The sequence below is a fragment of the Cariama cristata genome, unplaced genomic scaffold, assembly GCF_000690535.1.
Source record: "Cariama cristata isolate BGI_N322 unplaced genomic scaffold, ASM69053v1 scaffold19492, whole genome shotgun sequence".
NCBI classification, from domain to species: Eukaryota; Metazoa; Chordata; class Aves; order Cariamiformes; family Cariamidae; genus Cariama; species Cariama cristata.
Genome location: NW_009602404.1, coordinates 2,790 through 60,403, shown reverse-complemented (window position 1 = coordinate 60,403; position 57,614 = coordinate 2,790). Strand labels below are relative to the sequence as shown.

Genomic DNA, 57,614 nt, shown 5'->3' with positions numbered 1-57,614 from the left:
TTTTGAAGTGTGTTTTTTTTTTTTTTTTTTTTTTTTTTCCTGCAGAAATACAGTCAGTGCAGCTGACATCACCAGTTCAGCAATCTACAGTGCTGAATAATCATAAACATGTTTGTCCTACTTATTCCCCTAGAGGATATTTCCGCTTAAAATACTTAAAGGAATATGTACTTGCTGTGACATAGGTCTACTTTAGAAATACTGTCAGATTACACTAATGCTGAAGTTCATAGATTTGGTAATGATTTTCCCACAATTAAAAACCAAAAGATTTTGCCTGTAGATACAGAACTTTTTACCAGCTGAAAATGTTATAACTGTCGAAGCAAAAACATTTGTTTTCTTGATAGAAAAGCATCCTCTGATACTAAGTACATATCTGTGAAGAGACTGTTTTTGTGGTCTTAGAACTGATAAATTATCTCTAGAAACATTTTTTTCTCAGGTGTCTTATCTCTGTGAAGTACAGCTAGGTAAATAAGGAGTTTCATACTGCTTGAGCACTTGCTTTTTCTGTACACTTGTGGTAGTGTTAGATTTTGTAAACTTTTCACTTATAATATTTGTCTGAAGGGATCAGAACAGAAAAACCAGATTTTTTCAAATTATGTCAATGAAAATGAACGTTAACAAAAGAAAACCACTAAGAATTTTGAATAACAATGTAATATAAGGATTGCTTACTCTTATGTAAGCTTAATGTTTATCCTTGAGAATAAAGAAGAAAAGAGAGAGTGATGAGGAAAATGGTGTTTCTAGAGCTGCCAGGAAGCACTGTTAATAGTTTAATGGAATTTATTGTAGTATTTGTTAGAGTTTCAACAAAAATATTAAGACAGAGTTAACTTCCTAGTTTTGTTTTTATTTGGTACCAGTGATGTTTGCAGATTTTCTATCAAATAAAGTGTCATGATTGATGCAGATACTTTACTACAAAGCTAGTTCATTAGGAAGTTTATTAAATATTATCTGAAAAATACTGTTTGTAACAGTTGGATCATATATCCTCCTAGTCCTAAAAAGGGTTTTTTCCATGTATCTAGCACTTCTGTATATATTTTACAACAGAAGAATACATTTCAGTTGGTAGAGATTTCACCTCTATTTAGGTGACCGAGTTTTTAGGTAGTAAAAGTCAAATGGAGAAGAATCTTGCAAGTACTTTTCATAGATGGAGTTAATTATAATCTGTTTTTCAACTCGACAGGTTGCTGTGGTGGCAGGGAACTGACCGGAGAAGATACAGGCTGGCGATCCTGGCAGGTGCTCAGCATCGAGGGGAAGAGGAACCCTCCCAAGGTCTCTACTTCTGACTTGGCAGCAACACCTTGCCCCGACCCGGCCAGCTCTGCCCCTGCAAGAGCTCGAGCAGCCGGGCTGGGCAGAGCCCCGAGGGGCGGCTTGCTTCCCCCCTCCCTTCTGGCCTCTCACCACCTTTCTGCAACTGGGGCCAAGCTCTGCTCTTTCTGAGGAGAACCAAACCAAATAAATCTGTTAATCTGTCTTCATCCTTTCCAGCACTTTCTACAGATTTATGTTTTGCGATTGATTCTGAGCTCCGAGTGAAGCTTTGCCGTGACTAGGATACTCACGTGGTGTCTCGTTAAGTGCCTATTATCTTGAGGGATTGTACTACCACTTTTCCTTGCGCAGAGTGCTTATGAAATCCCCCTTTTCTACCTGAACTCCTGTTCCTCTGAAAATGTGTAGGAACTTTGTAGCTCAACGCAATCTGTACTCCTCTGTCAAATTTGGTTAGAGCTGACCATAAGATTTGGATGATTACTGGGTCATACACATGCAGAGACACATGGTGCCTATGCGTCTTCGTTTCCTTAGGAAACGAAGTTAAAAATGACATCTGTATCTTTTCCTAAGATCAGACGCCAAATTATTACATCTGCGTGCATGGGGAAATCCTTTCTTTATTACTGCTGTGCTTAGTGGCAGAAAGCTTAAATGCAAAACTTGAAAAAAATTATAGCTGTCTTCATGGGAAGCTACAAAACATATGGGCCTGGCCAGTGTCCATAAAAAAACTGGGTTGAAAACCAGTTCCGGAGTCAGACAGGACAATGGCTATCGAGCCCAACGTAGTTCCTTGGCTCACACTTTTACAACTTGTTTTCCAAATTTTTATCACTTTTGTACACCTGTCTGTAAGGAAGATGAGACATTTGTAGAAATGGGCATCAGAACTGCACATAGTAGTAGTCTCAGGAGTGGATTGTACTGCAGCAAAATCAATTCCTTTCACTCAATATTTCCATTTGCACCTTATGCCACAAGCTTATGTTCTGGTGCTTATCTGAATGGACTCTTTGGCTTCCCTCTGAGAAACTGATTTTCAAAGGAGTCTTCTGTCCCTCCAGCATCACCTGCATTTCTGCTTTCCATTTGACTTTTCTGAAATGTCCTGTAGGGCTGTGACCATTTAGCAAAGCTCATAAGAATAACCTGTTCCCTTCATTACTTTCTGCAGCCCTTGCTTTTAATGTCATGCGCAAGCTCCACTGACCAAGATCTTACGACATTGTGTGGACCATCGATGAACAGATTAAAAAGACTGAGAACTTTTCCCAGAAGGTTCACCCAGGAAACAGTCCCTTTCAGATATTTGCTTATTAAACTACATCTTATATTTTGATATTCTTCAGTAAGGTGGTTTTTAATCTCCATATGTCGTATTATCTTCATGTAAACTTCCACATGTTGTGTCGTTCCAAGTCAGATGCCTGGGAGAGATCCAACTGTACTGTACTGGTGGGGCTGTCTTCTGTGTTCTGCTCAGCTGTCTAGTGATGTCAGGCCAAATGGTCCATACCTTCTGAGTCACTTTTCTGTGTTTTAAAATGCAGAGGCACAATTTGGCATTTGCCGGTACTGCCCAGGGAACCAGGGCTGTCCAGGCAGAGTTTAGGGTGGGAAGCTTGAGGTGGGACCAAGGGTTGTGGGTAGACCTGAAGCGCACTGTGGAGGGTGAGGCAGAAAGGGGGCAAGCTCGAGGAAAAAGGCTGGATGTCTGTGTTCATTAAATCTCGCTCCTGCTCAAAGCAGGGATGGGATATGACTTTTGTAAATCTCACCCTTTTCCACATACTAGATAGCTGAGAAGTTTTCTGGTGAGTTGTGCCTTGTGTTCCCTTCCAGTGCCGGTCCAAGCAGATGTAACAATCTACTCCTGCTGCCAGTTCCTTTCTTACCTCAAGTGGCAGATGTGTTTGTGGTGGATCTAAGGATGTCAGCCCTAGTGGTGAGCCCTGTGGTTCAGCATCAGTTGGTGTGATACAATTTCTGGGTTCTTTTGGGTTTGCTTTCAGTAAAATTTCTTCATCTGTCATAGAGGTGACATAACTGTTGTTTAATGATTAAGACAGCTGAATGATGTTCTGGAGGACTGGAGCTTGTCCTTGCTGTTGCTACAAAGCTCTACATTTTCCTGGTCAGATTATTTAAGCCAAATCTTCTACAGGCAATCACTGTTTTCATGTTTGTGAAATAAGACGTGTGGGAATGCTAGACACTGAAAGGTGGAGTTGACATGATGAGTGCTGTGCTTTGAATCTGTAAGTCCTATATAATGTCCAATGCTTTGAAAAAGCAGGCTACTAGCATCTCAAATTACTATTTATTTTTTCCCCTAATCTGTCTCTAGTTCAGTTCATGGCCTGTAAAATGGGAGTAGTAATGGTGTCTCCCATCTAACCTAGGAGGAAAATAATAAAAAATTAGTGAAGCATTTTGATACAGTGATGAATATCCATAAGGAAATGAGTGATTCCTTTTGGATAGTAGAGTTTAAATAGCATGTAAAAATAAAGTGTTGGATTATACCTTGAATAACAGGAGGAAAAGAAAATGCTAGGCTTCTGTTCGTTAAATTAACGCTGTCTTCTCTGCGCTGAATAACATAGAGATCTTGTGGCAGAACAGTGTGTGATCATGTAACAGAGATCATATATTAAAATCTGATAAACAGCTATGCATCTGGAGGCAGATCAAAGTCGCACAGATCTTTAGTTCTATTCCTTTCCCAAATCCAGTGTCAGTAACCCACTAATGTGTTAAATATTTTATTCCAAGAAACTGCCTGAAAGATTATTTATCAGAAAAATGATACAAAGAACATCATGAGCTGTTCTGTATGTCCATCTCCCCGTACTCCCCTCCCTGCCTGTTGCCATACACATGTCGTAAATCCTCTACTTTGTTGCTCTCTAAGGAACTGTGCAACCGGTTCATTGTTCGTATGTCAGTTTGCATATGCAAATGGCACAACGCCATACATTTCAGCAGCAGAAAAAGCTGTTTCTATAATCAGGAAAACTAGCAATTAATGAGGTGGGAGTAGGAGCAGATATTGCTATAGGCAGGAACAGCAGGCTTTTGTGCCATTTCTGCATGACTTTTTGTGTCTCCGTTTGGGTTTTAAAGCTGTTACGTAGCTGAGACGGCCTCTGATTGTTGTCTTTTTGGTTAATTCTGCCTCCTAAGGGCTCAGCACTACGTAAACATGCAATTGAAAACTGATTGACTGAAAATGAATTTAAAGGTGAGGAGACTTGATTTGAAAAAAATGATGTGACTGAATAGCAAGCTTTTAGAAATCTCGTTTCCTCAGCAGATGTGTTGCTCTCCAGGCTGCCTTACAGCTGCAGGTGGGAAAATCGGAAGCAGCAACAACCGAGGCAAACGCTCACCAGAGGTGAGCATGTGTGGGAGCTGGGAGCTGGGAGATGCTGCCTGGAGGGGCCGTGAACGGGAGATGCTGCCTTCTGGACATTTGCTCTGCCGTCCTTTCTGTATATACTTACACATAACCCCTATATTTATCTACTAGCACTCTACCCTGGTATAAATTAACGTGTTTTACAAATACTTTTGGATCATAGTGTGGTATTTAAAAGGAAACACAGATGTTAGAGAGCAATTCAGAGAGGAAATGAAAAGAGGAAGAGCATCTGGAGACTTGAGTCTGGGCTGGAGCTCTGTTGTTGGTTGATATAATACTCCTGGGTCCTTGCAATCAGATCTGGCCCTTCTGCTTTTGAGTAGGTGCCCCGAAGTATTCCCCAGCATACCTGACTTTGCTCTGGGCGTGGGACTACGCACCATGCGAGTTTGAGGCTCTGGAGGAAGGACAGACTGCTGAATTGCTTTGATGCCAAATCCAATTGCAACGTTCACAGCCACGAGTTTTAGACCCCTTTCAGTTCTTATCAACCTTCTGGTAATGCTGGTGTCCAGAAATGGTTGTCTGTGTTAAGAAAAGTTTGGCAAAGGACAATCACCCAAAGAGAAGGGAGTCTGAGGGCTCTTCTCTGCCTAAGGGTTTTGTGTTTCAGTCACTGCTCCGAGTTCAGGTAAAGCTGGTAAACCTGCTCCTTTTATAGATTTAATAGACAGACTTGTGAGCATCTGCAGAACAAACTGTTACACCACCTGTGGCGATGATAAATATTTTATATTCTGCAGAATTTCTGTCTTAACAAAACCCTTGGTTACAGTTACCTGCATGTTTCTGTTGTGCTTATGTCTGTTTGCTGAGTTCGTGCAGCCTGTATCTGTACGTCTGAACAGGCTTGACAGAAAATTCTCGCATTATTCAGCTTCTCTCAGGCTGAGGAATACAGAGTTCGGGAGCAGTTTTATGTTGGAAATGAAGTAACGCGATGTTACTGTAATTCCCTGGTTTTTGTTGGGAGGGGGTGTTTCCTTTAACATCCCCACAGCCCTGTACTTGCTTTCCCTCAACTTCTCTTTGTCCTCAATGAAATGTGAGATTTAATGAACGCTAAGGCTTACACATATAGTCAGTCTCTCTTCTGAGCTACATTTTATTATTTAAATCAACATTTTTACATTTTGCACTCTTTTGTTGCCTTTGTATTTGCCAAATCCAGTGTCAGTAATGCACTATGGGTTAAATATTTTATTTCAAGAAACTGCCTGAAAGATTATTTACTGGAAAATTTCCTCGAAATTCTGAGTTATCTTTTACTATCAGCGATGTCTCCTAATAGGTAATATAGGTGTTATCTGTGTTTAATGTAGAAATTTCTTCCTTTCTTTGAGCTTTGGTGCTGTATATTATACACAGTCTAGATCTAGTCAAAAGTAACATAGAAGGCATTTGATGGAGATCAGCCTTAAGGTCAGTTCTTTGTTGTCGTTGGAGTTTGCCACAAATAGTTTGAAGGAAAGGGTAGAATCAGTGAGATGGGAAGGTGCAGGGATTTTTTTTTCCAGACTTCTTTCCAATTTGTATTTAAAGTGATCAAAAAACCTTATTACTGTAAATTGTAAAGACAGAAATTACTTTTTTTTTTTTTTTTTGGGGGGGGGGGGAGGGCTTTTTTTTTTTTTTTTTTTTTTTTTTTTCTGTTAGAGGGACATTCTATTCTGCTCTGGGGTATTGACCGTTTTAATCCTCCAAACACACTATTCAAACCTCCCGGAGGCTTCTGCCAATACAGCTAATTCAGGCTGCTAGGACTGCAGCGAGAGAAAAGTATGAAAATACATGCAACACTTGTGGAGGCCGAAGGTATTAAAGGGTTCAGGGAGGGGTAGGTCCACTGAGGGCTATTAAACGTAATGGTCCAGATGCAACTGTGGTGTTAGTGGAGATGTGGCCTCTAAATGCAAACTGTTTGGTTAGATTGGAGATTTTGAAGTATTATATATGTGGGTTTGGAGATGTTTTTATTTAGCATGTGGCTGTTTTCTAGATAACAAAATCATGTATGAGTGTTGCAAATGTATCGGGTTTTTTATTTCTCAAAGATAGCAAAGAAAATGTACCTTTTATGAAGCTTCCTTTAGATAATATAACATATAGGAGAGTATAATAGCTTCAGGTTTAGGCAAGCTAGACAATGCTCATTTTTTGGTGACTTGTTCTGTTCTTTTTGGAAATCCAGTAGAGTTTTACCAACATGAATAGGATTGAGCCTTAAATGCTTAAAAAATTAGTGATGCTAAATACAAGCAATTTAGCCACAAATTACATACAGTAACAAAAGTGAACTGGGTATCACCAGCAGAACACATAAAGGAGTGTACATGTGGGTTATGGTGAGCTTCAACATTTAGAGGGAAAATGACGAAAAGAAAGAAGAAATGCAAGCTGCTTATGGAAATAATTTTCCATCTATACTGGGTCATAAATAATTTGTGCCAAAACCTGAAGCATGAAGAATATTTCTTCAATGCAGGTTTCACTGTTCTAGTATTGGACCAAGCAGCTATGTTTGAACAACTGCTGTGTGCATAGGTTGCATAATTTTTAAAAATTGTTATGCCTTCAGGTGTAATGGAATATCTGTCAGCTAGGACACAGAGACAAGTTTGCAGCGTTTAACGTTTTACAGAAGAAAAAAGAAACTGCATGTGTACAGAAAAATAATCTTAATTTCTTTATAAAACCAAATGACACCGTTGTTGAGTCCATGTGAACATGAACATGTGGGTCTTTTTTACCCTGCATTCATTGTCTTTTAAAGATAATGCAAATTTTGATGGTGCCTTTATGTGCCATCGTTCTCTTCGTAATGTGAAAAATGCTTTCATGTTTCTGATAGGGAAATGATAATTTGCAATCTTGAAGAGCTTGCCACATGAAGGAGATTGCATGTACTGAACTGCATATGCTGCACAGATGAGGTAATGTCTGTGGTGCACACTTGAGATTAACCTGGTTAAAGCACTGAATACCACTTAAATGATGAATTAAAAAACAAAAGAGGGTGTGTGTGTGAACATATTACTTTGGGCAAGAAGGTGAAATCCTCCTCTAAGAAGGTTAAACGTGAGAGAAAAACGCTATGCTGCAGGAAAGAGCTGGAGAATTAATGCATTGTCAGAGGGAGCTTGGAGAAAAAGAGTATCTTCCCAAGTTGACGTATGACTTAATGAGGGGCTGAAGAAATGTAGTGGAGATGTAGAGGGGAAATAGATAAAAATAATTCCAGTTTCCTCTTACCACCAGACTTCCAGGTGTTATGTGTTTTCTTTGCCTCTTGAGTCTAATAAAAGACTTGTGGGAGTCAATGAAAATATTTTTGTCTCTGTATTCTATTTTTCCCCAATAATAGAAATTTAGAGAAAAAAAATGAAACACCATGATAGTCCAAAAGGCATTTATTTAGATGATGTAGACTGCAAATTATTTCCTTACAGAACAAGCAGTATAATCCTAGATCATAGTTCAGATTTTAAACCAGTTTTGATCTATTTTCACAACACTAAGGCTTTAAGAAACGTAATTGCGAGATGATTTCAAAGTTAACGTACTATTGCGTGTGATAAGCTATGCTGAAACATACCCTTTCAAAAATAATTTAGATACAATCAGTGCATATACTACCTGAAATAAACTGCTTTTTATGCAAAGTGGAGGATAAGCGTGTTTCATAGATTACTGCACTGAAGCTTTCGAAGTGTGGCACAGTATTGAGCTATATAGTTTTTAGCAATTGCTGAGACTTTGTAGCCTAGTGATTGAGAGTTTTTACATTTTCCAGATGTTAGGAATTCCAATGTCTGTTGTGCAAAGAAACTTTTTGCTTTAATTGTATATATTTCTTTTAAACTGAAATCATAAGCTGCTTCACTAACATGCTCCATTTATCACCACAGTCTTAAGAGTGCACCTTCAGAAACAAATATTGTGTAACTGCAGAAGTGAAAAGGAAAACTGAGAGGTTGTTTTATTACTTGAAGAAGGTTAATCTTGTATGGTGAACTTCTTGTGCGGATAGTCACAAATCTGAGCAAAACCTCAATTGTCTGCTAATGTGCCATTTCCACTAGTTACAATGAAATACATGATATTAACAGGATGAAGGGTTATATTAATATAAAACTCCTTAGATAAATGTTTATAATGATAGAATATAATTCCTGATAAGTAAGTGAAAGAAACAGCTATAATTAAACAACTGTATATAATGTCAATAGTTTTATGCCAACCAGTGAGAATCCTTTCCCCTAGGAAGGCAGCTAGAAATAGCAACAGAAGCATGATTCGGGTCGGTGGACTCTAGCTCAAGGATTGCTGCTTGATGTCGAGCTGCAACTGCCAGTGAAAAGTGATTTCAGTTAGTGCACCTTCCTGCACAACATCTAGAGAAGTAAGCGGAGGGAGGTATAATTCCTGAGTTTGCTTCATATTACATTTCAGAATACAGGTTAGTCTCCTTGTGTTTCCCAGGCCCAACACCATCAGCCATGCAGCTGCCATGACATGTTTAATTTTAGCCGCTGAGTGAAGGGTACCACACCGTTTGTTGTGTGCTGGGGATTTCCCTGACAGAAGTCGTTACGCTTTTACTGTGCATAGCATGTGCAATGAGCCTGAAGCTTCTGGGAAGTGTTGGATTTACTGTAAATATGCAATAAATTTGGCACTTGGGGAGTGTTTGGGGCTTACTGTGAATGTGTGAATCAGCCAGGCAGTCTATTAATGGCAAATTTGAAGCTTCCAGGCAGTGTCTGACTTATGGTGTGTGAATGTACAGTTAGAATCACAGGTTGGTTTGGGTTGGAAGGGACCTTAAAGGTCATCTAGTTCCAACCCCCCTTTCCACCAGACCAGGTTGCTCAAAGCCCCATCCAACCTGGCCTTGAACGCTTCCAGGGATGGGGCATCCACAGCTTCCCTGGGCAACCTGAGCCAGTGCCTCACCACCCATATTGTAAGAAATTTCTTCCTTATATCTCATCTAAATGTTCCCTTTTTTAGTTTAAAGCCATTGCCCCTTGTCCTATCACAGTTGATCTGGACAAGAACTTCAGAAACGCATTGCATTTCCCAATGACAAGTAGCTGGAAAAGGGGACATGTCTGGGGAGACCTGGGATAGGGCAGCTCAGTGCAGACTGCTGTGGAGGAGGTCAGTGCCTTCTGGCAACCGGGGAGACTTCAGGCTTTGTCTTAGGTTTGTTGTTCCTTAAACTGAAAATTGTGGGGTACTAAACTCCTCTAGAGAGATCGGAGCACTGTATAAGGTCAGAAAAAAAAAAGGTGTTTCTTTTTTCACTATGGCTTTGCATTATCTTCCCATAAGCTGTGTATGAGACAGTGATGGAGTGGAGAACGTGGAGCTCCTGGAGAGGCAGTGCTTGGGGGAACAGCTACGGGCGTGAGTCCAGACTGGTTCTCATGAAAGCAAAGTATGCTGCCATCTCGCTGTACATGTGCTTTGCCTGTTTTAATAAATCAGCTGGAGAATGGATTTTTTTTTTCTTTTTTATCTCATTGGGAATCATTTTGCTGCCTAGTCTTGAACCTGGAGTCTATTTTTATTTTTAAGATGATTTCTCTCTTGATGAGGTGATAACCTGAAATGACACAGCAGGATTTGATGCAGCGTGTTTTCTTTCAGGGGCTCTGTTTTACAGTCAAGCCTAGTGATAGAAAAAGGAAGCTTGAAAAGAAATTGTTAACTTTATAGATCTAAAGATGTTCACTTTTGTGCACCTGTGTATTTATGGTTTTGAAAATTACACAACTTATAAGCCAAAAAAATACTTGGATCCCATGCAGCCCTCCAATGGGTTATGCATTTCCAGAATCTTATTTTATATGGAGAAAAAGACATATTGCATGAAGAGCATCTCAGAGAAGAAGCTAGGGAAAGCTGCCCAGCAGAGGACAGGAGGGGATTTGGGGATGGACTCCTAACAAAACACTGAAGAAGGTTGCCACTACTTACGAGGTTAAAGCCCAGACAAAAGCAAGCGGGCAGAAGGAATGTCACCATGTCAGGAAATATGCACTGACAGCTAACACTGCTGCTGCGGATGGATGTTTCGGGCACAATAGTTGGTAGCTGTTCCAGCACCAACACAATTGGTGCTTCTGCCCTGCAAACAGCTGCTTGTGGGTGGTGAAACTGCTGCCTTTTAAAATCAAGCCAGGCTGCTACCATCCTTTTTCTTTTCCCTTATTGTTTCTCTCTAGAATGAATGTGACTTCCAGGGACATCTTTAATGATGTTTCCTTGGCATGTGCACCAAAGGTATCTCTAATTTTTTCACTTTGTTTCCAGAACAGCTGCCTCTTTCTTTCAGTTTGCAGCCCCGACCCTCGCCCCAAGGACATGATAGCAGGCTGTGAGCTTCTGGAGTTAAGAATCAGTCCCTTAACTGCCATAAAAGGTTTAAAAAACCCCACCTATCTCAGTGAACATTGACATATTTTTCTAATTGATGTGAATGAGATGAAAGGGATAGCTGACTTCTATGACCTCTGCAGGATAATTGTGTATCATGTGTTGTGTGAATAAAGGGGTGTGCCATAGCTGCAGAAGTGGGAATTGACACCATTCTGCTCTTTAACAACATCGTCGGTGTGTGTTGTCCAAGTACATTAACAGCTGTCACCCTTCATTTCTCATCTGTTCACCTCCCACAGACTTGGTTCATTTGCGAGATGCAAATCAGTGAGTTAAAAAGTTTGACGCTTAGAATTGTTGAGACTCCTGTTCCAACTTATTTTCATAAATGCAAGTGTAATTATTAGTCTGCTGATACTCTTTCCATCTTTACCAGAGCAAGACAGCAGAACGGAGTCAGCAGAACACCTGGGCAGGTTCTTCCCTGTCTTGCTGTATTGGGACCTGTAGGGGAGCACATTGACGTAGGTCTACATGACAGGTAAGATACTTCTCAAAGGAATAGGTTCTTTAGTGGTGCAAACTGCCGTATACATTGTTAGGACAGAGGTCTGCTCTCCAATGTTTTTTTTAAATAAAATTCTTTTGAGTTGATTTTGTGGTATTTCTTTCTCAATCAAAAATGAGTAGTATTGAAAAGGCTTTGAGCAAAATTGGTTTTACATTATATATTTGTGAAAGAAGTATTATTCCCATGTTTTCATTAAAGGTTTCACGTCTGGCTGTAAACCAAGCTTCTGCCATGGCCTACTCCTCATGGAAGGTTTCGGAGCAATCCAAGCTGAAGTGCATCATCTTATTACATCACTTCAGTCAATTCAAAGTTGAAACGTGCATGCTTGTGTTTTAAATTATGTATTTAAGCCTCTTTCTTCTGGAGTTGAGGAGAAGGTCTAACACAGACAGTATGAGCTTGCTTTCCCTTCCCTTGGTTAGGACAGTTATTCTGTTGCATAGAGAAGCTGTATGGTACTAATTACGCGGTAGGAAAGCTAGCACATACTGTGTGTGTGTGCTGGAGCTTGGTTTGTTCTGCTCTCATCTGGTCTGTGGGAATCTACTTGACAGTTGAAGGGATGTTTGAGCTGGCTGTTAAGTACTACGGCAGCATTAGACAAATGGGACTGAAGATACCGTCCAGGAGAAGGTCTGTCCGAATATCTGTCTTGCTAACTAATTATACTTAATATAGTTATACTCAGTAAACCTTTTGGTGAGAAGTTTGACTCTTAGAGTTGCAGCTATGCTGTAAAGCTTTTAGTACAGGTACAGTGATACTTCTTATGCTGGTACAAAGCAGAATGTACTTCAATAAGGATCCTACATAAATACTAGAATATGGGCTAACAACTAAGTACTTTTGCCATGATATATCCAGATCCATAGTAAGAAAGACAGGAAATATAAGTTTATGCTGGCACTGTTAAAACAGGAACACCTTTTAGTTTCACAGGCACTAATTCGTGTGAGTCACTGATGATGAGAAGGTTATGCTTGAAGAACTTTGTTCAATAACTATTGTATTTAGGAGGAGTCTTTCCTGGGCTTTGGATCAAATTTTAATTTCTAACTTAAGGTATTTGTAAGTTAGAAGATATTTCAAATGCCTCTGGATTTCTTTTGATATGTTGAATGTGTTCCACAGTGAGTAATGGGTCGAAGGAATGGCTTGTGCTTGACAAGCACAAGAGTGGACTTTAGAAATAGTACAATTTACTTCTTACTACTGTAAATCTTTGCTATAAGAAAGTCATAGTTAAAGCTAAATCGGATTGTGACTGTTGGGAGGGCAATGCAAGGGAAGTAGGTGAGACCATTTTCTGCTACAGTGATTGAAAAACAGAGCAGTGCACTCTGGGCTGTAAATTAGTTTGGAAATGTAATGTTTCAAGTTGTGGCATAAGCAAGAAGAGGCTAAAGCACTTACAGTGAGTCCCTTGCTTACAAAAACAGCATTAAGCTACATGGGAGGTCTGTTTAAAATCACTTTGTTTAGCAAAAAAGCAACACTTAGGATTAGAAACAGTTTGCTGTTAAAATCTAAAACTAATTTCCTGGCTGTGACTTCATGGCAATATCTCTATCATATGACAGACCTAAACCCAAACATTGGTCCAAAAATCTCGAAATTATTCAGAAGCATGTTTGTATGTGATCTCTGGCTAGTTTCTTTGAACTATCTGAACTTTTCCAGCTTTCATTTTCAGGATAAGCTGCGAAATATAGCCCTCAAGTTATGCCTAGCTGTGAAATTACATTTTCTAGGAGCTGCCAAGTCCTGTAACTGCACAGACTCTCTTCTTTAGCTCCCCCATGTAATGAGAGAAAGTATGTTTGGAAGCATCATAACAGGTTAAGTACATTGGCTTTCCTTCCGACCACTCCTTCCTCCCAGACGTCCGAGATGCTGCTTGTAGGATTTTGCTCTAGAGCACAGCCCCTGTCTGTGCTTGGGCTGTGGCTGCCTTGCAAGAGCTACGCCTGCCTTGGTGCTCAGGAGGCTCAGCGAGTGCAGTTCTCTCTGAGTGGGGTTTCTGTTGTGCTCACAGCTTGTGCAGAGTGCAGCAACTCACTCCCTGACTTGAGTTACCCTGATCCTGTATGTCCCAGCTGCATTCTTTACATTGGCTGCTTATAAAGCGTGGATTAATTTAAACTGGTAGTTTTTATTTTTAAAGTGCTTAATAGCATGAAGCTTGGCTATGTTTGAAGATCACCTTTGGCCTTCTTCTGGGCATCTGTGGTTGGCCACGGTTCACTGCGTAATGTTTCCCACCCTCTTGCTCTAAATTAGGATGTATACTCATCTTTACCAGGGTGCAACCTGCTTTGTTTCTCACCTTTTTGAAAAAGCTTCTTTTTATTTTTAGTGTGTAATGGAATTTGATTACTAACAACAGCTCTGTACCTTCTTTCCGTCTTTCTTTGAAGCCATGTTTGACAGGAATCCAACAAATGCTGTCTTAGTAATCTTGCTAATAAATGTATAGCTGCTCAGTGGCAATGTAGGGCACTGTGCCTTTGGAGAGGGCCTGGGTAATAAACCCTGCTCACCAGCACAGGAATGTATGGCACAGCAGCTCTTCTCTGGAGGTTCGTAAGTACAGAAACCCATTTTGGGAGAGCATTCTGTGTTTAAAACATTTGTATTCTAATCTCCAGAATAGCCACACATTCAAAGCATGTGCTTGTAATTGCAATATATACATGTCAGACTGGGTGACTTCTAAGACATCAGCTGTGAGTTGCTCTTTCACTGCAGCAGTGGATGCATCTAATGGACCAGTGAGACAGTGGATGCACCTTCCCCACGAAGGCTGGTTAGAGCCTAGTTTAATAACCTAAAGCCTGGACTGAGGGTCCTAACCTAACCCTCAATGCTTGAGAAGGAAGAGGCTGCTTCATAGTGGACCTTAAGAGAATTGACAGGCTTTTCACATCCATCTTCTCATCTGAAAAGCTTGTTTCTTTACATATTAGCCCTCCCTCCCCCTTGCCCAAATGTACCTGTGAAAATAATTATCTGTTTTAGGCCAGACAGCTTAGCATTCTGAATGAAGCCAAAAGGTGTGTTTGTGGGGAGTGTGTCTGATGAAGAGCCTGGGTTAAGAAGGTGGGAGATCAGCAGGGTACGTAATGCATGAGGAAATGTTTCTGGGTCTGTCAGAAGAAACCCCGGTCCCAATAAACAGTGTTTCCACAGACTGGTTTGGGTCACAGAAACAGCTTATTTTGATGATGAAATTGTTCCACATGGCCAGCCTCCTACTCAGAGTCTTTTCTGTATTAACATACTACCATATGACATGAGCCCAGCAGTTTAATTATGTTTTGCATCTCCTTGAAGATTTTATTGCATTTTATTGCTTTTAAAGACATTGGGATTTTTTAATGGGGTGCTGTCATTCTGCTCTTTAGGCTGGTCATTTCTCCTCTCTGCTTTGCTCTATTTCTGATCTTACACCACAGCACCTTTCACATTATTTCAGGTAAGAAGGGGACTATTATAAAATGCTTTATGGTGTTGTCAACATAGTATTTTATGCCTTTCCTTCTGCATCATAATCTTTATGGTCTGAGATCTTTCTCTGCTCCTTAAGAGACATCCGTATGGGACTGTCCTCCCTGACCTTAGAGCAGCTGCAGTTAATGCCAAACCCAGGAACATGCAGCAGCCGCCTCTTGCTCGGGGATCTTGTAGAGTATGTTCTCAGTACCTTCTCCGTATTTTGTTTCTCATTCTCAGCTTTATTCCTCTACTGGCCTCAGTAGTCTCTCTTCCATGCTGCTTCAGAAAAGGTTAAGTTTTTCAGTTTATGCCCTCGCCTTACCCTAAACCCTTGCTACTGCAATATGCGGTGTGACTTTCTTTTTCTCCCTAGAAGTAAATAAATCACTTCTCACATTAGTTCTGCTTGATCAAGTCCACTATCAGAGAAGCTAGGTGTTCAACACTGGTCCTCCCAGGAAGGTAAGAACTTGGAGCACAGTGATGGGACACTGCTCAGTGGCTTATTACGTGCCTGTCAGATGCCATCGTTTGTGGAGGGCTTGCGCAGGCAGGCAGTCGTGTAACAGTGTCGGAGCAGTCTTCTGCCTGCCCCGCATTTGTCCCTACCTGCCAAGTTTTGGGTGGAGCTGGCAGCGTCCGTCTGTCTGTCCCCACTCAGTCTTCCCTTGTGTCTTTTTTCTTGCCTCTCCTCTTTATACATTGAGACACAGGAGGACTAAACTGGGTGGCTTTATCCACTTTGTCCGGCAATTTGGTGGCAAAGACAGTTATACGTCTACCTGTCAACGAAGAGGGCAGGAACAGAGGGATACAAATGCAGACAATAAGCCACATGCACATTTTCCTAAGCATGGTTGTGGGGAGTGTGTCTGATGAGAAGTCTGGTGTGGGAGATCTGCAGGCTACATAATGCATGGGAAAATGTTTAGAAAACATTTAAATAACAAGGGGAGACTACTGATTTTCTTCCACTTGCCAATGCTCTGGGAGCTGTGCTTGCCAGCAGCCCCAGGAGCCTTCTCACCCCTGTAACAACACTTTGGTTGCCCCAGAGCAAAACAATAAGAGGGTAAGCAGGGAGCTGCATCTCAGTTTTGTCAGGCTAGGGGCTGCCAGGCGAAGTGCCATGAGGAGCAATACAGGATTTTTTTAAAGGACGTTACTTAAATCCAGGATGCAATTTCAAACACCACAATTCCTCACGTAACGCTGAGTTGTACAGAAAGCACATTTATCTCCCTCCAGACTGGGGCCTCCAAAAGCACCATTGTACAGCTGGGTCCAGTTTTGAGGCTACAAATGTATACTCAGTTTTTTCTTCCAACACACCCAGTGCCATCCCACTCTCCTCCACTCTGGGGTGAAAGAGCATCCCAACGCTGAGATGCTGCAGCTTGTGGCATGTGAAACACAACTTGGAAACTTCTGCTCTAGAGCACTTTACAATGTCATCAGATCAAACACTGTCATTTTTCCTTCCACACAGAGCTTTGCTACGACGGAAGCAGCAGAGCAGTATTAACTGCTAGCATGCTCATCATCGTGCTTAACTAAAAGCAGATTCTTACCATTGTACCCTATGAAGAGATGATCATAACTGCACAGTACAATTTGATATTTTAACAGACTCCTACCCCAAATACAAAGTCTTTGGTGCAGCTGATGTACAAATAAACTTCTAAGACTGACTACTGAACTAAGTGGAAACTTAGAGAGTAAAGCCCTTCAAGGCAGAAAACATTTTGGTTTTATTACGCAATTACACAGCGTGAAGGAAGATAACACCCTGACCAAGAGTGTAAAGTTCGATTTAGCATTATGTGCCCGGTTAAAGTAGGCACTAATTAATCAGACCTACTTGGGTAGAAAGGATTCGTATGCATCACTTGAATCCAAGCTGCTAGGATAAGCAGGCACATCTTGGGAACATGGGACTTTCTCTTAACCAGAATCAAACATGACCCTGTTATCCACAGGTGGTGGAAGGCAAACTAGAATTGTTGTCAGCCCAGTAACTGCAGCTAGCCCTTGTATCCGCCTTGGTATGCCAAATACACTGTAGACGTTAGAGTGACTGAGATATAACAAAATACTTTTATGCATCCACTTAAAAATCACAAAATGGAAAGGAAAATAGAGTGCTCTGGCCTTGGGCTTCCTACGCAGAGGCAAAGTGAAATAGCAGAAATGGAGAAATGTAATGAGTTAAATCACCTTCCAGGCTTGTACGCAAGTGCCAAACCTCTTCAAAACACAAGGTTCTCACAAACACCATTTATTCCAATAGGATACACATCGCTAAATAAAATGAGTCACTATGAATGAATCAGATTGAGTGGGAACACAGCAAGAGCTCTTTATAAATCCAAAGCATATTGGGCAACAACTAAAATGCCTGCAAATATTCAGAGCACTAGGTAAGAATGAATTTATGCCAGCTTGCAAAGAAGTATTTTTTGTATCTTAATACTTACAACCAAATAATTATTTTATGTCACATCACTGATGGAGATGGGATGAGAAGCTGTGAAAAGGGAATAGCATTAGGAAAGCTAAGATTATGATATTGTCTACTTTGGGAAAAGAGAAAAGCAGTTAGTATTTTACTGCAGCTATAGCAACAACTACAGCTAAGCAGTAGCTGTGTGCTCATTTTGAAACTGCATTCTGTTCAAACAGCAATTACTACATATTTTTTTTTATTAGATGGTAAATGGATGGCTAGGAAATTCTCAAAATAGAAATCTGTAAATCCATTTATAAAATGTGACTGACAATCAAGAAGCACCATTTTAACAGCTGATTTTTTTTTTTTTTTTTTAAATTAGGCATTACAAAAAATGGAATAGGTCATTCTGTCTGGCTTAAACCATTTTGATTATTTTGTTAAATAAGGAAAGGGAATGTTCAATTTAATATGTGCAAAAGCTAATATTTACATTGTTCAGTATATAGAGGCAGGAACATATTAAGAGAAACTGAAAGAGGAAGAGAATAAACTGTTCTCAGGGTCTACTGTAGATAGAACAAATTAATGGGCTTAAATTGTAGTAATGGAGTCAGGTAAGGTATTGGAAAAAATCTTTCTAATGCCATAGCTAGGAAGGCAAGGGAAAGGATAGCACAGGGAAGTCATGGTACTACCCTCCCTGGAAAAGATTAACCCAATTTTTGCCAATGTTCATCTACAGTTGAACTGCTTTGGGACAGACTGTATCTCTTCAAGTCCTTTCCAGCCATGTTTTCTAACAGTTTTAATAAGGCTATTGTTAGTGATTTTAATCTCACACAAATTGCCTTTTCCACTTGACGATGCTGCTCTCAAGCTCTCCCTCAAGCACTTGTTCATGCACATTCCCTTGTTGTAGCATGAAAGCAGATCTCTGGTCAGTCTCGTGCAGGAGTACACCAGCATCATTCTCCAGATTAGATTAAAGACAGCATGCTGCTCTGTCACTGCAGCTTCTGCTCTTTGCTACCACGCTGCATTGTAAAGGATATGCTGATTTCCAGAAATAATACCTGCCACAGAGAAATCATGACAGAAAGGAAGAGATGAAACAGCTTTCTCCTTTAAGTTAACTGCTCTCTATTTTTATTTTTTTCCCCATTAAATACATAAGAGTTTGAAAGAAACCAGGTGGACGGCACATATAGAGCAGACACTGGATAAAGGTGGGATATGAGACTATCAGAATGCAATCATCCCACTCAATGCAGCGACTTGCTAACTAGTATTACATTGGAAAAGAAGAGGTAAGCACAAGGGAGGGAGCTGGAAATTCAGATTACACATTTAGGTTATGTAGTTGACATATAGAAAAATATTGTTTCCGAGAATTTTTGATTTAAACATTTCTTTTGCTGCAGTCCTTGCAGTACTAAGCCAGTTGGATCTCCTACCTTGAATATCATCACTGCCTTCAGGTTTTCTTCAGGTCAGAGGGAGAGAAAACATTTTATCAGAAAAGATATTCTTGTCCTATGCATTGTCACACACTTCTACTGAAGATGAGGTCCTTCAGCTACTTGCTGAAGTCAGCAATGCCTGTCAAACACAGCGTGCCGTGTAGCAAACTCCACAAAGAGAAACGGCAATCACCCTTTTCGATGCAGAAGAGGCAGGAGGGAAACATCACTAGCTAGACGGCTTGGGGATGCTCGCGTTGAGAGATTGGGATGAGCAGGGTGTCCACAGGTAGCAGAAGGGCCTTGTAAATCTTAGTTAGGTAGCTGTATGAACATGACTGAGTGTCAGCTAGAGAATAGTGCTGTAGGGGACTGCAGGAGTAATTCCACTAAACCACTGCTTCGAAAGACAGGGCTGGCTTAAAACTTAAATGTAGTATACTTACTGGAAAGTTAAATATGAGCATGTCCAGAAGTCTTAGGAAAAAAGAGAGGAAAGCCTAAGTAAGTAACACTCCAGCTGTTGAACAGCTTGTCGGAGAAGGAGAACTGGATCAGGTTTTTAGATCTGGCACATTGTCCTGGTTTTGTACATTAGAAGCTTTCATTTTATGTTATGAGGGAGGTGGCACTGAGAAATTACCTACCAACAACCCATGCGCATCCGTGTTATAAAAGCTGTGCCAGTTTGGCAGCCTGTTCAGAGGGCGTGGTAGACGGTTCGAGTGGCAGGTACAGAGAACCAGCCGGGGAGCTTGCTGTCCACCGAGGCTAACATGTCCACATAACTTGGGCAGCATTCCTTGAGCACCATGTTCATACTAAACCCTCAGCAGCTGAAGCAGCTGTGTGAAGTACAGGCTTAGATTAATACTAGAGATATCATTAAGTGAGAAATTAAGACGCTGAATCTCTCCCCTCCCTATCACTTCACCTACTTTTAATAGAATAGCTCCTCAACCACCTTCCCTGGGGGGAACGTCTACTTTATCACTAATTCTGTCATGTGTATTGTACTGGTAAAAATATTGCTGAAAATATTGGCTTGCTACATCTGTGCAATAAACTGAAAGGACTGAAAAGTGACAAATGTATTAAGAGAATTAAGAGTTAGTCAGAATAAAGACAAAAAGACACTTTTCTGCCATTTGCCCACTATGTGCGGCACAGGCTGTATCACGCACTGAAAGCCCTGACAATCAAAGCCTTGAAATTCTAGAACAGAAAGCCCTTCTTCCTCCCCATGAATTATTTGGGCTTATTCCCAAGTACTTTTTAAATAACTAGTTTAGCGTAAGATCTTACACACGTTAGCAAAGTTCTGGCAATCCTTCTATCAAATAACTATTGTGGATGATCTTCCTGTTTTTGTAGTAACATTAGGATTTAGTCCATAGAATCGTCAATTACAAACCTCGGTTATTTACTCACAGAGCACAGCCTAAACCCAAAACCCCAAAATGTTTCAAGCCACTTAAAGTAAGTATGGAAGAAGCAGGGTAAAAACTAATGAAAAAGTTTTAGGTTTCTTTTTTTTTTTCCTTTGCGATATAGGCTACATGTTCATTTTAACATCCAAAATTCATCTGTAAATGATCAAAACCATAGTTGAAACACAAAGCACAAAGGATTTACCTACTGAGTCATCAAAGTGCTTTATTTTATAAAGCCTTGCTCATGTTTGGAGTGTAATCTAAGCACTAACATATACAATAATGAGTCTTCCTTGCCCTGTCCAAATAAACAGTTTATCAACAAGAAGGAGTGACAAAACTGCTACACAGACAAAAAGAATGCTTTGCTGTAAATGTCTAAAATTGTCTAGAAATGTACACTTGTTGGTCGCAATTAAATATGTACTCCAAGTATGTGTACCTCTTTTTTGCTTCAGGGTCTCCCTATGGCCTCATACTTTAAGAAGCCACAGCATACTTCAGAAAATGAAACTTGGGTGAGAATGTAGACAACTGGGGTACACAGGGAGAGGACAAAAAAAATCAAGCCACAGTACCAACTTATTTAAATACATACAATACAAAAGTATACACATACATTACAGTGCTGCGGACATCACTAAGTCAAATGTAACAAAAAATCCTGTAGGAAGGTTGGGGAAAGGAGAAAAAAATTAGTTCACAGCAACAGGGATAGTATTGCCTTCGGCCGCTGAAGAGTGTAATGGGTTGCTATTGTATAGGCTCCTCTGAAGTAAACCACCACATATGTTATGCGCAGTTGCAGGCTTAACAGCACTGACATTAGTTATGGAGAAGGCATGCTGGCACTCCTGATTTATCAACGATGACGGGGAGCGTTTGACTTCTCTTACGTTGCCTACAAAATCTAACAATCTCAATAAAGAAACTTTAAAGGCACAGCTTTAGCACAGTGTATAAGTAGATAAACTTTTAAGCATATGTAAATTTGTCTCTTTCAAGCATGGAGTCTTTCAGGGAAAAATACAAGAAGAGAAGAAATACAATGTTGCTGTTTAAAAATTTTAAACAAGTTAAACATGATCAGCACAGTTTTAGGCAATGTACTATACAATCAAACTTGAGTAAATGGTAGGACAAGTCATTTTGATGCTAAAAGACGACCTTGGGAAAAACCCCTCTGAAATATCCTTTCTCATTTTATTGTAAAAGAGGCTATCACGGAGGTGGGTGAGACATTCACTTTAGTACACTACTGCACATTACACCTCAGAAGGTGACAAACATTACTTCATTTGTACTGCAAAATAACTTTACATGTAAACTCAAAAGTCATATATTGTACACAGCTCTGAAATTCAGAAATATCCCTGCTTTCCTAATAATGTAAACAGTAAAATTCAGGCTTCATTTTTTTGAGGGATAATCTATAATAAAATACCACTGTTGCAACAGTACAACATAAGCATTTAAACTTCAAATTCCCGGTAAATTACAAGGGAATGGAATTTCTATCAGTGTGCACATCTTTCAGGATGGGTGAAAGATGAAGCTACTATTGCCCAAAACTATGCACTTCTTCAGATAAGCTTTTTTCCCACTTGTAACAGTATTAGTTCCTATATTGCAAGAATATAAAACAAATGAAAATTTCAGGTAACAAAGTGAAATAAGCGAAGTTTTCCCTTAACATAAGTTTACTGTAGCAAAAATGTACACATAGCATGAATTATGTTAGCTCTATGTAAGATAAGAGATGCCGGCTCTCAGATGTCTGAGAGGCTGAACTTCCTGATGCAATGTGCTGAAAAGAAGACAAAAATGGGAGAGGGGAAAAAAAAAAAAGGAAAAAAATCCAACTGCTAGGAACCAAATGGGAAATGCCTCTGGCATCAAGGGCTGTTGCAGATGCTTTTTTAAGGAGTGCCAGTGTGCAGGGTGTAAGTGTAACATTCGTAGTAAGGTTTTCATTATTATTATCATCATCATCATGAAGAATACTGCCATGTATCTTTTTAGTTCAAAAAATAAACTGATCCACAGTTTACAATTTGATACCAATATTGTAGATTTAACATGCATTTACTCTTCCCTACCCCCACCCCACACCTCTTTGCTTGTTTATTCCGTTTCAGCTGGTAGCATCAGAGTATTACTGTCACAGTGCACTCTGAGTAAGCTGTTCTATTTATTTAATTTAATTTTTTTTTATTTTTTGCACACACAAAAGAGTCAGAAATAGCTAGAACTATGCTGGGAATATCAGGCAGCTGTTAAAGCGAGTACTCCACCCCACTTCAGTCATCTTTGCCAGCAGATGTAAACAAAGGGGATGCTTTCTGCAAGATGAGTGCTTCTCTGAGTTCTTTTTTGTAGCCACTGCTGCTGTCCCCAGGTCTCGTGTCTGTCCTATGTAACATGATAGGTTACGTCAAGATGTTGGCAATAAAGTCCAAGAAGCGCTTTGAATACTGTTCAGGATTAACAGTTGAAATTTCTGCACCAGCCTATACAGAGAATTGGGAGGGGAGAGGAAAGAAGGAAGAACCAGTGTTTTATTTGATGCTTTGTCACCGAGAGTGTTACTTACTCAATTAATTTCACGTGCAGTCTCAGAACCAGACACTAGAAACACAAACTGTAATGGCCCTCAAGCAGAACCTTACTGATGCCTTTTTAGGCTTCATATGAGTACAGCGATACTCAGTACTCACCACCGTAACTGCAGGACACCCACCTTCCATTTCTGAAATGTATTCTCTTTACCTCCCATACTTCACTTTCATTGTACTTCAGTCTCCTATATAATTTCTACTGCATACTTAACCATGCTACCCACTGATTCATCAACAGATTCTGGTCTGTTGAGCACCAGCGCCTTCATATAGAGAAGACTGAATTACTATACTGAGATCCGCCATGTCAACACTTGTGTAATGTATATTGCTATCTGAATGCTAAATAACCTGGTCTGAAATATAAGGTAACAATTAGTAACATTTTTTCAACATACATGCATTTAAATCTGGACTCTCTGAATAAGCTGTACAATTGCTATTTCAACGAAGTCACAATTTCATTCATATCTTTATTCAAGGTTTTCAGAGCCTTAGCCACATTTTTATGTATATTTTCCCTGTTTTACAAAAGGGGAAAATTGCATGCATGCAATTAGTGAACAAACTTCAGTGTCAGGTGGCTCAGGATGGAGACAACGAAATAAACAAAATGGTTGTACAAAAGTAATGTTCTGTAATAAGTTCCAATCACAGTCAGCTCTAATAATCATAGTTGTTATTCACAACATATTTCTATCCCCTATTTAAGCCAGAAGCGTGAGTTTTTAAAGTCTGCTACATTCAAAGTTCATTAATAATTGCCAGATAATGGCTGCATATGGTCTGCATCAACTTTCAGCTGCTCTGAGAGCAGAGAGTGTAATGAGAATATTGTTTTAGAGAGACAAAAAAATACCTTCTACAGGCCTGTGCAGGGTTTACTGATGAGCATTCCACATCACACTCCACTGTAAACTAAAAAGCCCTGAGCCCTTGGCTTAAAACCCCCCACAATGCTCTGATCCTTCAGATATTTAGACAGAGGAGGGATTTTAGCTTCATGAACAATTATGCTCTTTTTAAAAAGTTTACGAAATTTGAACCTTAAATCACCATAGGAGTGATAATGGTAGATAGAAATTGTAATTCTGGAAGACTGGGCTGCTTCACCATGGTTCTTTGGTGTCTGCTGCTAAGCAGCAATTTCAGTTAAAATAAAGAAATTCATGGCAGTCAAACAGAAGCCTTCACTGAATAGTCTTTGAGTATTTAATATGTACATTTTATGCTTAATTTTAGAAATAATACTTTTTTTTTTTTTAAAGAAGTCTTGTATGCTGAAGCACTAACTTTCGAAAGGTTGTACCAAAAAATGAAACCCTCACTATGGCTCTGCATCTGAAATGAGATCCACAACAGCTTTCACAGTGCTGTATATTAATACAAGTGTCTGGTGAACAGCTTTGTTTGCAAGAGTAAGATGCATCTCACAAATTTAGGACAAAGTCCTAAAAAGGCATCTCTCTAGAGCTCTTCACGGGTGAGAAAGCTATGCGTACAGCTGAAAAGGGAGTTCCACTCTCAGTATGTAACGTGCAGCAGTTACTCTGTACTTTCGTATTACATATTAAACCAAAAAAAAAAACCCAAACAAAAAACCCCGGAAAAAATGCTGATCTATTTCCCCTTTCCCTAGATTTCCTGAACTATGCTATATCAGTGCACTAAATAACAAAAACGCAGAAGTATAAATGGAATCAGAGTAAAAAAACAACCCAGATACTTACCCCATGCTTTACCGTTTTTGCAGCATGGGCAGCTTTCTTTTTTGCATCATAATGAGTAAGAATGTCAATAATGGCCATAAAGTATACTTCCTTCCTAGGTGCATCTGCAAATGGCAAACACATGGCAGTAAGAATGACTTTTGAGACATCTTAATCATGAGTCCTCCTTCTAACAAAGGAGACTTTATAAGGCTCAATCAGCAGCTAAGACAGGTTACTGTCAGTCAGAATCAGAGATCTGTAAGGACCACAGGCTCAAGCTGTCCTTAATTGAGAGTTTAACTGCACTCAAATACAATACAAAACCCCCTAAATGAGTGTAAAATAAAACACCCGCATACAGAAATAGGAATTATTGCTCACTTAAAGTAATGTGGATTTCATCTTCCTTTTTGGAAAAACTACAAAGTTTTATATGAAAGGTAATGCTTCTGTGTCAACAAACAAGATCTTGTTTTCTTTATGAATAAAAACATGTATTTATCCATGTAAATGCTTATGAAAAAAAAAGGTAATTTTCCTGTCCTGAACAGCCACAGGTAACTAGTTATACTTAGTTTTACATACTAACACCAAACCCAGTTTCAGGCTTCTTACACACTCCTTAAAATGACTTTCTTAGCTGGAACACAGAAATTGAGTATAAGTGCACAAACTTTCAAAAAGCAACCAAAAAAGTGAAATATAACTTGGAATGCTGCTAGACTGTTTTTAACAGTGTTATCTGCCAGGAAAAGAACAATTATAGATATTAGATTTCCTGAAAGGGATGAAAAAACCCATGAATTAACTGAGAACTGCTGTATCTGAATAGCTAAGCCAGTATACAATTTGATTGTGTAGGAGGTGAATTATTTGACTGCATCCCCACACATCAAAATATTTAAGAAATATGCTCATAACAATGCTGAGAATCATATATATCTTCTGCTTTCTGCTGCACCAAAGAGCAACTCATTTCCTTGTCTGCAGAATGAATTTATATTTTGCAGCTCAACTTTGCCTTTATGTGGCTGTGAAGACTTTAGGATTCTGGTGTAAGAATCAAAACATCTTAACATAAAAATATTTGTTACTGCTTACTTTCATGGGATTTTATTCCATAAACATCAATAGCTGGATCAAATTCCCCTGGAGCCAAAGGCAGTGAGCTGTTCAGCGTGTTTCCTGGACTGTCCGGAGGGGTTCCAATGGGGTGGGTCCCATCGCTTTCACCTTCCTCTTCTCCATCATTCTCTTCACACTCCACTTCTTCCTGTTCAGCTCTTTCAACATCATGAATTCCAACCAGCAAGCTGTAGTCCATGAGTTTTAACTGAGCAAGGAACTAGAAAGTGATAATAAGCAACTTATCAATATCACTGAAAAATGTAAGCTCCACTTATAAACAGGAAAAGTTACACAAAGATGTCATCAGTTGAGAAAAACAGGCACTTCAAAGAGACAGCAAAAGGGAGGATTAAGTGATAAAGCTCGCAGAGAGATATTTGAATTATTAAGATGTAGTAACAGCACACAGCTCACTTGCAACTTACATTATAAAAAATCATTTTTTCTGTAGTGAAGACTAGTTCCTGTGCGAGCCGATGACCATCACTCCTCGCTTGTGTTTCAATTAGGGCTATCCTGTCACCGCTCAACGTCCAGACCAGCCTTTGTGCTATCAGCCGTGCTACAATCTGGTGCTAAATCGGCCCCCTCACTCCCTTTTAAGCTTTATTAAAGAGTCATGAAAAAGTGTTCAAATATTCTTGCAGTGGAAAGTAGTGAAGTTTTACACCATGAAGACATGAAATGATGCTATATTCTCTTCACAATGACAGGCTCACAATTTAAATCACATAAGCAAAACGTGAATGTGAATGAAAGGGTGGTTTTGAATAAAGACTGAGGATGGGGGTTTTTAGAGAATGAAAAGATAAATACACTTTACGTATAGACAAAGTGTTATTTTAGTTGAGGGGAACAGGATAAGGCAGAAAGCTAAGAGAGAAGGATGGAAGTAAAGGAGGTGTAAAAGCAGAAAAATGGGATAAACAGTTCAAGGGGGTGAGGGGTAGGCAGGGCAGAGCTGTTCTGCAGTTTAAAAGCAATACTGTGATTTTGAACTTGTGGAGCCCCGGCTTACGGTATGCAAAGAAAAAGGCTGAAAATAAAAATTGCTTAAGTTTTCAGAAACTCTAAATGGTTATAAAAAGGAAGTTAGAACAGACCAGAGAAGAAGAGATTTAAGCCAGACTTTGGAACAGTGATAGAGATGAAAGAGATGAGTATAAAATACTAGGAAATGAGAAACTAGCTTGTCAAAATCCTGATTCTGAGAAAAGAGCGGAATCAGAGGTAACAAAGTGACGGTAAATTCAAGTGACAGAAAAAATATTGTGAGATTGAGAAGAGGTTTTAAGAAGAAAGAAGAAATTGGTTTCTGATCATTTCAATATAATAAAGCAAAAGACTCTTCACAAGACTAGAAGAGACCTAAGTTTGAAGAGATGATGTACAACAATATACAAGAAGAGCAGATGAGACTGGCGAAAGGCAATGGAGTGGAAGGACTCCATGCATATCACTACATACTTAACAAATACCGAGACAGACAGGAGAAAAATCTACCATAGTCATACAAAAAAGCACGAAAGAGAAGAGACTCTTGGGAAAAAAGTGAACTGCAAATTAGAAGAGAACAGCTCTTGGGGAAAAAAGAGTGCTGCTGCTGAGATCAAAAAGACTTAGAGAGATCAGCACAAGGAAAAAATCATCTGATTTAAAATGCAAAAAATACCCTTATGTGTTTTTTCTCAGGACATTTTCAATGGAATGAGGAGGCAGGAAAATAGACAAGAGGACATCAAAACAGCAGTAATAGATATTTGTCTGTTTGAACACAGGAAGAGGATGTAAGACGCAATTATGACAGAAATATAGAAACAAAACTTACTTAATGACAAACAAGAATGAATATAAAGTCATAATTTAGACTATTACTCCATAATATGTTTAACTATAAATACTGTGTGATAGATAACCATATGCTAAGTGTTGTGCATTTCTTTTCATTGTAGTAAACTGTAAGTATTTACACACTGGGTACAAAGTGTATACTATCATAACTATCTAACAAGGGCAGAAGAACCAATAAAAGAAAAACAAGGTTAAAGAACAGCTTGCCATTGTTAAAATCAGGTGCCAGATCACTTCACACTAGTGGTTTACATGGATATTTAACAATGCCCTGTATAAATTTCAAAACCATAAAAAATAGCCTCTCAAGACATGATCTGGAATCTGCCATTACATACACAATCCATTAAATGATGTAGAAGATCGCACATAATCCACTTCCTGGGGTAATAAAGTACCTTTCACATTCCTTGCACATAAGATATTGTCTGCAACCTGCTGACTGTAAAAGCACCAGTTAGCAACAGCAGTACATGTTAAAAGAGCACGAAACTTAAACCCAAATAAACCTATCTCTAGAGCTGTGACATCGGTAGAGCACTTTTCCAGCACAATGTTGTAAATATAAACACACATTGATATTTCACAAAATATTTATGTGTTTATAATTATCATCACCACAAATTTCTCATCATTATTATGATGAGAAATTAAATTTCCTCAAAAGCAAATTATTGGGTAAATTGTAAAGTTAGAGTATTTTGTTTTGTGAAACTAATGGGATATAGATCTGAAGAACTAGACAAGTCAATTCACAGAGCCATTTTGATATAAATAGCTGAGAGCCTTATTAAGTCACAGACACATTTTGCTATCGGGTCTCTTCCAACAAGGAAAGCAGATTTTCGGCTGTGAGTGTAAGGACTGCAAAATATTGGGTTTAGTGACATTATTTTCAATTATGGAAACTAAAGTCAAGCTGTGTGAACTAGTTAGCCCAATATTTATTTTCTTTTATTTGCTGAACTAAATCAGTTATAATAAAATATTACATTAAATTCACATATTAACACTTTTCAATTAAGTATTGACTATATTCAGCCAATTACAAATTTACATGAAAGGCTACATTAAGATAATGAGTTCAACTGCTGTATACAAATTACTGAAGCACTCTACTGTTGCGATACTAAGGATGATTTAAAACTGTATTACTAATATGAAAAAATAAAACATGCAGGCCTGTGAGTGGGGATGCTACATCCTCTGTTATGGACTACAGCCTGTGTATGGCCTCAGTTCTGGTCTACCTCCACCTGTAAAATACAACTAACAATACTCACCTCTCTCTCTGGAGCATTTGGAAATACTAGGCTTGTAAAGTGCTTACACACTAAGTAGTACCATCATTTTAACATCACATCATCAAGGCAGGGACAATGTATGGCAACCAGCTATGGCAGCAAGCCATTTATCACATCAGCAAAAGCAGTGATCAACTCCTGAAAGTTTAAATTGTGTTTCATTTAAAACAGTCAGTGCTTACAGTCTTATAAACAAGAGTTTTCATTAGTGAATTACAGGTACGATTTCCTGAGATATCTGTCATTTGCCACACATTTTCATTACATGTAACTGAACAGGCACATTCTTACCTCAACATCCTTTTTGAGTTTCTCAAGGAACATCTTTTTGTTATTCTCATCAATATGAATCTTTTGGCCGTCGTTAATAAAATCATTGTCTTTGAACGTCGGCAGCTCTTTGGCCTAAAATAAACCAAAACTCCTGTAAGAGCAGGATCACAAGGAGGAGTGTGGTGAAGCTGCTGGCCCACTGTGGCCCCCTTGCCGGCAGCGGCACCTCCGGAGCTCCCCTGCGCCCGAGAGGGCATTGCTGAGCCGCCTCTCCAGGGGAAGCAGAGGCACCTCCATCGCACGCAGCTCTCCATAACTGCACCCACGAAGCCATTGCCTTAGTTTAGCCCTCCTGTAAATGGTCTAGAAGGTATATGTTTACTGGGCGTGCAAAAAATGTAGCTAAGACAAAATCTCCGACTCAATGCTTTATTTGCATCAAGCTTCTTCCAAGATGTGGTTTGTCAAAGTGACTGGCAATAAGTGAAGTTGAAACACAATCTATACCTGATAACGAAGCGCTTGCATCAGATCTTATAGACAAAGTCAGACTGGATTGCATTTTACATAACTACTGTCAATGTTTATAAGTGCCTAATACCAAATAATTATTTGAAAGCATCAAGTGAACATGAATTATGAAATGCTGCTTAGAAGTGGCAAATACCAGAGAACACCACTGCCTTTTAAATACTTAATTAAATATCCTTGAAGCATTAGTTGATTATCTTCATCTTTAACTCTCCCATAAAGTGATTTGCAACAGCATTAAGGAAAGCCAGATAGAGTAACCACTGGATTCAGTACTAAGACGCCTCAAATGCGCTCTGTTTTCAAGGTGCAGTGACTGGAAGTTTACTTAAAAAACCCCAGCAAGCCAACAAACAAAACCGCAGATCCTTCAGGGTATTTGGTCAAGCAAACTAGAAGTAATAGTAGCTTCCACAATCAGACCCTTTAAAAAATTGGCCCATCAAGAGCAATGAACAGCCTTTCTCCCTGTCCCCTCCTTTTAATCAACAGTAGGGAAGAACAGGTTTTCTTTACAGAGAAAATGTTGCAGAACAACCAAGTGCTGCAACCCTCAATGACCAGGAACTAATGGGTACTTTGAATAAAATAATTTCCCCTTCATCTGAAAGTCCTTCTGCTAGGAATAAAAGGCAGCTAACATCAGCCTAATGGAATGTCCTCCATAAGTTTAACTAGTCAGACGTTGCTTATAACCTTACCGGAGATGGTATTTTTCATAAAGTTTCTTTTCCTTACTGTGTTGTAAGAAGAAAATAATCTCAGAGGTTCTTATCTCTGCTCCAAAACATACAAATCAGAAAGCACAGCATTAAAATGTTAGCGTCACAGCAGACCCTGAAATGCCTTCATAGGTGTTCACAATGACCAAAAGGTCTTATTGCTGTTGGGCTGTGCACAGAAGTGGCCGAAATACTCAGCTACCCAACTGTCCAAATTTATTGTTTGGACCTGGAATTCATGAATTGCTCAAGATTGCACAATGCTGCTTTTGTTTAGAAAAGTGACCCTTCTCTTCCAATAGCTGCTCAAAACCACTTAAGCGATTAGTAACATTTTAATAGTTATGAATCTATGTTAAATCCATTGCATCCTGACACCTATGAACTCTGGAAAAAAATAAGGTCCTAGTCTGGCTGCTCTGAATTATTACTGTGTTGCATCTAGAATATTCTGATATATTAAAATTCCCTCTAATAGAGACCCTCTATTTTAATTTAAAATAAAAGGAAAAAACCCCAAGTAGCTGAGATGGAGCTGTAACCATTTATCTGTCCCAGACTCCTTCCATGGACGAGTCATTCTGCAGTGCTCTGCTGCTTTACTTAAAGATGACTTTAGATACTTCTTGAAGCTCACAGTGAATTGTTTACTACAATATGACAGCACAGCATGCATCGATTTTCTCTCTGCCCTACTCAGTAAGTGGTTTAGGATGACAATGAGTAGGGGAAATGTCAGATAAGCATTCCAGACTAACAGCTGTAGAGATGATCATACACAATCAAGCAAACTGTCCCATGGACGAAGGCTAATTTTGCAGAGGCGGGACTGCAGAGCAAGAGATGTTGCCAACACCAGAGGATGGAATCCAGTGCGTGGGATGTTTAAGAATGGAAAGGAGGTTTGGATGAATTAATTTAAAATAAAACAATACTGAAAAGAATGGTGGAAACCAATCTCCCTGCATTTCTAGCTCAAAGTCACTAAAAAAAAAATCCTCAGATTATCTTTCCACCATGTATATCCAAGTTATTTATTAAACTAGGCAGAGGTTAAAGTGAAGCAAATCCATTAATACTGAAAAAATCCTCTATTAATGCTGTTTAAAGCTGTAGGGTGAGTGAAGAGGAAAGATGTGCTTGTGGTTGAGAAGCTGAGATGCAGGTTCATCTCCAGGCTTGGCCACAGAGGTCCTACAGAGCACAGCATCAGCTGGTCAGACCTGGTGGGTGGTGGGAGGGGGAAGTGTGCTTCTCCACTGAAGAGTCCTCTCTTCAGTAAAAATAAACTTAAATTACAAGCAATGTCTTTTTTGGAACATGCTAGAGCTGGTAAGCCAGTTGTGCAGGTGCCATACTCCACTTTAACCTTGTCTCTAATCTACTTTTCATAAAAGTGAGCTAGGAAAGCTGACACAACTGCATTTCTTTCCTGCCATCACAAGACCCAAGGGGTACTCCCAAGGACATTCAGGATACTGAATCAGCTCTCCCAAAAAGCCAGACTCTCCTCTGCCTTGTGTGCAGGCTACCCCAGTAATAATCTCTCTTAGTATTTTTATCTGAGGTCATTTCACCCAAACGCTTGTAGTTGTGAAGACTTGGCAAGTGCAGAATTGCTTAAATTAAAAGCCAGTACCGAGGCACATGAAGAAAAAGGAAGAAGTAAAAGCGGTGGCTCCCATATAAGAAGCTGAAGCTAAAAACCTACATGCCAGCAGTTGCCCTCACCATATTATTTGCATGATGCCTCCCACTCTATTCTCTCCTCTCTTTCTAGGTGTTACTAGACAATGCTTTTTCTTTGGTGTGCTAGGCAATAGCATTCTCCCTATTTATTTAAATTGAATAGCCCCCGGATACTGTTGCAGTCCCAAATATTACTAGTGACAGTCAGCACTAGTAGTGATTCTAGTAGTACTTTAACTGAAATTCATGTCTTAAAATTGATTTGTGAATTTAGGAATTAAAACCTGTGAAATATATGACTAGGAGGGGCTTCTGTAGTTATTCAGAATTAAAAATATATGTGTTCATGTTGAAAAATCCTAATATGTACATTTTCTTCTTATGCACTGAAATAAATAAATACAAAGAAAAATGCATTGTGGCAGTTTGAAACGCTATCTGAATGAAAAAATTGAGATTTTGCTTTAATGAAATAATTGATACAGTTAATTTTTAATGAAGTCTCAAATATTTCCAATGAAGAAAAATCCTTGTTGGAAAAAGATTCTGCTAGAATGTAATTCATTATAATGAACATATTACTATCATTAAAGAACTAAATATTTTAAGAGCTGCACAGGAGATGAACATCTAACTACTTCCACTAAATTAATAATAGATTTTCTTTCTGAACCATCTCCATCGTTTTTAATCCCCTACTTAAAGATGCAAGAAAGGCACAATAGATTTTACAAATATGAAGTATTTATTTATTAAACAAACATGTTATTTGCACACTTCAGGTTTGCATTCCAAAGTTTGCCATGGTGACAGAGAATTTTAATGGCAGGAAGATTTCACTGCCTTTGGAAAGGTTGAAAAAGCAAAAAAGATTTGTTTGACAAAGATGACAGAATGTATAAAGCCTGATTAAAAACCTAAAATTATAGTGAAACAGCCCACTGACACCGATTTTGGGGGGAAAAAAAAATCTTGAAAGGTAAGAACTAGGTGCAGTTTTATTTCTATATGAACATGGAAATAGTTTTTGCAGATTTCTTAACACATCTCAATTCAGCATCGTATTCTAATGTGTTGAAATGAGTATTAGTGATCCTATTTTCTAAAGGGATCTTTGTGCATCATGACCAAAAATAATGATCATGGTTAACATTAATGCCGATATTTTGGAAGAAGCTTGCTAAAACAGTTGTAGGAAAGTTAAGTTTCAGAATAAGTCTTGGACTGAAAAAAGAAAAAGACTAGTTGTCTTCAAACCTGGCAGCAATTTCTCACCTAACAAAGACAAAGATTAGGTTGTAGGAGAAATGTTGCATAGCAGTGTTATTGTTTGTTTGGAACTAGCCATTAGTCATGTTATTCACACAGCTAATCATGGCAACATTTGGCTTACAGTTTATAACTTTTGAAAATGGTACAAAACATCTGCCAAGAGTGAAGTTCCACACCCTGGGCTTCTTTTCACAGCAAATGGCTCACACACCCTCTTCTTTTTAAAAATTAAATAAGTTAGATTAACTTTAGACTGACTGGACTCACAGCATATATGGAAGGCAGTATTTAAAAGAGAAAGGATATAATGCTAAATATAGTTGGCAATAATTTGGCACAGGTGGTTTTGAACTGAATCGAAAGTCTGGAGTCACTAGATCTACAAGATGGAAGAATAACCAGAGTTTTCTTTGGAAGGCTGAAGATTGCAGCTTCTTCCCTCCAGTAGTTATGGGAGCTGGGTACAAACTTCTGTTGTACAATTTGCCTTGTGCTAGACAGGGCCTTCTAGCCAAACGAGGGTCTGAAGCTCCACTTGGCATCACAGGACTGTAAATGTCAATGGAAATAGAGCTGTAACCCAAAATGGAGTTTGAGAGAAACACTGGAATGGTTTTAGCAAGTATAACAGGCATCTTTGTATGACAAAAAAAATTGTGCAGGACATCGCAGATGGATTAGGAATTTGAGCATGTACCAAAGTAGTAACTATACACTTTTTCAATGCTCAGGGAAATGCATCCAGAATTATCCCTAGGGTTAACTTGTTCCTGCTGCAAATGAACATGCAACATAAAGCACAAGACAAAGCTCCACTTCTATTTTTTTTTTTTAATCTTTTAACATACAGAAAGCAGACTTTTAAACAAACAAACAAAAAAACTCCCAACCAAAGGCAAACTAGTGATTTGTTTTGAAAACCAGTAATGGGGTTTGTGTCATATGAAGGCTAAATGCTGATATAGGAATGTCTGAGTGAATACCACTCTGAATGTCTATTCCTCTTTCCAAGGCATTGCAGTGTGATGTTTTGAAAGTTATAAACTCTGTATATGCAACCTTGAGATTCATTTCACAAAGAAATCTAAGACATGCTTCACATGTCTGCTGTGTGAGACTGGCATATGAAGCAGATTGAAATCACTAAGAGAATTAAGTAAAAAAAAAATGCTGTTCTGAAATTAGCAACTTTAAAACAGCAGGAAAAAATAGCTCAGATTTTGGGATGCTCTACCTTGAATGAAGTTTTACCTATTGACATCAAGAGAAAAAAACTAATTCAAGACTGAGTAATCTTGTTGCTATGCTCCTATACTAAAATCCTTCTTCCTTTAGTTATAATTGTCCTCTCAGAAATCAGTTAATTACTGTATGTTGTAATATATAATATAAAAAGTAAAGCTACGAAGTGATTTGTTATATCTAATAGCATCTTCCAATCTAATTATCAGAGCTATGTATTTTGCATACAATTTAACTAAGATGTAACATAACTGTCAACTATGGCAATTTTTTTCCATAAAGGAATTTGAATAGAAAATCCTTTGTTTGAATGTATTTACTGTAATTCTTCTGCATTTATGCTTATTTATGAAACAACACATACCACAGAGATGGCAATGCAACCAGTTTTACATTAATTTAAAAACATTAATAATTGCTGAAATTGCTCAAGAAAGATGAAATATGGTGGGTTTCAGTTCAGTTACGTTTTATTTTTCTTCTTCAAATTTCTTTGAGTTCCTCACTCAGAAGTAACATGTTTAAACTCTTTGTAAGTACAGGTAGACTCAGCTGTAACTGCTAATTTGATGTCATACTGCAAGTATAGCATAATTGTGAGCAGGCAGACCACCAGGGGAGTTCTGCATTATCCTGGTTTCACTTAAGAGGGCAAAATCATTCAAGGAATGAATAGAAAATGCCCGCTATTAAAAAAAATAAAAGAGAACTAAAGCCTAAAAAAAAAGGAGTAGCTGTCAGAATTTGACAACTGTTGAAACATACTGTTCTTTTAAAATTCAAGACATCTATAAGTGCATGTTATGATACCTGTTGCCAAGAAAGTGATTCTTTTATTATTAAATATATCACTTATAATGCAAGTGAGAGGAATTGTGTGTAAGGTGAAATCTAAGGGATGGAGCTTGTCTCCACACTGATTACCACAAAATATTGAAATGACAGTTTCAGAGCTTCTCATCAATATGTTAGGATATTAAACAGCTGAAGACAGTCAAACAGGAGATAAACTGAATACAGGACAGAAAAGTAACATTCTCAAAGTCATTCCAGCCAGCTTTTATTCCTAAAAATTGATTTTAAAAAAAAAGTTTTAATACTAATACCTATTTTACACTACAAAACTAAAGCAGAAAAATAGTTTTTTCCTGGTTTCTTATTTTAGAGTCCATTAAATCTGTCTGCATAATTGTTTCTTTTTTATTAACTGAGTAAATAACAAAAGAGTAGTTTGATAGGAAAAAGATTCACGAACATAATTTTAGCCAAGTTTGCCATTTCAAAGTAATTTATCTAAATTTTGCAGTCTGCATTAGAATGTGACTGAAAGACTTGCTCTTCCGTTTTCTGGCTTCTGCAGCTTTAAAAGAAGCTAACATATTATGCTCGATATTCTGAAAGCCATTTGATTACTTGAATATTAGCATTTGAAATTAAATATTAATTACTTAAAAGCCCATTTAAAAACTACAGTATTACCAGACATTTTAGCCATACATTTTAGCACCAAATGCTTCCTGTCTTCTGTTACTTTTCTGTTTTTCAGATGTGAATAGCAGTGGACACCTTTATAATAAGTAATTAAATAATGCTACCATTAACTGAAATTCTACTATTATTAATGTCATTTCAGGGCGATATTAATAAATTGATGATTTAACTTGCCTCTGGCTAAAAACTAGCGAAAAAGTTACTATATCAGCTAAGTACTTGAGATCGTCTGGTTTTGTTTAATCATTCATAGCAATTTCTTCTAACATAAGAGACACCAAAATCTCTTCAGAGCATTTGCTAAAATGCCTTTTTTTTTCATCACCCTTTTCAAACTAAAATTTTCCAGGCATTTTAACATCTTTAAGATTGGCTTGAGATTCCCACAGAAGACAACAAACAAAAAGTTTGAAATACTGACATCTACTTAAGAGAAAATAGAAGTGAAAAAACATGCTACAGGGCTCTCACTTGCCAGTTACGAATAACGGACCATTTACATACTTATGTCAACACAGTCCTCATGGTCCCCAAATCAGTGCCACACGTGCAGAGATACATGTCATGATAGCAGGTCTTTAGCATGGCTCAGTTTCAAAAACAAACTTTCCTTGTCTATTTGTATAAATACATGACCTCCTTTTTATTTAAGCTGTGCATTGGAAACACCTGAGTAGTTTAGATGAGTAAAGCACTGCAGTTCTAATGCCTATTGCAGGGCATTCAGATCACAGTGATAATGAGTGCTCTGAACATCTACAATACAGACACATGGCAGTGTATTCTTCTGACCCTTTCAAATCAAATGGCAGACTCTAAAACTTAAGACAAAAAAAAAGTAATAAGCAAAATACTATTTTTCCCTTGCTTGAATTCCTAAGAATCTTTCTTAGAGTGTTTGTAAAATGCTGTTCCCTCTATGAACTTATAAGTTCAATTAATAATATGATATATAAATAATAATATATAGATATATAATAGTATCTAGATATATAAATAAGAACAATAAGTTCAATAAGCTCTACCCAATTAATTCCCTTTCTTAGCAATGTTTGTCCTGAGTGCTAGCTTGTGGCTTTCCTGCTGCACTGCATTGGCGTTTGAGGGGAACAATGAGTAACAGAAGGCTGTTCTAACAACCTCAGACTGTCTGCTTGCAACATCAATAAGCTTAGTGTAGTTCTGTCTCCAAGAAATCAAATTCATTTGAAAAGAAAATAATATGTGAGATTGAAAATAGTGAAAGAAGAATTTGAGGGCCCAGGTTTTTTATATTTCTTTCATAGAAGTACTGAAAATAAAAGGGGAGATTCTAGATGTGTTGAAGTTGATAGGAATTTTTGTTATTTGCCTTACTGAAGTTATGATTTCACATTAAATTTAGAGATAAATTGTTGTATACAGTTATACAAAACTACACAACTTTTTTAAACCTAGCTATAATCAAGTTCAATAGTAATTTTGCCGTGAACTTACATGGGAACAAAATTAAGGCACTGTTTCTTTGGGGTTGTCACTCCATGTATTAACTACAGTATGTGTGTACTATTATATTATTAATCTATTTATTATTATAAGAAATATTCCTAAAACTGCTCAAACCCACTGTACTTAGTATCTGTATAGTATCAGCTCCTGTATAGCTGAATATATGTAATTAGTTAAATTTTACATTCCTATTCCAAGCATTAATGTTGCAACCTGAAGTAGTCCCATCCAAATAATTTGCCCTCCTCATTTCTATCAGATTATTTTAGTACTACCAGCAGAGGTTTTCAATGACACTAGGTATTGTTTGTAAGACACTGAAGGGTTAAATCCCTCTGCTTTAAAAACACTAGAGTTGTGCTACTAAACAAGAACAAAAATAGACCAAGAAAAGAATGGAGAGCATTCAAGACATGATCTTGAGGGCCTGGTACAGCAAAAGAGAGCTAATGCTGACTACTGTAACTGCAGTTGGCATTTGGGACATGGTAGTTGCCTAATGCTGGAAGAATTGTAAGTGTTCAGTCATACCTTAGGATGAAATGGAAAAACTTTGTGCAAAGTTTTTCATGCAGCGAGAACTGTAGGACTGACAGCTACTGCACGTCCCTTACTCCTTAGTGCAGTTGCGTGATCTGTAGAAAGACTCAGAGGCAGGTATGGTACAACTAATGCTTGGGAGAAAAACACATGATCTGAATGGAATTTGGGGACAATATAAAATGAAGTCTTTTAAGTGAACTGCTGGATGATCTTATGCTAATTCAGAAGGAATGTGCTTGGAAAAATTAAGAAAACAAAGGTTATGGGTTCCCAGAATTCACCCAAATTTGGAAATCTAAGAAGTCTCGGATGATGGAGACTATGTTCCACCTTCAATTATCTGTAGAATCCCTAGACAAGCCTCTCCTAAAGTGCGATCAGGCTATTTCACTGAAACCTCAGAGAAGTATTGATTTTGAGAACATTAAATTTTCCAAATGAACTGAAGTTGGAGATGGAGAAAACCAAAGTGATTAATTTCCTTTTAGAGCAAAGTTTCAGCCCAGAATGTGAGGGAGACTCTGTCTCATTATAGCTATATGTACATCTGTCAGTTGTTTGCTCATCTGTATGAGCTTTACATACCCAAATGTTCTCACAATTCAAGGTTTGCTTTATCTTTGCATTCAGTTTAGAACTGGTGCTGTCATTCATGACAGGTGCCATGCTACATCATTCTATTAACTGACATGGAGTATTCATAAATCTCAATATTAAAGAGCAAGAGAAAGAAGATGAAGAAGCAGAAGGGAAGTGAAGAAAGTCCTGATGTTTTCCTACCACAGGGCAGGCCCTGAAGAAACTAAGAAGAGAAGAGAAAAAAGGAAAAGGAGGAGGTAGAAGATTGTCTCACTTACCTCTGAAATCTCAACACCATTGCAAACCAATATTCAAAGGTCTGCAGAAAATAGAGGAAAGATAAAAGAGGGAATAAGGTAGAACTCAAGAGGGGAGAATATGACAGAAAACAAAGAAAAGGGGCAGAACACCACTGGTTATTTTTGTCCTGAGACTAGCTAGCAGGTTAGATAACTGAAAAAGAAACAGAAATTCACCATACCTTTTCTTTGTCACTGGCTTCTCGAGCCACAGTAGAGCCCTGAAACAGAAAAAATGGATCTAAAAATGTGCATATGTCAGAAACTAATTTGAAAAGGTTACGATAACAGGTCAAAAAGTGGATGAACTGCATCCTTCTGAACTTGAGAGCTGTTTTAAAGAAAGGTGATACAGTAAGCAGGTAGAATGCCCAGGGCTGCTGAACTGCTGCAATCGCTTGAAGATGATGTATCATGAGAGAAGAAAGATAGATTAAATCCTCAAATGCTCTATATCTATTGTCCTCCTGACTGCTGGAGCTTCTTCCTCTTGTCTCATCCTCATTTTCAGACTATCATCCTGGAAGTTCAGCTTTCTTGGCACACTTCCTATCTTTTTGTGCCAATTTAGCTGTATGGTTATGGAATGGCCTATTCTGTATAACTATTTGGACATATAATATTTGAAAGGGATGTCACATAATATAAACACATAAAAATATTTAAAAGATCACAAAGTAAAACAAGAACAAAGCACCCCACAGCAACATGAAGTCAAAAGAAGAGATGAGACCAACTGCAGATTCACAAGATTTACAGGGCTTGCTGAAGACATTTTGGATATTTAATTTTTTTTTTTAAAATTTATTTCTTAGCTTAAAACTAGTAGGCAATATGGTGCTTTTTGAATAAGCTGGAGGTGACAAAAAATGGCTGTATATATTTCCTTGCAAATTTCTTGGAGCAGGACTGCACCTTTAAGTACCCAGCATTTGTTTATCACATAATAGCACTGCAAGAAATAATAACTACAATCATGATAATTGGACATTGAAAGATGGGTAAATTAGCTCTATCATTTGTTGGAAGGTGTGCACTGTGCAAAGAAGTGCTGGAGTAGAGTCATACTAGTTTAAAGAACATGAGGATTCCCAACCACATCTTTTTATACTATGCTTTATTCTGTTTGTAGAGTGAAACTTAGAAAACTTAGAAAGGATAGAGAGAAAAGAGAAATGGGACAGTACATCTTAATTATGTATGGCCCGGTAAGCAGGGATTTCATTGCATTATATCGTTAACTGACAATAAAGCCTGGTAAAAGTCTGACATTTTAGTTTACTGATGACACACCTTTTACATTGTAGTATGTGCTCCAACAGACTGCTCCAAGAGACTACTGAGCCTGAAAAAAATAATCTGAAAACCAAACTGGAGGAAAAAAGTGGATTTACAACAGTAAAAATTACGGAGATTGCCAAATTTGTCACTGAAGTAATTTTAATAAAATGCCTCAGTTACCAGGAAAATGCCTTTGCAATCCTATGCTGATCTGTGGTCTCTTTTTCTTAGTATCTACACAGGTAGAGTGTAAGCTCTAAGCTGATGTCAAAAATATTCACGTACAAAAAAAGACCAAACCTACAACCACAGATGCTGTAGCAATGAAAATCAAGAAAAAGTGATTTTTATACATATATATGCAGTGTCACTATAAATCTACTCAGTGAAGGAGTTTGTTTTGAAGAATAATATGATATTGATGTTAGATTTAAATTGCAAGAGAAGTTTAAAGCAATTCTGTCCAGCTGGACAAACTGAATAGAGTACAAAAGCATTTGCAGAGGTAAATAATAGTTCGGTTGACATCAGTGCTATGAAAGTACTGTATACCATTTAAGTTTCTTTCTGTTGTGTTTTCATCCCTTTTTTCATGCATGCTCTAAAACACATACAGTTCTCTCAAATTAAGAAATTATCTTTCTCGGGTAAGGTCTGCTGCCAATAATACTAAATACCAAAAAGTCTATTGTTGACAATCTGGAAATCAGTTCTTATAAATCACATTCAGTCAACTATCTAACCAACTGCTAGGTAGATACTTGACAGTAGGAAAGGATGGTGCAGTACATAGCATTACAAATCTCTTAATACAGAATGCTAAACATCTCAAAGCAAGTTTGCAGATGCACTTAGTGGTTCAACAAATAGAAATTAAACGTATTAAAAAGAAGTAGGTTTATAAGGGGAGACTTTATGGAGGAAATTAAAATACAATCCTTTAGGTAGAAAGACTAAGACTATATTTTGTGCATTTGTTGTAAGTACTGTATATTAACTATTAGCAAAATTACGATAAGCAGATAAACCTTCTGAAACAAAACTAAAACACACCTTATGATAAAAGCAACAGAATTTTTTTTTTAAGAACATTCTCTTATTTACTTGAATTATTTTTAAAATACAGAATGAAATATGAAGCTTTTGTAGTATTGATGTCCTTTGTTGGTAGCATTTTATTGGTTTAAATGATGATGATACTTAGTTATTTTATAAAAGCCCTCTGCAGAATCAGCTGTGGCTTTCCATAATGTTGATAACCTATAGGAAGCAGAATTACTATTGTACTTGTGTGAAGGGTTTTACCTTTAATCGTTAATTACATTTAACACACATACCTGGTTAAGTTGCTCCACTTAAAAATGCACAATACAAATAAATTTGTACGATTTCTATAAAACCATCCTTCAGTTCTGCTAAACCTAGATGCAGAAGTAACCAGTTAATGCTGGCTCTTCCATAACACAATATTAAATTAATTAAAATTCTGAGCAATATTCAAGCATGAGCATAATCTAACATTTATAGTAAAAATTTTCAGCTACTTTGTCAGTTATTTCATCAGCAGTTATTTCTCACCTTTAAATCATATTTTCTATACACAGATAAACGATGGCTGAACACATTTCTTGTAACAATCATATATACTTCAACTCCATCAACAGTAAGCCGGTACATGCCCAAAAACTGGGGAAGAAGTGTGTTCCCATGACACTCCACAATAAACTGCAGGAGCAAAAGAAAAAACAGAAATGAGGATGGATACATAATATATTTATATATTTTTAAACATAAAACACCCAGAAACAACATATTTATCTGCTGAATATATATTTGTGTGGAGACAAACCTTCAAAAAAATCATGCCAAAACAAACCCCTTCATCAGGAGGTTATCTTGCTTTTAGGTCAGTGTTAAAAAAAATTAAAATATTGAACTGCTTAACTTATAACTCCTGACTTCTATAGACGATCTCATAGAAAGAATAGGCTCCATTTGGTCCAAAAAGCACACCTAATGCAGATAACATATTTGGTACTGATGATAAAAAACAGAAATATTTTTTTGAACATCACAATGTTGTATTTTGTACTCTGTTGTCCCAGATGATATTTAATTTGTATGTTTCTCTGTTCTCAATAACGGTTTATGATTATGAACATTTATGGTGCTGTCTCCGACAATCAGTATTATTTATTAACACCAACTTTCTGCTAGTTCCTACATGATGGTTGCATTTCAGGGTCAATAGCGTTCAGCAGTGAAATGCAACATTCCTGTATTTTTTTTATTTACGAATCATTATATTTCCTTAAGGTTACCATATTCCATTACAAATGGGCTATTAACCTTGAAAAGATTTGCCACCTGCACTTGAATCCTTTTTTTTTTTATTAACTTGCCTTACAACTAATAGTTTGATTTTCTATTGGAAAGACTATTGGAGGAAGCAGAAAAAGTACAGGTTACATTGATGATGAGACTATTGAAGAATGAATATTTCCAGAATAAAAATGCCCATACTGTATTAATCCTAAAACCAGCTCAAACACATCCACTCATATTTTGTGGAACCAAGGAAAAGTTAAGCCACAGTGATGCAAACCAGAAAACGACTCGCCAGTCCTCCTCTTTCTGTTATTACCAAGTCTCAAACAGAGGAACTTGAAGAAAATTTAAAAATTCAAGCCCCAAACAGGAAACATGAAAACTAACCAACAGTCAGCTTTTAAAGCAGATCAGCTTTTAAATATTTGTTGAATACCGAAGCTGCTGTTTCTTTTGTGCTAGACCGACCTCGTTATCAGAAACATACTATTCTAAAATACAGGAGACTTTAGAACAAGTTAATTAAATAAGCTATTTGAATTGTTCAACAAAGGTAATTAGTATTTAGTAACAAATAATCTAACAAAGCTCTTGGAACCCTGGAGATTTTGCAATTTTGGTCTCTTCTGCTAATTTTAAGGAATTTCTCTCACTAACTTTATACTGCAATCTGCGCATACCATATACAGGCTTTTTTAGATAGCAAAATAAAAATACAAAGATTTAAGAGTCCTGAAAACAATCCTGTCCATCAAGAAACAAAGGGAATGAACAACAAAGAAGGAAATTGTTGACTGTCAATTGAACATAATTTTGACTAACAACTCTGACACACAAACTCTGTTGAATCTTGCGGGCACAGGTTGGGCTGTAACACTCCTTTCTGTCCGCCCTGTAGCTGTAGTGGAAGTTACAAGCCCTGAAGCAGAGAACATGTAGTTGTGACACAGTTGTGCCACTTCACAACGAAGCACTTTTAAGTTCAAACTGCCTATGAATGGGCAAAACATCTTAAGCCACTGCAGAGGCTCAGGGAATGCAAATCAGAACCTTTGGAAGGAAACATGATTGTATGCCCGAAAACACAAAGAAGTTTGACCGTAAAAGGTAACAAAAGCAACGTCAGTCCTGAGCAGTGCACAAAGATTGATCAGTTTGCACCTGGGAAGAATTCTGTGTTTAATAGATGCAGAAGTTTTAAGTTGGAGTTCTTGAATTGGACGATTTTCAGTCATAGGGCTGTTACCAACCTCACAAAGCAGTTACAATGTGTTACAAGGATACATAGCTCATTTTGACCATCAGTAGCTTCTCTTACAGATCTGAGCATAAAGTGAAACTAGAACTGTTAATGCTGAGGTTACAGAAAACTTGTTTAAAATACTAATCCTTATTAGTCAACCTATATTGATTACCGTTACAAACATCAAGTACTTGGTCTATATCCTAACGGTAAATACCTTTCTAATGCTTTATAGAAGGTGGAAAGGGTTGTTCTCATAAAAACATTTACCAAGTGATTCCTTCTCTAAGATGATTAGGTTCTGCAAGGATGATAAAAAAAAAGGAATCTAGCTTCCAAGAGTTTAGTGCCACAGAATTTCAGGCCATGCAACTCTTGAATGGATCTAGTCATTCCTAATCTTACAGCTTTTAACTACAGAATTTGAATTAAATACTATGATGCCAATTTTCCATATGGGGATCTGAGACACAGAAACTTTATCTGAAATCATACAGAGAGTTTGGGCCACATGAAGGATCGGCAGCTAGGCATCTTCAGTACCAGACCAATAACCCCCTCCCCTTCTCAGCTGCCAGGGTCACAGTTTTGACACTTAAACCAGCTCTTCTTCAACCCTAGCTATTGCTAACTCTCTGATTTTAACCTTTCTGGTCCTGAGCGTCCCCCATCTGTAAAACACAATGTCATTAACACAGAACATTTGCAACATACCCACTATAATATAAAATAAATCCTTTGGTAATCAGTATACAACCCCTTCCCAAAGTGTTCTGTATTACATAACAAGGAAAAAAAGGCAATTAATGAGAGTTGTTTAAGCCCTATTTGTAAGTTAGAGTTAGTCATTTGCTAACACTGTTGTTTCATTTTAATGTTTTGCAAACAAGCCTTCTGAAAGGACAGTGTTACTAGCATACAATATGGGACACGAAAAGCTCTGCTAGTACTGCCCTTTACTTGAAAAAGGGACTTGGCCGTGTTCTTGCAGACTTGTAAGAGACCTTCTCAAAGCAGACCATGTACTGCAACAGTTGTTTCCTACTTGCTGCTGACTGTGGACACTCATGCCATTGCAATTTAAACAAAAGCCCCTAAAATGATTTTGGTGTTTTCCATGACAGCATTTCTTATCCTGATGGGGAGACAAAGGAAAGAGGGAGGAATGCCACTTGCTTTCAGCATCTACAAGGTTGGTCTAGAACTTCCTACCTTTGAAACTATCAATCCCCCATATCTGCATCACAGAGGAGGCAAAACGTGTCATCTGTTTGGGTGGGAGTCCAGCAGGACTTGCACTGGTGACTGTGGTTGGCAGATTTTCAATTTGTCCATCTTGATATAAATGAAGTAGCAATTTAGTCACCTCAAGGTGCTTTTTAGGAATGATTTCCTGAAGTTTCCCACTCACAGCTGGAATAAAAGTGAGCCTAGAAAATAAGCCAGTACATGCTTAACAGGACTGCTAAATTTCAGTGAAAGAAAAGACCTTCACTCCTTTATGTTAACTCTTTCTAAAAAGAACATTAAACCAATTCTATCAAGCATCCTTGCTAAATAAAACTGTAATACTTAGCTAATACATTTACAATCCTTATATGCAGCAACAAAATCCATCTTTTTTAAAAGTGTTGTAATAAACACCTCATCATTTTTTATTAATTCAGACAATTTTCATTTTTCTGCACAGCACGAGGACAATATTACCATTAACAAAATAAAGTATCATCAGCATGTTGACATATTTTATCAGCTGTGCAGCATAGGTTTCAAATATGTAATTTTCTGAGCTCTCTTGAAGCCCATGCTTAAAGCTGACAATTAGTAAGAAATCCTTTATGACCTTATATTCTCGTTAATTTTTGTATAAATACAGCTTCAAGATTCCTTAATAAACTTTTATTAAGACAGAAGTTTTCCTGTCTCATTTTACATGAAAAATAAGATTCTTAGCTTCTTGCTTCCCCATGGTAATGCTAGTAAGATATCAGGATGACTAAAGGATAATATAATGTATATAATTTATTGGCAAAGAAGTTATGCCATTTTTGGCTCTTTTCGGAAAAACTCAGGGTAAAATTTTCATTTCTGCTATTTTTCCTCCTCCCCTTGGAGATAATCTGTGGAATGATTTGACATCAGTAAAGACTAAATCCTGAATTATATCTCTCGGTTCTATGTGAAAACTTAACATTCCTATTTCTCACAGGTAGTCCTATTTTGCAAACATTAATGCAGAAATACACAACATGCTCATTCTCTGTTACTCTTTTATATATTATTATTTTCTACCTCATGATCAAGGCAGTCATGCTTGAATTATCAAATGCTTAATGTGACAAGTCTATACATTCACTAAAGAAACTGAATGGCAAGCAATATAATAATTTAAAAACATTTTGGACATTGTGAAGGACAAGACCTTGATACTCATTTTTTGGGCTCAAGTTTCTCTTTCAAATCCTCTTGCCTGCAATCAGAAGTATCCCCCACCAACGTGTTGTGTGCATACATGCTGACATGTGGAATCACTCCCCAAAAATGACGTTGAGAAGTTGTCCAGATTTATATCATGTTTCAGAATATTCCAATTAGTGCCATTTTCTTGAACCCTAATAATTTCACAGAAAATTATCCATTGGGTACTTACGTGACACATCAAAAGGATTAATTAGCCGAACTACAGCACACAACAGAGTTACACATTTTTAAGGCATATAAAGCCGTTTTCTTCTCTTAAGTCATGTAAGAAAGTAATTTCATTTAGAGAAGTGCTCAATAAACATACAGGTTTTCACACAGAAGCCCTGTAATTCACAGCCTTACATTTCATGTTGTTTCAGACTTGGGCTAGTGTTAGTTTTACTTCAAGGTGCAACGTAATCTAAATGTTACCACCACGGGTGATTATCTAGGCTGCAGATCTGCTACCAGGAACATTATACTTGGTACTGCTACAATCAAATGAATCACTGGGCATGCTGATTTCTTCTGAAAGTGCCGTGCACAGCATAACTTATATACATAAAAAATACAATATAGAAAATATCTGCTGGTGAAACCCAGGCCTCAACAAAAGCCAGTGCAGCCAAGTCCATTCTGCCATTTGGTGTAGTTAGATATTTACCTATGAAATTTCACATCCTTCAGTGAAGATTTTCGATGTGCTTTTCGGTAACAGCTCAAGTCATGGTTGTATGGCCCTTTTGCATATCGCCCATGCTAACAAGTTTCCCGTTTTCAGGGTCACCTCTCCTATAGGAAACAGTGGGCCCATGGATGCAGATGAAACACAGACTGTTCGGATGAGGACACATGTATTCTCATATCTACTTTTTCTGCTTCTCCTGGTTTTTCATAATCAAAGCTGCTTTATAGGTAAATTATCTTAGCACAGGGCAGAGGGCATGTTCTACGCAGCCTCTTGATTTGCACAAGGAACTAACTGGGTGAAGGGTTTTTCTCAACTGCATTTCTTCACAAACCTTCAATAAATCTTCACCCCTTACTACATTAGGACATACAGAGAGTCAGGGTCACTGTTAGATAGTATATACCCGTCTTCATGCACATTTGTGTTTAAATAATAGTACATTATATTGCCTTGCTTTGCCTTTTTACCTACCCTTTCCCTTCTTTTTGTGATCTATACAGATGCAACTCATGAAAAAAAAGGGGGCAGTTGGGAGGAAGCAAGCCACTGATAACCTGTGCAAGTAATGACATGGAGGAAGGATGACACAAACTTAAATGTAGTTCTGCTTTAGCAACCTACCGGCTTGATGTCAGCCCAACTCAGTGCAAATTCCTAGACACCTAGTCCCCACTTTCTTTTTTGTGGTATTCACCAGCCTAGGTTGTCACCAATTCTGTGACAAAACTGCTTTTAGCCTACAGTAACCTTTTTCTATCTATTTATGATTTTAATGTTTCCTCCTACCTTTCACTCAATAACCTTGTGCTATTCCTCAATTCCTGCGCAGCCCTGAATCCCCCTCTTGGTTCAATTTCCCCTTTTGTCACCTTATTGCCTATGTTTTTTTCCCTTTCATTTGCCTTCCTGTTTCTTTCATTTTTTTCCTCTCCAGAAGCTAAGGTCATAGTTTTTTCTTCTGCTTTTGTTTTCTCCTTTTTGCTGTCATTTCCCCTTTTCAGCTCATTCTATTCTTTCCTTTCTTCCCATTCACTTCCCCATCACTGCACTGTTTGCTGCCTCCAGTAAATGGGCAGTCTCTCTCCTTTACCACTATTCACTATTTCTGCTGGTTGCCAGGGAGACAAACAGGCAGTGCAATAGGTGTCAGTTCTGCATACAATTACCTGTGCAGGGAAGAGAATGTGCAGTCAACAAGGACAGCCACCAATACAAAACCTAAAGGGTACCTGCACTCATGAGCAGTTTTATACTGGAAGGCTTGTATGCTAACAATTCCCTCTTGTTCACCTGCTTTGAGATGGCTTCTCAATTACTTTTCTTTACTGAAGTCACCTCGATGTCAGCACTGAGGAATAATAAATCCCTTTTGAAGTCCATTTTAATGAAAAAGAAAAAAAGGTGTTCAAAAGGTATTGGTTTTTGAGACACTCAAGTTGCTTTCATTTATTTTTAAGAATTTCTATCCTGCCCGTCATCTGTTCTCAAAGAGCACACGACTCCACTTCTACACCAATTTAAGATTTAAAGCAAGGTTATCTCACTGGGAAGGGCAGGGTATCTTGGTTCAGACATTTCAGTAACTAGAACATGTGCCCACAGAATTTTACTCAACTGTTACCTATTTCTGCCCTTGAAAATCCTATTTGTAGTTTAGAAAATATCCACATACATACTAATATCTACAAGAGTATATTCTGTATTTTATGTAAATTAATAAACTTTTGCACAAGACAATACAACCAAAAGAAATATATAAACATAGCTTGAATATATGCTGAAATGAAAAGTTTTCCTTTCGGACAAAGCAGGGTATTACCTGTTCCTTAAACACAGGGTGAAATCCTGGCAATGCACTTATCACAGATGATTTTGCTGAGCTCTCCTTTAACAATGCCAAAGGGAGCGGTAGGTTTAACTCCATTTTTCTGGTGCATGATCTTGGGGTCAGGAGCACAGGTTTAAAACAAAACTGCAGTAGATTTGGAGGTATTTCAAATGGGTATTTGATTCTGCCCTCAAATACTATTTAAGTATTTAACATGAACATGCTTGATTAACTTACACAATTTTAAATGGTCAAACTACATCTGTGAGCCCATACAGCAACAGCTTTTCTAATATTTGAAAGTCTGACTCATTTGGGCATAACAATGGTTCTAGTGCATTTGATAAGTAAATGATGTTCAGCTGAAGTAACACCTGAAAAGAAGCAAGAAGAGTTCTACTAATAACTGATAGTATATCGATAATATAAGCAGCCCAAACCAATTACAAATTATCATTTAAATGTGACTAAAAGCAGTATTTCACACTATGTATCAGAAAATATTACAGTAGGTAGAACCCGGTTAGAATGGAAATTCATAGCAGAAGAACCTAACATGTCATATATTTTTGTATTTACCATAACACTTAGAAACCTAGCTGGTTCACAGTTTAGGCCATTTTGCCTTTAAATGTAGGCAGAAGGCTGGTCCATGCACAATGGACATTATAGTAGAGTCATAAATAACAGGATGGTTTGCAACTTTAAGCATGGAGAAAGACATCATTCTCCCTGTTTGCTTAGAAGTGGTGGTCTTAGTGTTTTGTTGTTGTTTTTTTTGTTTTTTTTTTTAAACTTTGCTAGAGAAAATAATGATCTCTAGTGTTTCTACAAAGTACTAAAAGTGTCAGACTCATCTGATGAGTTGACAGAAAGCATCACTGTTTAGACTGAAGTGTTCACCATCTGTCTGAGGTTGTGGGACTGACTGCCACTAAAAAAAAAGGCATCACATCAGAGGGGGTAAATGAATGAATGCAACTCATAATTTTGGATAGCAACTATAATTTACAATTGTCAGGACTATTATTTACAATTCAACAGTTTTAATTTGGAATTTCTATGTATACTTATACGCTGTTTCTGTAGTAACTTTTCCTGACAGTCCTTCAAGCCTGGTTCACTTTTGGTTATTTACATATTTCTAGCATGTAGCCTTAGGCTTGGAATTTTATCTTTTTGGTTTTACTCTTGATAATTTTATTTTTATTTTAAATCATGATAATAATACTGTAAAGTGTGATGCACCTAACTTGGTTACTTTTGCAAAATGCCACGTGATATTGCAATAGAACTCTACCCAGAAAGGAGAAAGCTAATAACACAGCCAAACTAATTTTATTTTCACTCCTAACAAGATACTAGCCATTCTATTTCCTGAAAATAACCTGATTTCTCTAAGATGCACGGTCATGTCCATTATAACTTTGGTTAATTAAAAACCAGGCAATCTAGACTTGGTATTTTTAGACTTACAAGCGTTTACAGGCTATGCACAATTCCTCCTTCTTTTGTAAACACCTGTAGTATACACACTGTGTAGCTATAACCTCAGGTCCTCACAGCTCCAAAGAACAGATAGGCTACTGTACCTTCAGACAGGTGGAGAGAGGAAGGATGGAAAGAATTGGATGGGTTTGTGGACTATACATCTCCACAGTCTCCAGTTACCGATAAAATAACATTTATTTCTACTTTCCAGGGGCAATATATATGTCTCTTCTTTGGTGACTTCACAAAAAATCATCAGTACGTGGGAATTAGATTTTTGGATGTGTTCATGGGAAAACTGCCCTGCTATCTTTCTCTGCTGACCACACTAACTCCCAGATGCCTCACTGGGAGCTTTGTAGTTCAAAAATGTGCAAGCAGAATGACAGTTATTTTGCAAGTGCCAGGGATGAAAATTATTTTGGTGAATGAAGAACATATCTAGTCTCTCACACCTGTGATTTGTCATGGTCCGCTCCCCAGTATTCTTTGTTTAAACAGAGTTGTCCACTTGTACTTATTGTTAAGCAGTTCAACCAGTCTTGGAAAATGTTTGATATGACTTGTTTTGCCCCTAAGCAAGGAGAAAGGTACTTCCAAGGTCTAGAACAATTCTCTCAGCTCAGAGCTGTTAGCCTGAATAAGGAAACAGGTGAGTAAATACTATGGTTTAAAGGAAACTCCTTCAGAGTTTCAACCCAGGGTAGAAACCTGGAATGAATTTGTAGAGAGGAAAAAAAAAATATCCTGAGAAAGAGAGAGAAAAGAGATGATCTGTCAAAAGTGGCATGAATTCTGCTCATAATCACATCAGAAATAACTGGAAGTCAATTACTGCCTTCTTGGGCAGATGAAAGAGGGTGCAAGATACCGAGGGTTTACAAGTTACTGTTCATAATGGATAGATGATTTAACTTCAGGTCCTTTGGGGGTAACTTGATGTCTAAACAAGGGAGAAACAGTCTTCTAAAATTCAGATAAATCACCTCCCTAGTCTTCATGCACCTGAGAAAGGTTATTCCTCCCAAGATGATCCCTGCACTACATAACTGGGTCTGAACATGTCTGCACACACCCTTCCTGGAAAGGCTGAACCTTTCAAATACAGCTCTGCTCTAAGAGCAGCCTGGCCCAGGGTATGACGTAAGGGCATGCCGTTAGAAGTCCCAAATCAGTCCCAAACACAATCACACCTAGCCTTTGAAGCACACTTAGCTGGGTCAGAAATTTTCACATATGCCGTGAGTGTTGCTGGCAATCAGTGAACTGAAACAGGAAAAAAGCTAACAAGCAGACTTTTCCCTAAAAAAATCCCATATTTGGTACTTTTGTGTGTAATTACAATTAGTTTCTTTAACTGCAGCAACAATTACAATTAACAAAGATACTGGGCAGTAAGTTAAGTATGTAAATCGGTACAGGGAACTTGACATTTCCTCTATTAGCAGAAGAGAGTATGCCAAAATAAAATTGAACTCAAGAGAACTTGTTTTATTGACAAAGATTTCCCCAGTAGTACCAGTGCAGTATCTGACAAGTGTTGTACTACTACAACTATGCCATCTGACAGAACCATAAAGTTACATTCATACCAGTGAATTAGATGGGTCTTGGGCAGTCCGCTAGCATTAGTTCTAGTTGGAATGGAATAACTCACATCCAAATTGTTAAGTTCTCCTCTAAAACAGGATGCTTATGTTCAAACTCCTAAGTAGGAATTGTAACTGGCCTGAGTTAATACTTTGAACCTTGCCCAGAATTATTCGGGAGACAGCTACCTGGCCCAAAGCAAAACCACAGTAGGGACCATTAATGAGCTCAAGTGCCACTGGATGTAATCTGGCATTGTGTTGTTTGCTACTAGAAAGGTAGTCTAAGGCCAACCTGTGTGGGATGACTTGGTCAAGGGAATTACTAAAACCTTTCCATTGGAACAATGGGTTCTCTAGACTTTGTCAAGCAGGCTACGATAAGCTTCACTTCTATGAAAAATATCTAAAGGAATGGGAGGGCAAGCTACTGTACCTAATGATTCCAAACATTCGATTTCCAGCAGCAATACACAGGACAATGTATCAGCTGTCACCAGAGTTAGTGGGATTTAATTTATATTTCCTTCAATTAATTCAAATGATTTTGTTCAGTACTTTGCTGAAGATACTGGAATTAATTTATTTCATTAAAAAGTCCAATTACTAAACTGTCTTTGTGCTTGAGTTCCTCTGCATTTACAATGCTTTGTAAAGGGCTCTCAAGTTCTCAGACAAAAAAGAAATACAAGTCCTATCTTTATGAATCTTCTGGAGGCACCAGTGAGGGCTTTCTTATATGTATGTTTTTCCAGTATAAAGTGAAATTAGATGCTTGGTACAGATAACTTTCAGATCATTATTCTTTGTAACTTAGCCTATTATGAACCCTGATGTTTGAAAGCATTAATGAAAAAAGATTCCAAATTATTAAGTTCTTTCATGTTAGCACTGTCTTCACTGACACTCTTGAAAGAAGATGACTGTTTTAAAAAGCAATATGACTTTTCAGCTGGATTAAGTCTCAAAATCTGGATCATTAATACTAGCTTCTAATGCCAAATATGAAATGGACTAAAACTTTAATTCTGCAGCACTGCTTCACAGATCAAACCCTTTCAGATCAAAGCTAAAATTGTAAGTTTGAAAACTCTAAAAAAAAATTTCCCAAATTACAATTAGATAATAGTTTAAAATTTGTCTTTGAAAAAATTGTAATTAAAAGATAAGTCTTACGAACATTTCTGATCATGATATTTGTCTACATTAAAACAAATACATAGTGGTCCTACGTGTTATTTAAACAGAAGAACAACATGCAGAGAGAGAAGAGTTCACATCCAACTCACTGAAGGCTTCCCAAGCTATTCTGGAGTTGGAGGGCATTCACAGATCTCCCTTCAACACAGGAAGGTCAGAGAGGGAGACAGCCAAGCAATATCACAAAGATGCCTTAAATCCCAAGCACATTAAAAGCATGCTTTTTGCTCCCTCCCACCTCAAAATATGGCTTTATAACTGGCTTTACAAAAGTACCCACCAAACCGTAACATTGCAAGACAAAAAATAAACCACCTAAAACAACAACAAAAAAAGCCCCAACCCCAAATGTCCTAAAATCCCAACCCACAGAAGCAAGCAGGAAGATGGAAAGAAGGATAAAGCCCTCCTCCTATTAGGTATCATGTTTTAGATGATTTTTAGAGGCTTTTCTGATTTCTGCTGCTTTAGAGCTTATTCAAACAGATCTGGAGCTAAGAAAATTAGCACTGACTTTATTAAGGCTTCTCGTATTTCCCAAGTTCTGCTCCCGTCCACGTGGATGTGTACCATCCACACAAATCATACACTGGCACAGTATGACAGTTATTAAGGCTGATTTGAGGGATCTCCACTGTTTGTTTTTGACTTTACTGTTTATGGAAATTCACATTGGCAAACCTGTTTTTTTTACTAACAGGATTTTTACATTACTTATATGTAATTTTTCATTTATCATACAATATAACTTTAATTGTTTAAAATCCATTGTTAGTGAAACACAGAACATTGAGTGATCAGATCAGGAAGAAAGAGGTCACCTGCACTGTGCATATACACGTACACAGACACCTCTCTCCAAGCCAGCCCACAATAAAATTAGCTTCAAGCCTGGGAGTCCACTATCTGAAAGAAAGAGCACCTTCCTAGTAAGGCAAAGGAACTTACGGCCTCCGAGTTAGTATCTCTGTATTTTTCAGACATATAATTTTACTTAAAGCTAGCTTAGATATTTAGAAAAGTGCAGCCTTGTGAATTGCAGACATATGATAAATTGGTCATGCAAAAGGGAAAAAGTCTGAAGTGACACTTTTTCCATAATTATTCATTTAAAATTTTAACACTCTAAAAAAGATTAGCATTGTAATATTTAAGAAGAGATCCCACACCCTGACAACAATTAGTGTATTACCTGATGGTATTTCTTCAGTATGTTGTGCATTTCTGCTACATCTTCACTCGTTATAGTTTTGATGATATATCTTTTGTCGTAAGATGTATGAAAGCGGGCACCACTGCGTGCTTGGGAATCATTGGCAAGGGGTGCACTTCTTGTCAATGAATTCTGTCAATTGATTTAAAACAAAAAAAGCATTACGTCAGACAAAAAGATGCAACTATTAATTAGAACAAATATAAACCATTTACATTTATGTTTTAATCTTTTCCAATATATCTGCACCAAGCTGAATTCTGCAAAGCATGTAATCATAGACTGCATTATCTTGACAAATCACTTCAAAAATATTCTGAAAACAAAACAATGTTTGGGGGAAGGTATTGGCCATCAGTGGTTCTCAATGCTGATTGAGAATTTATTGCACTTCGTTACATATACATTATCAGCTTTTGGGAAGAAAATATACAGTGACTAAAAATCCAAAAGGAACACTGTATTACATCACAATAACTATAAATAGAGGATTCATCCATAGTAACAGTATCACTTTAAAACCGAGCAGGATTTACTCTTGAGCTAGTGTGATCTAGTAGATAAACAAGATCACAACTAGATTTCTGAGTTCTAGTACCAGAGCTATTCCTATGATTTCATATGCAGTGTTAAGCAAGTAATACTATTGTACAGTACCTCCCTTTGTAAAATAGAGCTACCTTTCTACAGACTCAAGAGAGGAAGACTAGTTAATGACTGTATAGCACTTAGAAGAAAAACTACTAGAGACTAGTGACTATTTTTAGACTGAAGCTTGAGACTATTTGCACTTCAATGGTAACAAAAGAAGCCTTCTGCTTTTTTCAGAAAATAAGTATTCAGATTAAATTTCTTTATATTTAAAATCAGTAGAAATAAATTAGACAAAGTATAACAACTTGCTTTTGGCTGGAAACATCTTTCTTTACCAGTAAGACTTTATGCCAATTGTTAAATACTTGAATTACACCTTTTTTTTTTTTTCTTTTTAAAAAATAAGTAGTAACAGCAGCAGCACAGTCATGAAAAAACACAATGATGTTGTTACATCCCACGTGTACTTCTATAAAAATGGACCATACTCTGAAAAGGTTAAACAAGTTAACTACAGACTACTGGAACACTTCTATGTTTGTGAAACAAACTTGCAGTACCCGATTGATATATCCCTACTGGTAGCAGAAAACCCCAGCTCCTGCTGTCATTCCTCATTGTACCATACTGCACAAACAGCTATTGCTAAATTGAAATACACTTCCCCTCCTTCCATGCTCACGTACCGTAACATCTCCCTGCTGGAAGAAAAGCCATTTTAACAGAAAGTTTTAATAAAATTTTGTATATAAACATAAATGTTGCAGATTCCTAAATAGCAAAAGTTCACCTCCAGCAGCTACAGAACACAACACGTTTGTGTGGTTTGATAAGGCACCGTGAACTAAGTCACAAAACAGATTTACACTGGAGGAACGATGATGCTTTCAGAAAGTAATTACTAGGCTCAGTTTACCACAACCAGCTACTAAACCCACAAAAATTTATTTTTATAGGAGCTATGTCTTATTTGGAAGTTTTTACCGTAGATAAATCTGTTCACAGGCTCTATATTTTTTTTAGGAACTGGACACGCAGATTCAACCCCAGAGACTGAAGGTCAGTAATTATTGTAAAGTAATAACCTTAATCAAGAGATGAGGGCAACCACAGCCCAAATTTAAGAAGGCACTTGAACACATACAATTATGTCTCCATATTTTGGAGACCCATTGACTTCAACAGCCCTCCAACATAGTTAAATTTATCCCAAATGTGGGATGCTTTCTCGAGTCAGTTTAACATGAAATAAAAACATTTTCCCACAAAGTCACTTTTTTCAACTGAAATACTCAGGAGTAGCAGGAATAACAGTAAATCACCTAAAAGCACACAGCTCTACAAGGTCTTATTAGACTGAAAATCTTAATTGTAACACATAGGAGAAATAAATCTTTTTGCACTTCTCCCTGTATATTTCTAGGCTTGTACAATGAAGTAGCCTAGAACTAACATCTATGATAAAAAGTGATGTTCTTCTCTATTCACCAAAGAAAGAAAGGATGTGGGTGCTTCCCTAATGTTTATAAATAAACAGATTTTCTAGACTGATTAGAACAAAGCTTTAGGGACAACCATTGCAGACTCAGTTCCTTCTCTGCACTGGCTTTTGGACAGCCAATTTTAGCAGATATGAGTCCTGATACACCATCACTTCACATGGTATTGAAGATAGTAGAGAAGTGAAGTATTACTGCAGTTTTCTTTACCTGTTTTCAGATGTCTCCTATTCAAATTAATTTCCTATTGCTCCACCACTGAAATGTTTTCATGTACTGATGAATTCTATTCAAAAGAGCAGATATCATAAATTGATTGAATTTTCTTAATGCTACACTTGATATCAGTGCTCCTTTAATTTTCAAATTGAATCACAGAGTTAGTCGTAGAAACCATCCTCTGTAGAAACCCTCACTGTTCTGGAGTTAGGACTTGGCTTTCTTTCCAGGGCATATATTTAATAGTTTAAGATGAAGAACTGATAATAGAAGTTTTAAAAAAATTGTGCAAATTCAGTTCCCTTCATCATAAAGTACAAAATATGATGTAACATAATTACTTTTAATTTTCAAAAAAGCTAAAGCATGGGTAATCACTAGTGAATGTAGTGAATTAAATTACTGCTAAGTTATTAGGTTGTAACTCAGTTAGCAATAATAAAAGCTACTGGGTAATTATTTGTTACTGTTGCCAGCAGATAAAGGTGTGTTATTCTGAGGTTAACTATTGCAATAAAGCAGTAACCACAGTTTTCTGAATGTGCTTTTCCCAGAGAACCCTAGTCTTCAAGCTGTAAGTCATGTGGTATAAACCTTGAAACCAATTGACCTGGAGGGGAGACTTAAGTTGTTCTGCCATAAAAAGCTGCAAAACAGTGTACTTGCTAGTTTGCCACTGAACCTTTGAAGGAGGAGGGAA

The 57,614-nt window shown here is 37.7% G+C and overlaps 1 protein-coding gene across 1 annotated transcript; it reads right to left on the bottom strand.

Moving 5' to 3' along the window:
* Window positions 1-22,747: 22,747 nt before the first annotated feature.
* PIP4K2A (phosphatidylinositol-5-phosphate 4-kinase, type II, alpha) lies at window positions 22,748-54,734 on the bottom strand (the record flags this gene model as incomplete). Its single annotated transcript, XM_009694759.1, has 7 exons — window positions 22,748-23,043; window positions 24,882-24,985; window positions 25,965-26,208; window positions 29,438-29,551; window positions 39,458-39,496; window positions 42,135-42,281; window positions 54,582-54,734. Coding segments are annotated over 7 exons (882 nt in total), but the record flags the coding sequence as incomplete, so codon positions are not given.
* Window positions 54,735-57,614: the final 2,880 nt, after the last annotated feature.